Below are 72,089 nucleotides of genomic sequence, written 5' to 3'. Positions count from 1 at the left end.
GACTCCAGGGATCTGAATGTGCCAAAGCAGCTGAAGCAGCTCTTGGAAGTCAGTGGAGGCTAGAAGGGTAACTCAGGGCAGAGAGTGAATTCTGCCTCCTAAACACCTTGGCTATAAAGGAGGTGTTAGGGGGGTGTCCAGCTGCTGTGTTGCTGGCTATATAAGAAGAGTTAGGGCCTTTAAACAGATGATATTTTCTTTCCAAGCAATAATTTTTCAGTTGTTTCACAGGCCCCTCTAGAAATTCTTCCACCGGCCTGTGCTCACTCTCCAGTCCCTGCTGCTGCCCTCTTCCAGATCTCCCACATCTGCCTCATTCTGACAACTTAGCATAGGGCACTCTGTCACTCTCCGCTCCCCAAGAAAACCTCTTCTGGTTAATCCTCGCCCTCAGTGCCAGTCTCCTTCTCCCATGAGGCATCCCAGCCCTGCCTGCTCTGGCACCCTCTGCTGTGCCCTGTGTTTGGCTGATCCATGACACAACTCTACCAGTTCTATGAAATGTGATTAATTAACTTTACTTGAATTTGCCAGTATGTGACAAAATCCCACCTGAAAATGACAACTGTCTGGAAGCACCCTTGGCTTTCGGATGATAAAGCAGCAGCAACTTGAAGTCTGACTGGGTGGTAAAACAATTGATGGCAGCTTTGCTACTCACTCATCCACTCCATGCACCATCTGAAAAACAATACCACAGTTGTTATCAGGCTGCCTGTGGCAGATGAGAATGTGCTTTTAGTGGATGACTGAAGGCAACTTGGATGCTTACATGCCCATAAGGAAAAATGGAATCCCTTACCACTGAAAAATATTTGATCATGTTGTTTGGGCTAAAATGACCACCCAGATATTGCTGCAGACCCACAAAAAGCCAGATTAGACAGATACAGCTAGCATTATGTCGTAAAACTGCCAGATTTGGATTCTGGTGGACCACAAAAGCATTCCACATAAACCAACCAATATTCAGCTTCTTTTAAGTCTGACTGTTTCAAAGCTATTCAGGATATGAAGCCATAAAGGATAACCAGCACTATGTAAATAAAGACGTGTGTGGTCATTGTATTTAGAGGTACTTTCAAACATCAGATAATAGGCCTCAGCACAAGAGCCTGGGTTTATTTGATGTATTTATTTATTTGCATTTCTATCCTGCCCTATTCTGAAGGCTCAGGGTGGGTGCAAGCAACTACAAAAGATTAGGAGGATAAAAATAACATTCTAAATGTATAGTCCATAACATTGCAAAAATGTTAAAATTCTGGCCAGGGCCGTCTTAAGCATATCGGGCGCCCTGGCGCGAAGATCACTCCGGCGCCCCCCTGCCCCGTTTCTCAACATGGCTGTCTGGTGGGTGCAGCGTGCAGCGCCGCTGCAGTGGGCACCGCCACGCGCTGCCCCCCCCCCCGCGCCCTGCACCACCCAGCCTTGCCTTAGAGCCGGCCCTGATTCTGGTAAAATAAATAAATCCCTTAGCAACAGCATAACCCTGGACACAAAACAATTTGCCCTGGCAAAGAGGTCTTGTGATAGATATGGGGAACCTGTGGCCTTCCATATACAGTGGAACCTCGGTTTATGAACACCTCGGTTTATGAATTTTCGGTTTACGAACACCGCGGACCCATCTGGAACGGATTAATCCACTTTCCATTACTTTCAATGGGAAAGTTCGCTTCAGTTTATGAACGCTTCAGTTTATGAACAGACTTCCGGAACCAATTGTGTTCATAAACCGAGGTACCACTGTATTGTTAGACACTCCAGCCACCATGGTCAGAGAAAATGCAAGCTGTAGTCAAACAACATCTGGAAGGCCACAGGTTCCACAACTCTGCCTTACAGCAATGATCAAGTCCCTCAGGCTTGGACTTTAGTAGGTCTCCAAGGGAACCTCTTCTACGGATACCGCTGTCTCAGAGCTTAGAGACAGTTTGTCACTAAGAAGAACGCCATTTCAGTGGTGGCAATCCATCTGTGCAGCCTGTCCCAGGCAGATCCATAAAGCCCCAGCATTGCTATCTTTTAGACTCCAGGCTTAAGAGAGCTCGATATTCTCTAAGGAGGACTGTGATCAACCTGTGGTTCAGCAACTTTTATCTAAATGGATTTTTACAGGACTTTATTCATTTGTTTATTTAAGGAATTTAGACCCTGCTTTTCACTATATTCCTCAGTTCTTAGAATAGTTTAGCACTCAATCCCCTCTTACTCAATACTTCAGCCCAAACAGGCTCCCCGATGAAGACAATTTTCTTCTGGCAGGCTTTTTATTAACACCAGTATTTTAAGCTAAATTTTGATGTTTAAATTATCTGCTATACTGCTCTTTTTAAAATTTAATTGGATATTTATTGAAGGTTGGCAAATTTGTTGTGTCGAGTCCCCCCCCCCCCTATTTTTCCCTTATGGCTGCTAGTTTTAGTATTGGAATGGTATTTCATTATACTGTTTTGTTTCAATGTTTAATACATTTTTTTAAAAAAATGTAAGGGTGCTTTGAAAGGTGGGATAGAAATGCATTAAATAGATAAATAAATTTTGTTAGCTCTGTGAAGTAGATAGATGGGTTACGAATTATACAAATGAACGAATATATTATTTGATTTAGTGTAAGACAGCTTCCCATGTTCCTGTGAATAATATAGCTCTTCTTTCCTCTGCTAGTTAATAAATACTAGTACTTGGCTTACCACAGGAATGTCTGCTATTTTTACAAGACAATAAGATAAACTCACACAATCCTTACCAGTATGCCACAAGCAGGTAACAAAAGGAAAGGAGGCACAGCGCAGTCCTAGCAAGCAGATAGTGCCAGATGTATCACACTGCCAAGCCTCATGCTGTAAGAGAAGAAGAGGAAACCAGAGAAGAACATCAGACAGACTGCGGGTAGAAGTAATTCTACATCTAAGCAAGACCAACAGAGTGAAGGAAAACCAATATAGGGATGCACGTTCATCATATGATAGTGGTTTCCCTTAGCTGATCTGATTTGTTTTCACAAAACTTATGGGGTGTGTGTGTGTTAGTCTATATCCTGTCTTTACTGATCATTCATTCTGATTTGTTTGTGGGGATGTTATGCAACATTGAGCATTCATCCTGATTTTCTTATGTGGTGTTTATAACGGGATAGTTCAGTCGGGAGAACATGAGACTTTTAATCTCACAGTCATGGGTTTGAACCCCCACATTGGGAGCAAGATTCCTGCATTGCAGGGGGTTGGACTAGATGACCCTTGTGGTTCTTTCCAACTCCACAATTCTGATTCTCTGACCTTTCCATTAATCATTCAGTCCATTAATCATTTAGTCACCCCACATTTCCTATGCATTTTCCTGTCACCTTCCTAACAGCAATAAATATTTTTTTAAATAAAAAGTGGATTTGTTGTGGTAGGACAACAACAATCTTTAAACTATTGTGCAAACCTAAATTTCAGGTATATGACTGATTCCCTCCCACAAAATACTGACAAACTGGACATAACCAATATGCAGCTTCATATAAAGGTTTATATGTGCAAATTAGTCATTAGAATCTTCTAGCACCACAGGCACAACTTTCATATCCTCTCATGCTCAATGCTTTACAATGGGGTGGGTGGGGTCAGTGTATACTTTGATCTGCTGTCAATCAAATGCAGAGAAATCATATGAAATAAAACATTCCATCTCTTGCCCTTTAGTACAACAAGGCCATATCAAGATACATCTAGGGGAAAATGTGATCCAAATGTTTTACAGGCTTAATTTCAGAACATGCAAAGAGTCACTTCTTCCTTCATCTTACTCAGACTAAACATTTTAATAACAAGCCACATAAAAATCCAATTACAGATTTTCAGCAAAGGAAGGGCAGTTTACAATGTCATACTTACACCTTATAAAGACACGTATTAGATTTTCTTAGCTTGCTCGCCCTGTGGCTCATATATTTATTCAGCCGCAAACAAGCGAACAAATGTTTGTCATTTTTTTTAAAAAAAGCAGGCAAAAGTGAATGACTTTAAATGTATTTCTCTGTTAGCAGTTTTCGGCATCACTTTATATCTTCTTAATTGGGTGAAGATCATTTGAAAACTTAAGGCAGCTGAGAGAACAGTTTTGCAACGGAAAGAACTGAAGATTAGACTGTAATTCCTGTGGAGCTTGGGGCACAATTTTCTGCAAAAATAATAAAAATTAAAATAATATATCTCTCTCTCACTTTTTACTGTGTAGGTCTTGAACCAAATGAAAACGAACAAAGCCTCCAACATTTCTCTGATGAAAATAGGGACGTCCCATCCCATAGTGATAATTAAACTATTTATACCCCACACATCTTACTGGGTTGCCCCAGCCACTCTGGACAGCTTCCAACATATATAAAAACACAAAAAACATTAAATGTTTTAAAAAAACCTTCCCTATACAGGATCATTTTCAGACAGCTTGGGGGTCTGAGAACTCCATACCCACCAACATTTCTCCAATGAAAATAGGAACATCCTAAGGAAAAGCAATACATTCCAGGATCAAATCAGAAACCGGGGTAGCTTCTGTAAATCAGGGACGTCCCTGGAAAATAGGGAGGGTCTGCAGGAAATGTATTGAGCATGCTGAAGAGTGCCCAAGAAATGGAATGGAGTTATGATGATGAAAGGGTGTGGTGATGCTAGTCAGATTAGGTTCAAATCCCAGTGGCTCCCATTATGTCCAATATAAGACAAAGTAAATGGCCTGTATGCAGCATGACCAGGGGGAGGGAGGAAAGCTGCCCTCTCTCAGAAAAACAGGAGCTAGCAAGTGCAGAGTTTTAACTGTTCCAACCCCCTCAAAGTTATCTCCTTTAAGTACACTTCACTCCTTTGTAAGTAAAGGATATTAATTCCTGTAGGAAGCATTGAAGTGATATGCTTGGCATTGCCAACACACTGAGAGCAAACCCTTAGGATTGATGTGCTCCCATCACCACCGTGAATAACCACATGGTGTGTGGAGCCGGCACACTGCATGTTCTCCCCTTCCGGCGAAAGACTTTCTAATGAAAAAGCCTTATTTCTATTACTACCTGCTGATAATAATTATGAGCATTTCCCTTGCTGCTAGAGCGACTTTGACACATGTATAAGGCACCTTTCCAATCTGACCAAGGGCAGTATTCAAGTAAATAGTTGCATAAGTAGAAAGTATTCTGTTCAGGCCTGTGCCGAGTTTGTCTGACTGAGGCCCAGACCGGGAGTCTTGTTAAAATGAAGTTCTAAACTCAAAAACGTAGCTGGTCCCTAGCCCTAAGCTGGCTTAGCCCTCCAAGGTCCAGGGCAAGTGTACCTGGCTGCCCCCTCCTAACCATGGGCCTGCTTCTGCTTCCACAAGACTTCCACCCCCCTTTCCTCCGCTTGCCTGTCCCCAGATGTGTTTTGGAGGGTTGGGGGGGGGACCCCATAACAGATGTAGTGAGTGTGCAGGGGGGGAGGGGGGAAGTCCCACTGTGCAAGTGGAAATGGTTCTGTTCATGCAACACTGCCCCAAGCAATTGCCGCTTGCTTCCACATATGTGAGATTCCAAACATCTGAAAAAACAGCAGGTCTTTGTGAGTCACCAACTTTTGGTATGCTTTCCCCCAACAATGACTGGCCTTATTGCTTGCCCTCGTACCCTGAACACTCTACTTTTAATTCTGCTGCAGTTATTGTGAATCACTTCATACAGCAAAACAGTGATTCTGTTTCTCTGAAAAAGGTAGTTATTGGGGAAATCATTTGCAAGTCATACTGTAGACTTGGCAACTTGCCAGCAATCCATTATGAAGTGATCACCGTCTGTTTAATGGGAAATCCCAGTTCTTATTCCCTATGGGGTTTTTGGTAGGTCTGAAGTATATCTTTGTGGTTAGGGGGGAAAGACATTTACTAAGGAAGCAATGTGTTATGACCTCAGGCAGTGTGCCAAGTGCAATAAAAACTCACTTTTACATGTCATTTACGCATTCAGAAAGATTTAGAGAGACTCTGCTGCATATCTCTTCATACAGTTGCCAAACTTCTGTAGGCTCTTATCCTCAAATATAATGAGGCAACATTTAACACTTCTCTGTGGACCAAGAGTCAGTTTTTTCCATCTAAATTTTCCATTTTGTATTTTCCCTTAAAACACTGCTGCTCTTTGGTATCTTAAGGTGCAGAGTTAGCAGAAGGAAAACCCCTCTCAAACTGATTATGTATAACTACAATAGTACTGTATATAAGCAGTTTAATCCACCAGCAGTAATATCCACAGATAAGCAGGTACTTTTGTATCTTCCATGCTGCTAACTCAAGTTTACTCAGTCATGGGGACAGTGAATTAATTTACAAACGTGGCAAACTACTGCTGCAGATGCTGTTTCATAAAACCTCTTACATTAACTACACCTGTGTGGAGCCTGAATTGAGTAATACATTTAAAGCACACGACTTCTCCCAAAGAATCTGGGAACTGTTTGTTAAGGGTGTTGGGAATTGTAGTTCTGTGAAGGGTGAACTACTCTTCTATTTTTATTTTTATTTTGGCAGGTGGGTCCTGCTCTTTAAATGCACTTTAAACATATACAGTGGTACCTTGGTTTATGAACACAATTGGTTCCGGAAGTCTGTTCATAAACTGAAGCGAACTTTCCCATTGAAAGTAATGGAAAGTGGATTAATCTGTTCCAGACGGTCCGCGAAGTACTTAAACTGAAGCGTTCATAAACTGAAGCGAACTTTCCCATTGAAAGTAATGGAAAGTGGATTAATCCGTTCCAGACGGGTCCGCGGAGTACTCAACCTGAAGCGTACGTAACCTGAAGCATGGGTGTAATTGGTTCCGGAAGTCTGTTCATAAACTGAAGCGTTCATAAACTGAAGCGAACTTTCCCATTGAAAGTAATGGAAAGTGAATTAATCCGTTCCAGATGGGTCTGCGGTGTTCGTAAACTGAAAATTCGTAAACCGAGGTGTTCGTAAACCGAGGTTCCACTGTACGTAGTTAGAGAGGAGGAAGATGTGTGGAACATTGCTCCCTCAGTGGGAGAGGGGGAACAAGACTCATGTTTGATTCAAGGAGTCCTCAAAGAAGAACCAGCATGGAATAATGTCCTCCCAGTGAGAGAGGGAGAGCAGGATCCATACTGGGGCCAGAGCTTAAGTGGAATAAAAATTGAGATAGGGCTGAAAAGTGGAAACCTAGCTGGATGGTACTGTGCTACAGTTAGAAAATGGGGGGGCAGCAGGGGACAAAGAAGGGAGAGTGGTGGATAGGTGGCGAAAGAGTGGGAGTAGGTTGAGGAGTAACAATGGGTTATTTTCTGATTGATTAAGATGGTCCAAAACTGGAACGATTTATGGAGCTGGTTGATACATCTGGGAGATCCGGAGTCCAGGGGAAGGGGGGTAGAATTAGATATACGTGGTTAAAGGTTATTATGATAGAAGAAATAATATTTGAATGTATGGAAAAATTTTGGGGTATAAATTGTGAGGCTATGGGAAGAAATAGAGATGGGTGGGAAAATAAATTTAGATTTGGATTAATTAATGAATTATAGGTTGAGGGTAGTTGATGGTTTTTTTTTTTTGTAGATTAGAATTGGTTGTGAGATAATGGAAAAATTGTGTTAGAATGATTTAAGATGATAAAGGAAAATGGCTTAATTTAGATTTAAAAATGGACCCAGTTGGGGGGGGGGATCGAGGAAGTCCACAATGTCAAGTTAATGTAAGAATTGATATGTTTTTTCTTTCTTTCTTTTTCTCTTTTGTTTATGTTTTAGTTTTATTTATTTATTTTGCTTTTTTGTTTTTGTGAATTTTTGTATTTTTGAAATGTTTGAAAATCAATCAATATTATTTGAAAAAATAAAAATAAACATATACGTAGTTTGTACTCAGCCAAAGTAGCAAGGAACCCATGTCTCTAAATGAAAAAGACCACAGGAAAAGGAAAAAGGAGTTGCTCAGGATTATAGGGAAGGGTTTGGGTTGCAGAGCAGGAGAACAGAGGAGCAGAAAAAGCAAAGACATGTAGGGGGGAAAGGGATGCCATGAAAAGTGGAAGCAACAGCAGGTATAGCTTCGCTAAACAAAAGGGAATGATATTAAGAAGAGGTACCAAAACATAGTTAGGAAAGAGGGAGGAAGTCTGACTTGGTTGATATCCTGAGGGTAAACCTCTTTGGTCATATAAGTGCATCACTAATTTTTAACTTGGATTTTGTTATTTCTCTTATTATACATACTGTGATGTATGAATTCAGATAAATGTAGGAATGCCTGTTCTGGGTGAGTTGAAGTGAATTGAAGGAACATTCCAGACTCCTGTTTCTGGACTATCAAATTCACATTGGAACAAAAAAAAAATGGATATAAATGCTCTGGGGTTAACAAGGCAGTAGGGTTGCAGCCTTGTTGCTGAGATCAAAATAGGGCATTTAAAAGCACACACTGCAGGAGAGAGAAAGCATGGCTCCCCCTCCCCATTCCTTCCCCAGGGCTCTCATTGCACAACAAATGAGGTATGAACAGGTGACAGCAGCAGGCTGGAAAAGAACAATCCTGACTTTCTGCTCGAATTGGAGATTTAAAAGTTGTTCATATTGGAGCTGTACAGAGGCAACCACTGCAATCCAGGGAGTGGGGTTTTCTGCTAGGCCTCTAATGCAAGCTTTTGATAACCAGGAAGCAGCTTCCCAAGGCCCAGCCACCATTTTCTGAGGAGAAATTAGTAATGAATAAATTAGTAATAGACAAACAAATTCTGAGGAGAAAAATAGAAGTAAATAAATAATAAGTATGAGGGAGGTTTGTCTTGATCTTTAGACAGGAGTCGCTCCAAAGCTTCGTGAACTGGATTGTAAACCTGTGATTTTAAAAAGGGCTGGGTCAGTTATTGGTCCTAGGGCACTTATTAACTGTTCAGTATGTGAAGTAGGATGGATTCTTAGCAGTTCAAGGACGGAGCCAGGATAATTTTGGTCGGAGGATCAAAGTGGGTTATAAGGCTCCGTGCAAAAACAAATTACACCACACCACCCTCCTCAGATCTGAAGGTGTGTAGTACTGTATACTCAGAAAGATACCCGATGCCAAGCTGGAGACAAACTATCAAACTGGAAGCCAACATCTCTGACAGTTGGTAACCCAGTTCCTGACACAGATTCTGAACCAGGGTTTGGGTTTGTTTGGTTTTTTCCTTCCAAGGGAAACCGAGAAACTCATTTGATAGTGAATGATCACAAAAAACAGCACTTCTGAATTCAACTTCCCAGTGTTTCTAAGAGTGAAGAAACACCTCAGTCTCAGACCTGCTGCAGTGGACGTCTTTCTTTCTTTCTTTCCTTCTTTCCTTCTTTCCTTCCTTCCTTCCTTTTGGTATGTCTTAATTCACTTTTGTGACATCTGTCTTTCCTTAGCTTCCTCTTTTCCACCAGACTTCCATAAATTTTCTGAGAAAGTTCTGGGCGTAGGGCGTGTGGGTTTCTAGATTTTTAATGGTTCTCATTTTTATATGTGTTCTGTCAGGGAAAAATGGAGCATAAGTAAATAAAAAATAATGATAATAACATTTTGTTGTGATTATTTGTATGGTTTTAATAGATCATATTTAGATAGATAGTTTTAATTCTATAAATGTTTAATTGCTTTTAATTACTCCATTTTCTATGTTTTTAGCGGTTCTTACTTTTATCTGTAAGTTGCCTTGAATCCTGTCAGGAAAAAAGGCGGGGTATAAATAAATAAGTAATAACAATAACAATAATAATAATAATAATAATAATAATAATAATATAACATTATGGTAATATAGAGACAAAACAAAAGTACAGTGCTATTTAAAAAGGCTGTAGTGTAGCACAATTGCAATGAAAAGCACTTAGTGCAGTAAATTAGCACCCAACTCATAAATATGCTTTTTTTAAATGACAGAGGTTTTCTGTTGATTAAGCAGTACAGTGTGTGAATTCTGTTAAGTAAATAAAAGAAACACCTTTCTTTTAGTGTTCGCAGTCACTGAAATATTGCCTCACAAATTGCTGCCATTGTTTATTTATGAAGGGGAAAATTATGCTAAGCGATATGCAAAGAATGATACAAAATCAAATAGATACAACTTAAATGGAAAAAAAGGATTGGAGAATATCTTCTTCTTTGGCGATCACTCGTAGCCGAGTAAGATTGTCTTCCATAAACACGATTTTAACAATGGGTCCGTAAGTGACTGTGGAGGTCAATTCTGGATCCACACGTCCTTCCACAGTGGGGACATTGGTTCCCAGGCGGGAGTTGACCATGGTGTGGATTTGCCAAGCGTGCCTTCCTCTTAGCACGTTTCTTCCTTGCGTCCTGAGATCGAGTTTCTTCAAAGCCCATGACACCTTTGGTAAAGGCTGTTCTCCAACTGGAGCGCTCGCAGGCCAGTGTTTCCCAGTTGTCAGTGTTTATACTACATTTTTAAAGATTTGCCTTGAGACAGTCTTTAAACCTCTTTTGTTGACCACCAGCATTACGTGGGCCAGGCAGGGGAGAGAACATGCAGAGTTTATGTATATTCACTTGATATAATAACCATGCAGAAAAGCCATGGAGGAGACTCGTGGGGGTGAGGAGCTGAATGAAAGTTGATTCCAGTCACTGCAGCAGAGAGGGGACTTCTCTGCCATTTTGTCACTGATAGCTGCCAGGTGGAACAAGAAAATTTGGGAACTGGTTTTGGAGAAGGAGGAGCACACCAGAGAACTACACATTTTGGCTTGTCCAACTAACCATGCCAACCTGCCAACCTTTATCAATTCCTCTCCAGATGGTGGGTCTCTCTTAGGGTGCATCCAGACGTGTTTATTGTGGGATTGGTGCTCTTCGTACATGGTAAGGTTTTGTTTTTGTTTTTTGCAGTGTTGAAATGGCATCATCATTGAAATGCCAACCATATCCTCCCTCCGCACAATTTAATTAGGATTTACTCTTTCCAGCAAAAATCAATACTTTGGTTGCCCTGGGCTTCAAAGCTGACTGAAAATTATTCTCTGATGGGTGACAGATCATCAACTAGACCATAGTATTTAGAAATACCACCTGTATGATATACCCATACCACATTCCCCATTGTAGCTGCTGGTGGTTGGTTGCAGATTTGCAACATGATGGTGGTGATCAGTTCTAGATCCGCCACAATAGCAAGGCCCCTCTTGACAGCATGTCCATGACAGGGCTATGCAATGCATTGTGGCTCTCGGTCAATGAGAGCTGTTTCAAATAACATTTCATGCTGAATTATACTTTCCCTGATTATCATGACTTTTCTTTGCGTGCATGGAAAATACTCTGCTTAACAGTGTAGGATTTTAATGACCATCTGTTGTTTTTTTAATGTGTGTATTTTAGTGTTACATTTGGCACACGAAGTTCTAAAATGGCTGGGAGGAGGTGTTTGGAAAAGTTCAGTCCATATTTGTACAACTGCCACTGTTTAACGAACATCTCTAGCAACAGGGCAGTTTCAAAGTCTGAGATGGTATCTATTGTAAAAACAGTACAAATCCATTAAAAACTGTCCAGTGGTGAAATTCTAGCAATATACAGTTGTTTGGGTGCTTTTATGGCTAGCTAATTTCATTAATATTGGTAAAATGGCCAATAGTTCTGAAGATTTACCCTTTGTCTTTTTGCAGAACAAACTCACAACACAACAGTTAATGTACAGTACAGTATTCACCTTGATGCTAGTGTAGGTGAGTAACTTTCAGCTTGCCAAGCCTATTTAAATAAATAAACTTATCCACCCCCAGAGCAAATCTGTAAAACAGCCCTCCGCATTTCTCCCTCTCCCTCAGCACTGCCTGAAATGGCTTGAGAAATGGGGGAAATAATTATAGGCAGAAATACTGAGCAGTGACAAGGAATTAAAAAGAGATGTTAGGACAAGGACTTCAGCTGGGATTCCTTAGGCCCAATTTAAACATTTGCATAGTGGCATAGTTGCTGCTGAAAATCATTTCTTTGTGGTCAGAGCTCCATGCAGCTGAAGAATGTTTGAATCCACTTCCTGTGCAGGACGACTGATCACATGGGAGGTAGACCCACAACTATCTGGAGCCCTGAGCATGGGTGAGTGATATTTAGCAGCAACTATGCTGTTGCACAAAAGTTTGAACTGGGTCTGAATTTTCTGCTGCTTCTTCCAACTCAGGGTTGGCTTGGGGTTGGGAATAGATATTTTGATGTTGCCAAGCATGTAGTAGCCACCCTGTAACTTCTTTTTTGAAGGACAGAATATGAATCTTAATTGGTTAATTAATACAGTGCAATACTGAGATTTTAAGATAGCAGTAGCAAGGCTTAGCAGAACTTCACAGATATGTAGGATTGCCAGTTTGCAATCCAGAGATTGAGGAAACACAGAACAATTGTACTAATGAAATGACACAAGTGTCTCCTGGGATTTTTTATTTTTTTTGCTATGGCTACTTGCCTGCCACTTGTCCTTGTGCAGTAGCAAGGACAAAGTATGGCATGCAGCAGACAGAGAAGGAGAGATCCAAGAAATGAGCTTCACCTCTCATTTCACTGGTATAAATGCATTAATCTCTAGGTTGCAAACTATGTATGCGAGAGGCAACTGTGGGTACTTCTAATCATAGGTTGAATAGAGCTTCTCGGAATCTGGCAAATAACACTTTGGACATGATAGTCTATAATATCTGAAACACAACTCAAGCATTTCCCATAACTATATTAGAGGGAGACATGCAAAACTCCCCATGCCAGCACATCTCTTGGAAGGTAGAGATGTGTGTTTTAATAATATGGGGATGTGGGAGAACAGAAACACATGAGCTTTCTGTTCCTTCTTGTAAGAGAATGAAGCTGCATTTGACTCTTCCCCCCAGTAAATCACAGAGGGACTGTCAAGTTAGCCATTGATAAAGAGCCTACTTGGTCCAGCATGGTTCTCCTCCTCAGATTCTGATTGAGTTCTTGCTGAGTATGTAGGAGACTGTACATACTAGGTGAATTCGCAGACATGGACACCTCCTCTTGCTTGTGTTTTCCTCTTTCTATCCGTCCCTTGAGTTTCTTGACATGAAACTGTAAGGGGTGAGGGAATGGTTGGAACATCTGACTGTGAACATAAACCAATAGTCATTTCCTCCTGCTGAAGCCCACCATTGACTCTTTTCTGGAAAACATGGTTGCTATGATCTAGATTGTCATAGAACAGCCAAGGCTTTTGGTTGACTGCTGTTGCCATGATTCATAGTAATAGCCTGAAGGAGAATGACACTGTCCATTACGAAAATCCTGAATGAATTGCCAGCTACCCATAAAGTACTTCAGCCAGGAGTTCATAATTACTTTCATTAGTGAATATATAATTTGTTATAATTTTTGCGTAATCATGTTCCAGAGCCATATTTGCCAAACCTAAATCTTATAAAATGTGTATTGATATAAACATTAATGTAGAGGTTTGTCTCAAACTATCAAATTTTCCCTTTTGTGAAGCACAAACATCTCTCTTTTATTTGAAATGATATATATATATTGACTTTCTTAGTAAAGTAAATAATTGACCAGCACATAAGGTCATAGTCTTCAAACTCAGATGGGTGAATATGCTAATTTTCTTTCTCTTTCTTTCTCATTTCTCCAATCTTCAATTCAAATCTCCACATTTCCACATTAGTTTGCATTTTTTAAAAAAGTCCGCATGAAAATCCAGCAACATTTTAGTGCAAATTCTAATATACACATTTTTGTAAGCAATTTGGTCTAATATACATTTTTTTATTTTGCAGAGCAATTTAAAAACTTTTCGATTATAATGGATTTTTGTATGTTCTTTTTATATGCACTATTTAGTATACAGTATGCACTTTTGAAAATATTACTTGGCTGAAGTAATTGCAACATTGCAACATTTGGGCAAGTGTGAGTTTTGAAGGATGGCAGTGTTTCGGTTTGCATATTGTTTTAGAAAGTGTGAATTAGGTATTTTTGCCTTTAAATACAAACTTAATTGAATCGCTCCTCTTTCCCTACTTATGACTAGTTATTAAAGTACAAATTAACATGGCCACAGATTTTGATTCCTGGTCCTCTGTTTTGTGGGTAGCAGGGCTGTACTAAATACTGCTGATTGTGGGCTGCAGGTCAGTAATGAACAAATAATTATTTGTGCCAGACAGAGGTTCAAGAATGCTGTCAGCACTAACTTGGGACTGATTTACTTTTCTAAGATAGAGGAACAGAAGAAGCTGACTATTTATGATGCTAATCTTAGTGGAGCATGTGGTGAGTGTTTTTCAGTTTCTTTATCACTTTTGTTAACACACTTTATTTTCCTGTTAGAAACATTATTTTTGGAGAGAGAAAACTTTGCTGGCCACTTTTCTATTTGTGTGCTGAGTCACTCAATCATACACACCCTAAGAACACTTATTTGGAAGCAAATTCTGTTGAATTTAATCAACCTTACATCTTCTATGCCAGGCATCCCCAAACTTCGGCCCTCCAGATGTTTTCGACCACAATTCCCATCTTTCCCGACCACTGGCCCTGTTAGCTAGGGATCATGGGAGTTGTAGGCCAAAACATCTGGAGGGCCGCAGTTTGGGGGTGCCTGTTCTATACATCCACAGACTCTGCTATAATTTCCATCTCCTCCTGAACCTACTACAGTGTCTATTGTACCTCCTTTATCTCTCTGTCTTTCTTTCTTTGCTGCAATCACATTGACACATTCCTGAAATCTTGTTGGTGTTTGCATCAGCTTCAGCCAAACTAAGCCTCAATGCATTCCACCCGAATTTCATATAAACCTAAGTACCGGCTATATTGTATAAAGAAGACAGGATGGTATGTATAAGCAATAACACACAGCACAGCAGGATGAAACCTACCCTAGAAGTCTTATATACAAACTGCTCTGGTAACATCAGCATATACCACCCAAGGGGTGCAGCAGGATGCCATTTGCAACCTAAAGTTTGAAGCTGAAGAAGGAAGCAAAGGATTGTCCCTGACTTCCCATGGAGATGCAGTTTGAGGTCAGTGTATATGCTACTCTATGTACACTTAACTGGCAGAAAGCCCCATAGTATTCAAAGAGGCTTCCAAGTAAACATGCACGTAAGGACAAGGGCAGCATTATGCAGGCTACAAGTCTTGACTTGGCTACCAGAGAGAGCCAAAATATGTGGCTCACTGTTTGAAAGAGAAATCTATGGTCTATCAATGGTTATTAACATTAGTAGATAAATGGAGCCTCTACCCTCAGGTGTCCACTGTGAACAATTTGCAGAACACCTTGAAGATAAAATAACTTAAATCCATGCTAACTTGGAACCCATCTATAAAGTTGGAAACAAACTTGGAAATTTACAGCCTCGGAGGGAATTCGGGAAAACTTGATTAAAATGTTTTATAGATGGTACTTAACCCCTGTAAAAATTCACAAAATGTATAAAACCAATGATAATTTATGTTGGAAATGTCGGAAGGAGATGGGGACATTTATGCATGTGTGGTGGCACTGCGGGGAAATAAGGAATTTCTGGAACCAAGTATTCGAGGAAATAAAAAAAATACTCAAATATAACATAAAGAAAAGCCCTGAATCTTTTCAATTGGGGATAATGGATAACACAATAAAAAAACAGGATGCGACATTGTTCTTGTACGCCGTGACGGCTTAAAGAACTTTGATTGCATCCTATTGGAAAAAGCAAGAAACACCCAATATTCTGGAATGGCAGGAGAAGCTATTCAGCTATTTAGATTTGGATAATTTGACCAATTCAATCAGAGGGCATACTAACAAGAAATTTCAACAGAACTGGGGAAAATTTGGAGAGTACATGAAGGGACAGTGCCCCGTGGTGAAGTCTTGGGTCTACTTCTAATGCCTCGTATTGAGTTGATCTGATTTGATTTAAGTTGACAAAGCTGAGTGAAGGTGATTTATCTTGAGTTAAGATACTATATAAGAATTATAGGATATATATATACATAGGATTGAGGGGAAGCAGTACCAGAGTATATTAACTAAAGAACCTGAGATGGAGATAAGTGGAAGTATACCATGGGAGGAAGAGATATAGGGGAAGAAATAAATGTGTATGATTAAAAGGGAAATTAGGAACATAGCTGATAATTATAGGTTCATTTATAGGTTAAATTTATATGTTTAAATGTATTTTGATTATTTTGATTTTGGGTACGAATGTATGTCTGAACGTATGATTTTTGTTTTTTGTTTTTTGTGTTTTCTTTATTATTATTATTATTATTATTATTATTATTATTATTATATGAATTTGTACATCATTATTTTGTATATTATTATTTATATATGATTTTGTATGTTATTATTTTTATATTATTGTCTGTTTGGTGTGCTTGTGAATGTATTTTAATTTGAATTCTAATAAAGTTGATTTATATAAAAAAAGAAAAAAAAGGAACCCATATATGGATGCTCTCATGGTTCCCATGTACCATTGTTGTTGTTTAGTCGTTTAGTCGTGTCCGACTCTTCGTGACCCCATGAACCATAGCACGCCAGGCACTCCTGTCTTGCACTGCCTCCCGCAGTTTGGTCAAACTCATGTTCGTAGCTTCGAGAACACTGTCCAACCATCTTGTCCTCTGTCGTCCCCTTCTCCTAGTGCCCTCAATCTTTCCCAACATCAGGGTCTTTTCCAAGGATTCTTCTCTTCTCATGAGGTGGCCAAAGTATTGGAGCCTCAGCTTCACGATCTGTCCTTCCAGGGAGCACTTAGGGCTGATTTCCTTAAGAATGGATAGGTTTGATCTTCTTGCAGTCCATGAGACTCTCAAGAGTCTCCTCCAGCACCATAATTCAAAAGCATCAATTCTTCGGCGATCAGCCTTCTTGATGGTCCAGCTCTCACTTCCATACATCACTACTGGGAAAACCATAGCTTTAACTATACGGACCTTTGTCGGCAAGGTGATGTCTCTGCTTTTTAAGATGCTGTCTAGGTTTGTCATTGCTTTTCTCCCAAGAAGCAGGCGTCTTTTAATTTCGTGACTGTTGTCACCATCTGCAGTGATCAGATGTACCATAATGCATTTCAATTTATGCAGGCTGAGGAGGTGGTCCCCTCCTTGCCTCATGAAGACCACTGGAAGGGCCTGGCATATTGGGTGGGAGGGATTCTTAACGTCTCACATAGGGAGGGTGTAGTTCCAGTAGTCTTAAAGGATCCTTAATAAATAGCTTATACAGTGGTACCTCTAGTTATGAGCTTAATTCGTTCTGGAGGTCCGTTTTTAACCTGAAACTGTTCTTAACCAGAGGTGTGCTTTCGCTAATGGGGCCTCTTGCTGCCGCTGCACCGCTGGCACACGATTTCTGTTCTCATCCTGAGGCAAAGTTCTCAACTTCAGGTAACTCTTCCAGGTTAGCTGGTTACCTGAAGCATTTGTAACCTGAGGCGTTTGCAACTCGAGGTACCACTGTAGTAAGATCTTTACTAAAGACATATACCCTGTGTCTCATTGATTTGAATAACTATCAGACAGTTATAAAATCTACAGTATGGAAGGAAGGTGTTAGAGCGTGTAGTGGGGATACTGATATAGTGGTCCTATTACTTTTTCAAAAACTGTTTTTGTATTCCTTCCTATGGTTGCTTCCACTATGCTCTTCTCAATTCCTTTGTAATGGCTGACACTCCCTCAACCCTTGGTTTCAGATCACATAACACCAATATTGCAGCAACTTCATTAGTGCTCTCTTTGTTTAATAATTTCAAACTACTTGCATTGACCTTAAAAGCTGTTAAAAGTTGGGGGCTTAGGTTTCTGAACCCCCGCCCCTTTGTTGGAAGAGTATCTGTTCATAGGACAGAACCTTCTGTTTTCCTTACGGTAGGTATGATGTGTGGGAATTTGGGTTGCAGCCTTATTAGTAGTGGCTCTCAGTTGTGAAATTTCTTATTCAGTGAAAAGTGACTGCCCCACTTTGTCTTCAGGTGGCTAGTTAGAGTATTCTTATTTATGTGAAACTTATTATGGTATCTTAGATGTCTGGCTTACTGCTTTTTTTACTTTCTGTTGCCAATACCACTACTGGTTAAAATGTGGCTCTCATATTTTGTTTTGTTCTGTGTTTTAACAATCACTGATTAGAGTAAAAATGTTTTAAATAAGGGAGGACGGATAAAACAATTTTAAATAAATATTCATTGAGCCTTTTATTTATTTATTTATTTATTTTGTGTAATACATTTGTTACCTGCTGTTCAGACTACGTTTTCACAAGATGCCTTACAATATCTGACAAAGCCAGCTAAAAGCACATGCAATATTCCAATAACAGATCATAAAATAATAAGCAGGAAACAATAAAATCACACATCCATTTCAGCAATACATTCAACACAGAAATTAAAATAGGCTGCCAAGAACATGGAAGATGAAATTTCAAGAACAGTAATCCTATCCCAATTCACACAACTTTTTAGCTATTTTGCATTGCTTTGCTTTCTCTTGGTTTCATATGGTTTGTTTGCCATAACATCTTTTCCTTCATTAAGTTTTTTTTTTTGGGGGGGGGGGCAAGAGAAAACAAAGGCAACCTCTATTCTTTCTCAAAAATGTTAGACATTATTTCAATGCAAATGCTGAGTCAAATACTCTTATTTCTCAGGTTAGATTATCTTTGTGTTAAAACAAAAACATACAGTACAATCCTAGGTATGTTTTATCTTTTGTATGTTTTCCTCAAAAACTAGGGAGGTATTATTATTGCAGACGATTTAAAAACATTGCATTTAAAAAGCGGGCTCCAGTTTAATTTGAGAACAGAAAGTGATCGGTATTATAAGCTTAATGTTTATAGGAAAGAATGTTTTTCCTTTTGGGTTCCCCCCTCAATGTTTGAAACGTTAAGTTCAAAGAGAAGTTTTACACTAGCGCCTGCTTGAATTTCTGCATTTTTGGTCAGTAGATTTCAGTAAGTCTGTTGAGGTTCTTGACTAATGTACGGACTCAATCCTGCATTAAGGGAAGGAATTACAAGTTGTAAATAGTTTGATAGTGAAATCTGAGCCAATGTCAGCATTATGTAGGTAATCTGTCCATTAACTTTTAGTACTTCAAGATACAAGGGATAGCAAATACACATGATGGTTTAATTATGTAAGGGAAAGTAAAAAAGTTATGTTATTTCATGTCAGTATGACAGGCACAACAGGGAAACAAAAGATCCATGATTAAACTTATTCCCATTTAAGTGTTAATAAAATAATTACGAGTTCAGAAACTTTGCTAAACCTAAAACTTTGCTATGTCTTGCAGATAAGAAGGGTGGGATACACATGAAACAAATAAATGCAGTGTGCTTTTAACGTTAATTCATGATAGATTTAAACACTTGTTTATAGAATTGTACACAGGGATATATGAAAGGAATAGGTCCAAGACATAAAATGATTTTGAGATAACCAGTCTAACTGCCTCCAGGGTTGTAGCCTGATGACTGTTGATCTTCTGTTTCCCCTCTGGAACATAAATGTTCTGATTTAAGGTTTTCTTTGGTTTTGTTTTGTTTGTTCTCGTGATGAAAGGAAGGTTCAAATGAATACAAGAAAGGTTTTTGCCTTTCTGCTTCACAGCATTATTTGTATAAACGTCACATCCTTGCCAGGAAAACGATCTGGCCACCATAAGTAGAAAACATGGGTGTTTCTTCTTCTTTCTTTTAATGGTACGTTGTGTCCACAAATGCCATTCTTTTGCTAGCTGGAAACAGACTACATATGGCTTTGTCGTCATTGGAGGAAACAGCAGTGTGCTGTGGGACTTTATAAACGGCTTTCATTGATTTAGTTTTGTCCATCTAACAGCTGCCTCCCAGCCCTGTACCCCTTACCCACGTCAGTGCTGCCGTCAGTCCAATTTTAAAAGGAAGATAAAGATATCTTTTTTGAGGGTGAGTGTTCAGTTCCAGGAGATGAGTGTATACATAGGATTTCATCCAGTTAAAATGATGGCTTCACCTTGGCCATGAATGGCCCTTTTACTGAAATGTAGGTGCTGATCACAGAAACTTAACAAAACCTAGCAAAAAGGGCATATTAGAAAAATATATATATTGTGACATATAACTTGCTATAACTTACCAAATTGTGTCTTCTTCAATCGTGATGTCTTTTGGCATTTACATTGTGTTTATTGCACCTTGTATAAATGAATAAACAAGGATTTTTTTACAGTGATTGTTATTGGCATACATTCCAATTCTCAGTACTGTTTTTGGCAAAGACTCCCTGAATGGGACATGGTGGTTTGCACAGTGTGCTGTACAAAGGGCACAAAAGTGTATTTTTACTAAAGCACTCTGTTATAGTTTGAATATACCTAACTTTAGGTAAAAAGAAAATGAAGTGAAGTGTATGACCACCTCAGACCAGGAATGGGCCATTACCAAAATTGTAATTAGGGGAATTTCATTTACATCTACTTTGCTAGCCATAAAATGCTATACAAATGTCTAGAATGAGCACTCACACCTTCCTTTGTGGGCGCCCTTTGTGGGACCACACACAGCACCTCTGGCCATGTTGGACTCACCAGGTGGTTGGGCTGGTCCACCTCCCTGTGCTAGTCATTGGGGGTTCTTGCCAAACCCCAGTTAACCTATCAGCACTGTTGGGAGGCGGGGCCAGTTGTATAAATAGGAGGCGGAGCCAAAAACATTTTTATATAAAAACTTTCAAGCTAACCTGAAGAGAAACTATTTTAGACCTTATAAATGAGAAAAACTGATAATAAACAAGAAGCAGGCCTGGATGAAAACAATGAGAAGTTTTAATTTATTATTTGAATAGCCTAGCTCTCTATCTCCCTAACACAGCTACCACTGAGTCATCAGTGGAAACCATGTTTGTTCCTAATTAAAAAATGGCTAGAAGACCAAGCAAAATGCTAAAGTACATAATTTCTGGATCAAAAAAGAAGGCAACGCATACTAGGGAAATGACAAGGTTAGAGTCCAGATGCTAGGCAATCCAATCAATCATTTAATGGATAAGAGGATCTGTTGCGGGTGCGATCATGAGATTGGAGACCGGTTGCCAAGCCTTTACGTATGTGGCCCTGAAAGCGAAATTATGGCTATGGCTCAAACTATGTTTCAGACCGATGGGTTTGGCCCCCCTGATTCTGAGGGATAATTTTAAATCTCCATGGGAAAGGGAAGTGGTAGAGGAAGTGCAAAAGTGCGGTCTGTCCTCCCTTTATATTGAGTCCATGACGTTCAGTCGCGCTAAAGCGATGATCGTTCAGAGATTGGAGGATATCGCCAGACAGGAGGACATAGCCCGCGTGAAATCTGGGATGTTTTTAGGGGAGCAGGTGTATCGGTCTGCACCAGCCCGTTACCTGGCGGATATCCACTACGTGGAATACCGCAGACTACTTACTGCGGCTAGACTGAATGTCCTTGATTCGGCGGTTTTGAGGGGAAGATTTGGACGAGTCCCATACGGTCAGAGAATGTGCCATTGTGCCTTGAGTGAGGTAGAATCTACAGAACACATTCTACTGAGTTGTCCCTTTTATAATGATCTAAGGCAATGTCTTATAGCCCCGTATTTATCTCAGTTTAGTTCCCAACTAAGAGAACGGCAGGCAGCATATTTGCTAAACAAGCCCACTGGGAAAATAACCTTCTCAGTGGCTAAATTCCTTTTCCTGGCGCTCAAGTGTCGGAAACGTATAATCGAATGTCTTGATGCGGGTTACCTGTAGGAGGTTTAGTAGTGCGGTCATACCCCATTTATGTATCCCGCTGATGCCCTCAGTTTTATATTTTTATATTTTTATGTATCCCGCTGATGTCCTCAGTTTTATATTTTTATATTTTATGTATCCCCCTGATGCCTTCAGTTTTATATGTTTATCTTTGTATTGAGAAATGTTTTTGTTCTGACTATCGGTCGAATAAAGTATATTGAAATTGAGGAAGGACAGCAGTAGCTTGGCTGACCTGGGGGCAGTAGGGGTGACAAAGGAATGGAGCTCTGCTCTTTCCTTCTGATTAATATTCCAGAACTAGGAGTGTAGAGTGTTGGAGCTTTATGGAACCCTATTCCTTGATGGAAATGATAGCGGAACAGTTTTTTAAAAAACTTTTTTTCACAGTTTGACCACATCTGAACCCCAGAGAAGGCTGTATGCAGATTCACCCTAGGGAAATAAAATGATCACTATCAGAATTTGCTTAAAATGATAAGAATAGGGAACAAAGATGTTTGGAAATATTTTCAAGAATAGATTTATATAAAAAAACCTCATCTGGATTTACTATAATAGGGCTGAGACTATCAGTGTGCAAAAATGAAACCATTTGTAGCTGTTTGCCCTTTCTCTTACAATCTCAGCAGGTTCATGCTTTGAGCTGTTTCCTCTTGGAATATAACTTCTTGAGTGTTTCTCACAACTATTGCTAAATTTAGACAGAACTTTGAAATAAAAATAAAACAAAGGAACACCATGTGTTTGCTCTCTCTGGCTATTTTATCATAACTGACCTCTAGAACCATTAACTGGTTTTCTTTTTGGAAAATTATTGGGCACTTATCTGTCTTATGTTACTGACTATATATTGCACAATAGAAGAAATTACAATTGGGTGAATTCTGCCAGGATATAGAGCATAAACGTTATTTAGCATAATTGTACAATTCATATGAAATGAATTCCAGCTGGAGGCTCAATTCCAGTTGAGGCTCAAACCACAGCTGACCTGAAGAAATTCATCAATGTATTAAAAACTTAAGAACAATTCATTTTCTTACTTATTTTGGCCTTACTGGGCTTTTTTTGGGGGGGAGGGGTAACTGCTCACTTTTGGGAAGGGATCAGTGCTATGTTCTTATGTTCTCTTTTAAATAGCTCCTCCTTCCATCAATAGTCATTAGGATGTGCAAAGGGATAAATAGGAAGCAGGGCCCTTCCATCAGCTCTGCTGGCTCCTCCCCTTCTCTGTACTGTTTCCATTTTAACTGGCCATTATAAGACTAACTCCTTATCCACACTTCCTTTTGTCCACTGCTTTTAACCCAGGGAAAACTGCTCTTTAGTGGTACTTCACTATTGAAATACCGTAGTGGTGAGCTTATGAAGCTAAGAGTCAAACTACATGTTACACTATGTATAGTTAGGAAACATGTCAGGGCTTTTTCTTTCTGCAATTGCACCATACCTGCAATGCGCAGGGAGGTACTTCCCAGCTGGGATCCTATGGGCTGTGCATCTAGAAAAACGCTCCTAAAGGTTCTTAGGTAAGTACGGTCAATAGTATCCCACATATACTTTAGTTGCAAGCAGCAGGTACACAAGAGTAAACAGAATCTAAGCCACTGCTTGACCTGTTACAGTATCCTTGCTTCACTGTGAGAGATACCGGGCATGATTGCAGTTCACATGATGTAACTCCATGTATACACAGCTTCCAGGGATTGAAATGGGGTATGTACATGTGGATCTGCCAGACTAATTAATAACCATCAGTTCACATCAAGCTTCCGTGCTAGCCTATGTAAAATATTGCTGGGGCAAGAACATGGTCCTTGTGCAGTAGGTCATTATTAACTTCATTTAATAGATTGGAAGATGGGTGTGAACAGCAGTTATTCAACCAAGTCCATATAACTAGTCTGTGGCAGATTTGAAATGTAAATGCGTGTCTCCTAACTCTAGCCCAATGCTATATCTGTTGGACCACTCTAGCTCATGTCTATGAGAGTCAAAATAATAATAATAATAATAATAATTTTTATTTATACCCCGCCCTTCCCAGTCAAGACCGGGCTCAGGGCGGCTAACAACAAATAATATCAACACAAATATAAAAGAAACAATTCAGTTAAAACAACAGAATAATACAATGTTAAAATTCAATTTTAAAATTAAAAATCTACGAATAAGATAAATGGTGCTAGAGCTAAGAAAGGCCCTTAATTACTGTTAAATAGTAGAGTCTAATGCAAGCTCCTCCATGAGCAATTTTTCAAATAACAAATAGCCACAGGAATTTTTAAGCCAGGCACAGGTTTTCAAAATGTCAAATGTAGTTCATTGAGAGGATCACATATATTCACAACCTCTCTTTCCAACAAACTGTGATTGTCTTGTGGTTATGTGTTAAACGGTCAAACTAATACCAAGATTGCCATGAAACACCCCTTGGAAAATATACATAGTGTATGCTCTGTCACATGATGACTGGCTTAAAAAAATTTATTGCCTCATTTAGTTTACATATTTGAACGGTTTTGAAAATAATCATTATAAATGTAAATTTTATAATCTCACCACACCATGGGGTAAAACCTGCTGTTTTTAATAGATTTGGGGCCTCTACTTGAATGTTTGTGTTGGTAGAAAACCAAGTTGAATGTGAAATACATGTTTTGCTAAAACCCATGTGAAACCACTTTAGCCTTGTTTACATACCACGGTTCAAAGTACTGTACGACCAGATTTCCGTGGAAGTGGGAATATATGGTTCATTATAACTTATCATTGGAAGTACCTAAGGAATTTCAATATGGTGTGGTCTAGGAGGGTGGGAGTTGCTAAAAACTGGGTGAGTATGACATAGATAGATGAGCTCATTCCTGTTATGGAGAAGCGTGGTTCAATTTAAACTCTGCACTTACCGCAAAACTAGGTGCCTGTTTTGGCTTTGTACAATTGTACAAATGTACAATTGGTCTGAGCAATGAGTGTGGCGCTGCTGAAAAAGAATCAGAGCGGTTTAAGCCACACTTCTCCCAGAACAGCAGTCTTTAAGTACCAGGCCAATTATTTTATTTATTTATTTAAATCATTATCAGTAGATCTTGAAGCAGTTACTATATATAAAAAAATCAAGTACATAAATATACAATAAATCTCAACAATTTAAAGGAGGGGTAGAAATCCAAGTACATATACATACAGCACAGTATCTATATTTATAACAATAATCGTATCAATATGAATTTCTACGTGTGTATCACTTGTTAAACATAAATCAAGGTCTCAAGCATTTTATACACACAAATACACCCATAATCTCTTTTTCTCTCACCCACATATATGGCCATTATACCTTTCCCAGGGTTTTCTTTCCCTCCTTTTTCCTTACATATCCTTTCATAATAACATCCAACATACCGATAATAATAGCAGCCAGCAACCAATAAGGGTAAAAGTTTGCACACTTCAGAAACATCAGTAAATCCAACCCACGTCTACCAAATGAATAGGCAGCCATGCCCTGTCCCACTCGCTTTCAGCTACAGGAGGGAGATGTTTTATATTAATGCAGGCTTCCACCCAAATGGTGTGTCTGTGTGTGTACACTTCCAAAAATGTTAAACAACCAAATCATAACATACATGGTACTCCACTAACCTCACCAACTCAAGGCTAGCAACAAACACTAATAGTCCTATTTTTCATGATTAGACAAATCCATGGAGGATAAGGCTATCAAAAGCTACTACTACTACTACTAATAATAATTTATTATTTATACCCCACCCATTTGGCCGGGTTCCCTCAGCCACTCTGGGCGGCTTCCAACAAAATATTAAAATACAGAAATCCATCAAACATTAAAAGCTTCCCTAAACAGGGCTGCCTTGAGATGCCTTCTAAAGGTCTGGTAGTTGTTGTTCTCTTTGACCTCTGGTGGGAGGGCATTCCACAGGGTGGGTGCCACTACCGAGAAGGCCCTCTGCCTGGTTCCCTGTAACTTGGCTTCTCGTAGCGAGGGAACCGCCAGAAGGCCCTCGGCGCTGGACCTCAGTGTCTGGGCAGAACGATGGGGGTGGAGACGCTCCTTCAGGTATACTGGACCGAGGCTGTTTAGGGCTTTAAAGGTCAGCACCAACACTTTGAATTGTGCTCGGAAACGTACTGGGAGCCAATGTAGGTCTTTCAGGACCGGTGTTATGTGGTCTCGGCGGCTGCTCCCAATGATAGCTATCTGGGGCAGTATATTTCTGAATTTTGGTTGTGGGAATCACAAATAGGAAAAGTGTTGTTGTGCCTACCAGTAGATCCCACTTATGAACTTCCCACAGGCATCTACTTGACTATTGTGAGAACAGGATGCTGTAGTAAATGGGCTGATCCAGTGGGGGTTTTTTTCGAGTTTCTTATGTTTGTGGTAAGAATATACTTCTGTACCACCTGTTCATTTCCCAGGTGAGAGAACATCTTTAAATAAAATACAGGAACAAGAGAATAAAATCAAGTCTAGCTCCCAGTTAGGGACCGGGTTTATTAATTACTGTACTATTGCAGTAAGACAGAGCTCAACTTAACGTGGTTGTTCTAGCCATGGTCTGACCAGCAGAGGCTGATCTTCGCTGGCAAGCAGCTGGAAGATGGTTACACCCTGTCACGTCCCCCAAAATTCCCTATGTCATCTTGCTTGTGGCATATCTCTAGTTCTGGTGTAATGTGAATATAGGATTGCTCTATCATTTTTTACTCTTAAAGTGGTTAGTACTAATTCAAAAATATGAATAAAAGACAGAAACATGAATACTGAGTATTTGGAATAGATACATTTCCAGCTGGGGACCCAGGTGGCGCTGTGGGTTAAACCACAGAGGCTAGGATTTGCTGATCAGAAGGTCAGCGGTTCGAATCCCTGCAATGGGGTGAGCTCCTGTTGCTCGGTCCCAGCTCTTGCCCACCTAGCAGTTTGAAAGCACCTCAAAGTGCAAGTAGATAAATAGGGACCGCTCCGGCAGGAAGGTAAACGGTGTTTCCATGTGCTGCTCTGGTTCGCCAGAAGCAGCTTTGTCATGCTGGCCACATGACCTGGAAGCTGTCTGCAGACAAACGCTGGCTCCCTCGGCCTATAGAGCGAGATGAGCGCTGCAACCCCAGAGTCGGACACGACTGGACCTGATGGTCAGGGGCCCCTTTACCTTTACCTTTCCTGCTACTGTTATGTTTTGGACAGAGGCAAAAGCAGGAGGTGACCCTTCACTTAACACTAGCATTAACATCAATCTGATAAAATAAAAATACAACAGTGATGCTTTGGGGGGAAAAAACCCATTTGCTTAACAATCTGATTCCTGCCATGGATCATTTTTTAAGAGAATGGAATGTGGAGGCAATTTTTGCATTTTGAATAACCCTGTTCCAGTAACCTGTTTTCCGCCCTCTAGCATTCCTGTTGGAATGCTTGTTTTTATGTGATTAAGCCTGGAGTTCAACCTGACCCTTTTGTAGTCAAACAAAACATTGACCCCATATATAAACACAACATTCCCCAAGCAGACTGGCTGACCCAACTTATAGCCAACTTAGAGATAATGCAGTTGTTAAAAAAATGCTAACTTTGGCTAACACAGAAATAATGAAGGGTATCTTAAAGACTAGGGACGTGGGTGGCGCTGTGGTCTAAACTAAACTGAGCCTTGGGCTTGCCGATCAGAAGGTCGGCGGTTCGAATCCCCACAACGGAGTGAGCTCCCGTTGCTCGGTCCCTGCTCCTGCCAACTTAGCAGTTTGAAAGCACAAAGTGCAAGTAGATAAATAGGTACCGCTCTAGCGGGAAGGTAAACGGCGTTTCCATGTGCTGCTCTGGTTCACCAGAAGCGACTTAGTCATGCTGTCCACATGACCCAGAAGCTGACTGCAGACAAATGCAGGCTCCCTCGGCCTATAGAGCGAGATGAGCACGCAACCCCAGTCGTACGCGACTGGACCTAATGGTCAGGGGTACCTTTACCTTTACTTTTATCTTAAAGACTAATAAATATATTATTGCATAAGCTAGGGATGACCAACATAGTGTCTTCCATATGTTGTAGAACTCTAACTCCCATCAGCCCCAGCAAGCATAGGGCTGAGAGATGATGGGAGTTATAGTCTAATTACATTTGGAGGACACCACATTGGCTATCTTTGGCAATCAGAGTGACCTCACTGACCTAGTTCAACTGTAGCCCCCTTTCCTCTTTATGAATAATTCTGTTTGTTTTTAACTACTCTTAATACTATATGTATCTTCAGAAGTAAGCCCCTGTGAGGTCAGTGGACCTTACTTTCAGGATTGCAGCCTCACTTTTGCATATTACAGAATGATTTGCTAAAAGTTAAAAACTCAGACTGCATCACTAATCTGTAAAAGTTTACAGCATAACGAATGTGTTAGTCGTTAAGCTCTTCATTGTTTTTGCTTCCACAAACTAACATAGTCACCCCTCCAGAAATAATGGCAGACCCAGCTGAAATGGAAAGTAACATGAATGGGGCTGACCTGCTGTTATAGACAGTAGCACCCTCTCCTGATCAGGGGCCAAGCTATTGTGCTGCAGTAGCTGATCATGCATAAGGGTTTTCAAGGAATACAGAAGGGACCACACCACATGCATATATGCTGGGACAGCTGAGAACTACCTGAGAATTCAGATTTGCTGAGGTAAGAGACCATTGAGTGAAGTCAATTGAATAATGCTGGTCCATTTCAAAATGGTAAAAGGAACTCATTATTTATTTGTTTAGAAATATTTATATACTACTAAGCATTATCAGATATCATAGTGGTGTTCAGCAATAACATACAACAAATGAAAACAGATTAAAACAGCTTTCCAAATAGGAATTTGATATTGCCCATGTTGTCAACTCATCTTTCTTAGAAAACCTGTAGAAATATGAGAGATGTTAAACAAAATATGTACCAAGTTGGATGCTAGCTTCAATAAGCAGTGTGTTCCACAAGGTAGGTGCCACTGTACTGAAGGCACTACTCTGAGTCACCTTGGAGTTCCCTCAGCATTGGTGCTTTGTGTTGATGGGTAACAACCCCTGCCATAAACCATGCTGCTGAATTTTGCGGATACTGAAGCTTCCAGACCAAACATAAGGGCAGCCTCACTGTAGAGTGCACTGCAATAATTCAGGGCACAAGTCACTATAGCCATGCTATCCCTGTCCAGGAATTGCCATTGTTGGCACAATAGGGGAAGCTGGTAAAAAGCACTCCTGGTTACTGTGACCACTTGAGTCTTCAATGACAATGATAGATCGAGGAGCACTCCCAGACTCTTTACCTGTTCCTTCAGAGGTAGTACAACCCCATCCAGAACACGTAGCTGACCTGCACTCTGAACAGTAGTAGAAACTCTCATCCACAGGGCCCCATCTTACCAGGTTTCAGCTTCGCAGCCCACTACTGTTTCTAGGCTTGCAAAGCCACATATGATACAGATGTCACAGAGAAATAGAGTCAGGTGTCATAAATATAGATGATATTTTGCTCGAAATCTCCTAATGGCTACACCCAACAGTGTTATATAGAAGCTAAACAGTATGGGGGACAAGATGGTACCCAGTAGGACCCCATAGCATAGTAGCTGGGGGGCTATTAGGTGGTCCTCTATTACTACTTCCTGAAAACCACACTGGATGGTTGGCATCCATCTTTCTTGGGAGACAATGGAAGAGTGCACCTTCAGGGGTGAAGTCAAAATGTTGGAAGATTACATTGCTTGCTGGAGAAACAAATGAAACTACTGAGGAACAGTGACCCAAGTGCCCATCTTGCAGAAGGTGGTTCAGGAGAATATCATGGCATCAAGAGATGGAGTTGCATACACTCTATGCCTCTTTCAATAAAGGTTATCATCCATCAGGCTAACCAAGGCTGTTTCAGTCCCAAAGTCAGGTCAGAACCCAGACTGGAATGGTTCTAGATCAAGAATGCTTGTGGTTGTTCCATCATGACTCTTAATCACCTTAGCAAAGTAGAATCCTCCAATTCTCACCAGAGGATTACAGAAGTAGCAATAACTGCTCCTGTGTTACCTTTGCAAACTTGAATCCTAGTCAGGTCCATGTGATTAAGGGAAAGAAGAACCCTTTTAATAAAATAACTATTTCATTTGCTGGCATTATTAGTTCTTGCATGCCATTAAAAAAAGCCTAATTTTTGTGCTTTTGGGGGCATCAGCAGATTCCACTAGGTTTATGAGGGAGCTTATTTTTCCCACTTAATACTTTGCATAGTTGGCCGTGCACATTGTAGCGGGTGGGAAGGGGGTTCATTTTCTTTGGAAGCAATAGGAATGGGCACTGCTGGAGGCTGAATACTCTGTGTGATTGCTCAATCTGGTAGGGCAAATCCTATGTTTTTATGATGTAGGTATGCAGCTTTCCCAGTCTTTGTCTTATATAATTTGTATTGGATTTGAAATTGTATTTGTATATGAAATAGTTTTCATATATATTTATTTTTTCAACAACAACAACAAAACCGTTTATTGTGAGGACCATGCCTGTACACAAATATCAACACAACAATAATTAAAAATGTTAAAATTCATTACATACTATCCCAACAAAACCTTCATCCCACAAAACAGAAAGAGAAGGAAAACAAGCAACAAGTTAAACAGACGATGAAGAGGTCTTTACTTTATCATCCATAAATCTTTCCCTGGCTTTCATGGCCTTCATGACAAAGACCGCTACCACATGGGTAATTTGTGGGTTAACATCAACTAAAAAATTTTTTACTCTATCTTCAGGATTGATTATAGAGTTGGGTATAGTTTTCAGCATCGCGTCTCTAAAGCCCGAGTAAATGTGGCAATAGAGAAGGTAATGTATAAGATCTTCTTTAATTTTCATGAAGCAAGGGCATAAACAGTGTTCTGCTGGGATTTTTGTAAATCTGCCAGTCAGGTATGCAGTTGGCAATGTTTGAAACCGGGCCATTGTAAAAGCTCTCCAAAGGGTGGGATCAGTGATATCCACCAGGTAGTTGGCACATATTTTGACTGCCTTTACTCGGGGGAACCAGTAGGAAAACCCAGAATTTTTTATCTTCGTGGTGTCTAAAAAGGTGTCTTTTTCAAAGATCTATTCCCGAACTTTATCAGGGCTCCACAGTTTGAGAGTATTAAACTCGGGTAGATTGTATCTGGATACAATATCTAATAGGTTTTGACGCCAAGTAGTATTATGTTGTAAAGATACAAAGGCTTGTTTAGCCAATAAGGTGTTTGAGGCATCCAATATCCTGTTCTCACAGTAGCCAAACAAACACAGCAATTTTTTTAAAAACCTAAAAAAAACAGTAAGAGCTTTTCAATTTAGTTAGGTATTAAATATTTGTAAAATGTCAAAACCTAAATATCCACAGTATCTTTACAGGGAGGAAAGATGGGGAGAAAACCAGAACTTGGCCACACCCCACTGACCTCTTCATAGCCTCATCAGGTCTAGTGAGCACCAGTTACTGGTGGCTTAATTATTGGGCAGTATGTTTGTATTGTGCAGAACAGGTCCACAGAAATACATTGTGGGAAGCTACGACTGCCCTCCATTGGTTTTTGTGATGTTTACGTGAAGAAGACACAGAGCCGTCTCACACATTACAGGGTAAAAATGGGTGCACACTACTTCAGGGGGTAGCCAACATGGTCTCTGGATATTGTGGACTATAATTATTACCATTGGTCATGCTGGCTGGGACCAGTGTTCGAACTCCCATTGTTCTAGGTACATTTTTCAAGAAGGAATTTAATTAGAGTGAGCAGTTTCTGAGCTTTGGGCGCAGTACTGCGCCTAAGATTTCAGATTAAAACTGCAGAGTGTAAGGAATGGAGGACCTTTTTCTGCCTCCCCGCTTCCAGCTACTACCTGAAGACTGAAGAAGAGAGACTCTTAAGAGTATAAGGGGGGTGGGCAGTGAAAAGACTGGACTATGTGAAAAATGAACATAATATTTTAGCTGCAGTTCATTCATTTTCAGTAGCCTTTACACAACTGTGTTTATATTCTCTTTCATAAGCATTGGTTACTTGGGCTACATGTCTCCAAATTATGTTTCTAGGTCAACTGTGGTCCTTTAATTCTTCATAGGAGATGAATACCAAGTAGCAAAGGAGGGGGAGAGGTAATGATTATGTATAGGACACAATGAGTCAGTGCAAAAACACAGAACTTCTGGGTGGGTGGCCGGCCTTAGACACTCAAGTATCTTTTGGGATCAATTTGGCCTAATATGTGTGTTACACAGATCATTCATTTACTTTTCTAGTGGAATAAATGGAGAAAACAGCAGAGAGAAAAGGGATCCTTATAGGTCTTCTTCTTCATTCTGTTACAACCCAAGTGGTTTTCTGTAACAGGGAACAGGCTTTAATGATACATATACAAATATATGTACATATACAGTACATTGTTTATACAATGTTAAATGAGATTTCCACTTTAATTTTAAAATAATCCTAATGTTTAAGTTACATATACTTTGGATGATCCTGTCACTCATCTTTCCAAATCCATAATGCAGATTGGAAATAGGCTTCAACTGAGTTGACAAAGTCTAAATTCTAAACTCCAAAACTTCTTGGTGCATGCTTGCCATTCTAAAGAAAAGTGGAGGGTTTTCAAAGAGTGATGACCCTCTTGTTTCTGAATATCGAATGATGAACCATTTGGGGAGTGAAAGAGGCTAAATATTATTAGAAACACATTGAATAAGTACTGTACATAAGAATCTGGCTTATGCTCAGACCCATTTGTCTATCTGGTGCAGTAATGTCTACACAAATTAGAAGTGGCTCCCCAGGGTTTCAAAAAGAGCATCATTGCCAGACCTACCTGGAGATCCTGGGAAGTTCTGCATGCAATGTAGTTGCTCTCTTATTTCCATTTCCATTTCCATTCTGCCTGTCTCACATTGACCAAAAGGTGACTGCGGGAGTAGCTGAGTTCTTGGCAGCAGTGTCTCAAGGAGTAGTTTAATAGGAAGAAATCTCAGATTTTACATACAATTAGTGTGTGCAGTTTACTGTTGCTTCTTTGTATGCATTTTAAATACTTTTGTATGTGACTCTTTTTCTCGCGGTTCTATTTGTAAAATGCCTAATAAAGTCATGTTAGTTGCTCTTCAAGTAAGGTTTGGCCATTCCCCAGGTATAAAGGTACCCAAAATGCTTAATGGGCAGTAAGTAGCAAATTATAAGTTATTTACTAGTGATAATGTCCTCTATATGTCATTATTTTCTCATAGAACTTACCTTGGGTCTGCTCCAGGTCTGCTGTTCAAATACTAAGTTTTTGCTCTGAAATACGGTTTTGCCATTGAGGAAATATGTGTTGTGTACATCATAAGTTCCTTCTTTGAATATGTTTGCATAAGTTTGGCTGCTTAGAGCTGCATGAGAGGCAAAACCTCATTGTTATTTTCAATAAATAAAACTTTTGTGCTTGAAGCAATCCTGATAAACTTTCTGAACTTTGTATGCCATGCAACACTTAAAGGCATCAAAAACATGACAGAATAAATGGGAGCCAGAACTCTGCAAGAACTCAACATGCTGTTCTGACCCAACAAGGCATTTTGTTACAGTATTTGTTATACTGCCCCCTAGTCTCTGCATTTAGAACTCCTTTAAATTTCCCTTTGTAATCTTGATATACCGGTATTAGCAACCAATCAAATATTTCTGTCTATTACTGTGTGTTGATTTGTTGTTTTCCTATGTAGTATATCTAATCCTTTTTAGATTAGTTTTACTCAGTGGGAATGCTACCTCTGGGCCTTGTTCTCTAACACTTGGGACTGGGAGTTGCAACCTGGAGAGTCTGGACTTGTATTTTCTTTTCACCTTATCCACACAATCTCTTATCTCAGTCTGAGTCAACCATCCATTCATCCTTCTTGTACAGTGAAGCATTTGTGCATCTGCATTTACAAGTTGTTTACATTTACAAGGTTGAAGATTTAAAAACGGTGGATAATATTCAGAGAAAACTCTGCAAAGTGGTATTTTGAGACATCTCAGTTTTCTCAGGAAATATCACTGAGAGATGTTGGGTTGGCTCTGTACTCCTTGGTTTTGAATGGCAGCACTGAATCTTGTGAGGACCTATTGAAGACAGTTGTGAGCTGGCTAGATAATGTGGATTTAACTCAGAAAATGTATGAGGGTTGCTAACATTTTTTGGGGGGGGGGAGAGTTCCTGAACTTTTAAGAGCTGCCTAACATGAATACATATGTATAGTAAATGAAGCTTTCCCTATAACTTTCATTCCAAGCCAGGAAAAGCTTCACTTGCTTAATGTCTTCTTACAATTAGGTTCACCAGATGCAAAGTGAAGCTTGACAGCTGCAGCTTCTCATGTAGGAGTGAAAGTCTTCACCTGTTGAAAATCCATCTTCTACACAATGATTGTTGATACTCTTTTGTTTCTGGTTGTTCCAGGCATATAGAAAACTTTATCAGATGAACTGTTGACAGCTCTACTTTCTGCTAAAGTGCTTTAATTGTTGTCTATCGGTAAAATCATATCCTTTCTGTTAAGCTGTTTAGTCCTTGGTCTTTCTAAATACCAATTGCAGTGTATTTCAGCTATGTTACTTGGGCAGCTCAAAAAAGAACTTGCTTTTAACTCACCTAGAAGAAGAAGAAGAAGAAGAAGAAGAAGAAGAAGAAGAAGAAGAAGAAGAAGAAGAAGAAGAAGAAGAAGAGTGGAGCTTGTGTGAATACATTATTTTGCATGAAAATGCAGGCACACTTTCTCTGCTTTTGACCGCAATATAAATCAGTGTAGAAAACAATGTAGATCTTGGCATTCAGGTCATGTTGGTTTTGAATTATGAATATATACTGGGGTTGGGAATTACAAAAGCTGCTTGTGTGGTAATTTCCCCCCTCAGTTCATCTCCAATAATACTTGAGCTGCCTCATGTCCTACATTCTGTATCATTCCCCTTGGCATAGATAACTGGGGTTTCCCACCGAGCAGCAAAACCATAATTATTACTAAGATTACTTCAGTAAATGTCATATATAGTATATATATATGGTGGCACTTCTGTTTTATGGTCACGCTGAAGTTCAATGTAGCTTGAAGTAGAGGAGAAACAGAATTTCCTGTAATGGCTCACTATAGAAAGGAAGCAGACTCTGGAGTTGATATCACCTGAGGTAGCTATGTGTGGTAAGGAAGAAAACCCATGGCCGGTCAGGAGCACACAGCCTCCTTTGTAGGCACCCATGAAGCCCAATTGCTGGATCCCTTGCGCCACCTCCTGAGTTTGAAGTTTGAGAGAATAATTGAGGATTATGTTTGTGCCTCAGAAGCATAGCACAATATTCTGTCCCCTCTCCAGCTCCAAGCTCAATAAGAGAGCTGGGGCCAGTCTTTGCCACAGTGAGTGTAGCATTTGCCATGGGAAATGTAGATATTAAAATTGTGGACACCTGATAATGCTTTTTTCAAAGTGCTTTTTTGGGAACTGAGTTAGCAAGTTCTGAGTTAGGAAATCCTTGGTCAAACCTTACCTTAGCTACAATCTATAGATGGCCTTAGCGCTTAGGCAAGCTACCATTATTCCAGCCTTCGCTTCCCACCAGTAATATAGGAACAATAATACCAAGGTACTATTACCTTGCAAAGGTTTTTCTGAATGTGAAACACTTTGAAGTAAAAATGTACCATGATTCTACTTTCTTTGGGCTGTCCCCCCCCCCCCTCAGTAAGCAAAATTAAGTATGCAGCAGTCATATAATCACTATTTGCTTTATAGTTTCGTGCTGGTGGCAAGTATACAGAAATCACAGATTTAAACGGTACATTTCAAGAAATTAATAAGTTTATAAATGTATTCAATACTGGTTTCTTTTTACATTTGTTTGCAAAATACTAAGTTCCACTACGAAAGTGTCCTCATTTTGTCCTTTAGTCCTGCACTTTTGGGTAAGATTTTCTAACAGCAATTTCCCAAACTTTGTCATACTGTACCATTTTGCCACAATGATACCTTTCAAAAGTCTTTCAAAATCTGGCTATAAGCACTCCAGCAGCTACCAACAAATATCCACCTAATGTTTTGTTTGTTACATCTAGATTATTTTATATAAATAAACTTAATAATGCCAATTCCAGTGTTTTCTTAATTTTCTGTCCAACTAATATGGAAATTTTGTGAAATATTTTATCCCAAAATTTGGCTACACCGTAACCATATACACGGCAGAGCTTGATTTGTGTATATGAGACAATTCAATGGAGTGAGAAACTATTTTTGCATAATTTTTATTGCAGTTTCATGAAATTGGGCCATGGTAAATCTGTATTGGACTTTATTCCAATAACAGGTCTGTTATTAATATTACTATTAATATTACTAATATTAATTTATTATTTATACTCCACCCATCTGGCTGGGTTTCCCCAGCCACTCTGGGCAGCTTCCAACAGAATATTAAAATACGATAATCTATTAAACATTAAAAACTTCCCTAAACAGGGCTGCCTTCAGATGTCTTCTAAAAGTCTGGTAGTTGTTTTTCTCTTTGACATCTGGTGGGAGGGCGTTCTACAGGGCGGTTGCCACTACCGAGAAGGCCCTCTGCCTGGTTCCCTGTAACTTGGCTTCTCGCAGCAAGGGAACCGCCAGAAGGCCCTCGGCACTGGACCTCAGTGTCCGGGCAGAACGATGGGGGTGGAGATGTTCCTTCATGTATACTGGGCCTTCAGGTATCCTGTATGTCTAAATGCTCAATCCATTTCCTATAACCTTTTAAGACTGTGCAGTGATTCCATATCTTCCTGGATAAGAAGTTTATAAAGTTCTTTTTTGCTCTAGCAAAGCTTTTTGAAATGCATTCAGGTTTCTATTCTCTTGATATTTTGTATGTTGTTGACTTATAAAGCTTTCTGTTTGGTAGCACATAAGCCATGCAATGCCTGTGTCTCTAAATCGGTTACTCCACATGTGATTCTACTTGTTTTTCAATTCTGGATGTAAGACAGTGTGAGAGCTTCTAAATCATGGACAGGGAACCTGTGGCCCTTCAGATGCTGTTGGACTACAACTTGAATCATTTTTGACTATTGGGGATGATGGCGGAGGCTGATGGAAGTTCAAGTTCAACAACACCTGGAGGGCCGCAGCATCCCTTTTCTAAATGGACAAGTGTGTGTGTGTGTGTGTGTGTGTGTGTGTGTGTGTGTGTGTGTGTGTAAATATACATGCTGGAACAGGCTAGGATATTCACTCCAGCATTTTGTTTCCAACAGCAACCATCATAGGCCTCTGGAAGCTCACCAGCAGGGCATTCAGGTTTTGGCCATTCCCTATGGTCACTAGCATCTGGTATTCAGAGGTATACTGGTTCTGATCATGGAGGCTCCACCTGGCTATCATGAATAAATGAACACATTAAGACAAATTTATGCTATGTGTAGCACAAGTTTGAATTCCTGCTATGCTTCCTGCTATGCAGTTTTTTTGATCTGTAAACAGAAGGGGCGAACAGAAAGAAGCTTAGTAGGTGCATTCAGTTCCAGTGATCACTGCCAGCTTCATAGCTATTATTCCCGGAACTGCTTTCCCCCAACATAATTTCCAGGGATGAAACCACATTATTGGCAAATGGGAGTTTACACTGTCTGCCACGTTACTTCCAGACATAATGCATTCTAAAGTCCAACCCACAGCCTGGTTAAACTTTAAAAAATTGATTTCAGTCTTGTTAAAATCAACCATGTTGGAAATTGCACAGCTAGTTAGGAAGAATCTGAGCAGTGCCAAAAAGGTTTTACACCTGTGCAAGAGGGTGGAAAGAAGTTACCACATTGCAAGCAGTGTTGAATTATAAATGCTCTTCCACAGCGCCTGGCACAGCGGTTTGCCATTTAGAATGAAAGCAGCCAGTTGGTCCCTCGCTAACTTACCTCTGCTTTTCACCCAGTATGTAAACAGAGCCTTTTCACTGTTATTGACAAAGCTTCTATGGGAGAACAGGGGTGTAAATTAGGCATTTGCAAGACAAGGGAGACCCCAAAAGCAAAGCAGTATTATTTCTAGTATTAGCATATTGATCAATTTCTTTAGGAAATGGCACAGTTTGCTGTATTAACATATACTATAATAATTCTGTTATAAGTATTATACTGACAAGGCATTCTTACATCTACTTAGGACACTTGCAGTCTGAGATCAAATGCAGCTTTACTCAGGAGTAAGTGGCAACACACTCCTGTACATTTCTACTCAGAAGTAAGCCCCATTGCATTATAGGATATGTGTATAGCAGGGCTTGGTAACCCATACATTTCTTTGGGGGAAACTGGTTGGGGGCTATATATCAGTGTCGGTGGGCAATCACAAACCAAAAAGTGAACATGTGAATGTTGCTGAAGCAAGATTGAATATACATTTTAGTCTGTAGATTTTTTATTTGCAGGCAAAGAAAAGGGAAATGGATACAAATACTCTGATGCTTAAATTGTGTCAGTTTGTTGTTTTTTTTTATCACTGTGTTGGATTTTCCTCATGCTCAGTGAAGCCTCCTGCAGCATCCTGGGCTTGGGGATGCAATGTGATGCTCTGCGTGACACCGTGTCACTAGATCTGAGGGTCCTGATCATCTGTGGGTGTATGTGCATTCATCTCTGATAAATCATCTGACTGAAGTCACATAAACCCTAAAAATAAACTGATATTCAAAATATCCTGTCAAGCACATGGCAGTGGGGTTTTTTTGTTCGTTTCTTTGTTTTTGCCATGGTGGGTATGCTGTTGTTGGCATATGTCTGTCTTGGGAGACAGTGGAAGAGCATGCAGCCTGCTACAATGTGCAAGGATCTCTTGATTGAACCCATAGTGCAGAAAGTCCATATCGCAATTTTTCAATAATTCCTGTTGAGCCAGGCATGGAGTAGTTGAAAGACATTGCTTCTGCAAACTTTAAATGAGTTGTGAGGATATTTGGTTTGTTTTAAATGTTTTTTACAATTATAATACTGTGTTTTATTGCTCTGTTGTTTGCTGCCCTCAGCTCCTTTGGGAGGAAGGGCAAGATAAAGGTCTTAATATACATAATATGTAGTAGTTTAAATATATTTCCAGGTCTGTCAGCATGCGTCCACACACCAAAGGTTTGATATATAATTATGCAAGTATGTTGCTTCATTTTTGCAACAGGGAAGAATGGAGAATATGCAACTGCGTGTATTTGCATGAGAAAGAACTTTAAACCATAAATGTGTGGGCAGAGAACACCCACCTTGAAATTTTGAGACACAACTTTTCCAAAAACAAATGTTTGAAGCAGTTTAAAAACATTGTATTTTTAAGCGAGCAACACTTGAATATTTTCCAGAGTTCTGAGTCACTTGGCCATCCTATTCACACCTTGTTCACCCTGGACCAGCATAAGTTCAAACAAATATGCAGAGAAATGAACTAACTTTTACCATATCTTTTGACCATATCTAGTTACCTCGTACTGAAACATTTTTGCTGGTCTTTGACCGTATTAAAGTTTACTTACTTACTTACTTACTTACTTACTTACTTACTTACTTACTTACTTACTGAAACATTAGTTCTTCTAATTCAGCTTACTCTGGTCTTTACTAGTCCTTCTTCCGAATATTTTAAATTTTTTACAGGTACTAGAATTGAATTTGGGGCATGCAAAGCATGCAGGAGCATACCTAGCAGTCAGCCAGGTTGCCCCCCCTTCCCCAGGGTGCAGGCCCAGTAGGGCAGATAAATTGTGCCGCTGCTTGGCACACCCTGACAAGAGAGCCAAGGGGGCAGTTGTGTGGCACTTTCCTGCCACAAGAAGCCAGCTCACTACATTCCTGAACACTGGGAATACCAGGACTTGGGAGGGGGAAGGGAGTGGAGCTGGAATCCCAGGACGATGGAGCACGTAGGCAGAGCTGCCTTGCAAAGATGTAGAAAGGGGTGCCATGTGGGAGCATATTTGCACTGAAGCACAGGGATTGGTGGGGGATCCTCTAGAAAAGGATGTGTTAGAAAGGGATTTGCAGTGTCCTAAAAGAGGAGGGACGTGGGTGGTGCTGTGGGTTAAACTACAGAGCCTAGGGCTTGCTGATCAGAAGGTCGGCGGTTCGAATCCCCGTGACGGGGTGAGCTCCTGTTGCTCGGTCCCAGCTCCTGCCAACCTACCGGTAGCAGTTCGAAAGAATGGCAAAGTGCAAGTAGATAAATAGGGACCGCTCCGGCAGGAAGGTAAACAGTGTTTCCGTGCACTGCTCTGGTTTCCCCAGAAGTGGCTTAGTCATGCTGGCCACCTGACCCAGAAGCTGTATGCCGTCTCCTAATGGTCAGGGGTCCCTTTACCTTTAAAAGAGGAGGAGGAGGATATGGGGAAGTGGGGAGATGAGGGAAACTGTTGACTTGGAATGGGATTTCTCCTCACTGTTGAGGTATAGGAAAAACAAGACCTTGCCCACACTTGTCCCCTTAGTGTTTTGTCTCCTCATGACTGGAATGTGTGTGTGTGTGTGTAAGTAAACATCTGCAACAAGTGTGAGAGGCAGCTCCTTGCCATGTGTACAAGTGTGGGGCCACGTGCTGAGACAGCTCCTTGCTAGATATGCCTCTGAAAGCATTTGCTCAGTCATCCACATACAGAGCAATCAAAATATTGTTTACCAATTACTGTTTTTCAGTTAGCATCTAAACACACATAAAGAGGAAGAGAACTGTCCTAAACGCTTCAGACAGGGAGTTTCATATGCAGTGTACAGGGAGGGAAAACCTCTCTCACAGCATGCCTTATTGAATCAGCCCACAACAGCAAATAGGCCTACAAAAATTATTACTAACCTGCTTACAAAAATGGTAAACTGTTTATGCAGAAGTATGTAATATTTTATTCACTGAGACTAATCCCTGAACAGAGCACCAGCCGGCCAGTCACTGCCAACTGCATTGCAGCTGGGCACTAGAAGAGCAAGAATGGGAGGAAGCCAGCCAGCCAGCCAGGTAACCTATATCAAACATTTATCTACACCTGCATAAAGTCACTGTCACTTAATGCTACCAGGTGAAGGCTGATCCTAGTTATAAATGCTGCAGTCTAACCCAATCAGCTTTCTAACTCACAATGTTTGGTGCATTTGAGTTTCTTAGAAAAGCTTTGTCCTTTGCCACCCCATTTCAAATATGGACATACTGCACGTCATTAGAGGAGATCTTCTTCTTCTTCTTTGGCGATCACTCGTAGCCGAGTAAGATTGTCTTCCATAAACACGGTTTTAACAGTGAGTCCGTAGGTGACTGTGCAGGCCAGTTCTGGATCCATATGTCTTTCCACAATGGAGGAGACAGTGGCTAAAGGACATAGCTATGGGAGCACAGTAGGGATTGTAGAGAGATTCACACATTGATGAATTTCCTTTGTGCGATGGTTTATTTCTAAGCTCCACCCTCTAAAGTGACATGGGTACATGCAATACCCCCAATTTCTGTGGTTGTTACTTATTAATTTCATAGAAATTTATACAGAGCTTGATTGTAAAAAACAAACAAACACAACCCCACCTCAAAGCAGTTTACAAAAAAGATAAAACAAGAAAATCAAGGGGGGGAATCACAACTGTACTTTAGAACATACAAAAGTTAAAATACTAAAACAAAATTTTTTTTTTGATGGGAGGACCATGGGAATTTAAGGTATGATTTATACAGAAGTATTTGCATATATTTGTATCACATGATTGTATCAGGTATCTTGTGTATTCATAGTTGCATCTCACCACACATAGGAGAATTATGGATTCACTGGTCTTTGTCTAAAAATTCTGGCTTTGAATCATATTTACATTCTTTGATCCCTTAGGATTGCACAGGCTAGTGATAGATTATATAATTCCAATAAACAAAACTGGCTGATAATTAAGTTGAGGCACAATGTACATGCCTCTCTTTATCTCACCTGGGAAATAGCAGATGGGAAATCACAGCATCTATGAAGAATAGCTCATGAACAGCACAGTGGGACTGTTCTGTCCTCCCCTTGAAGATTATGGGCCTCACATCTGGCCCTAGTATGGAGTGAAGTGTGCTCTCGCCATACTTCTGCTTAAACAAACAGTTGTCTTTGGCAAAAATTATAACTGTTCAGCCTCTTTTATATGTCTGGGGTTCCTATTGTGGTGGATTTCCTATTATCTATACACCAGTCCCAGTCCTAAATGATCTTGCAAGACAGGGATATGCATTTCTCCCCGTACTACCCAGATGGCCTTGGAGTTTATTAGCAGCATTTTACAAGCAGTTTATGTCTCTTAACTAGCGCATGGGAGGAATGTTAAAAGCTATCTGTCCTGCAAGATCAACTCTAGTGGTTTATTTCCTTGGCTTCCTAAAATGGCATGATCATTTAGTTACTTTTTGAAGAAACCTCATTGTAGAATCATAGACTGTAAAGTTGAAAGGGATTCCAAGGGTCATCTAGTCCATGCAATGCAGGAATCTCAGCTAAAGCATTCATGGCAGATGACCACCTAACCTCTGCTTAAAACCCACCAATGAATATACCAATACAACCTCCTGAGGGAGTCCATTCACTGTCAAACAGCTCTTAGCATGGTGTTTAGTTGGGATCTCCTTTCTTGTAACTTGAATCCATTGGTTTGGGTTCTATCCTCTGGAGCAGCAGAAAACTAGTTTGCTCTATCTTCCTTAGGACAGCCATTCAGCTTTTTGGATATGGCTGTTGTATTTCCTCTTGGTCTTCTCTTCTCCAGGCTAAATATACTTAACTCCCTCAACTGCTCCTCATAAGGCTTAGTTTTCAGACCCTTTAACACCTTGATCACCCTTCTCTGCAAATGTTCAAGCTTGTTAATATCCTTGTTAAACTGCTCTGCCCAGAACTGGACACAGTACTCCAGTTCTTGCGATCTGACCAAGGCAGAATAGAGCAGCCCTATGACTTCCCTTGGTCAGGACATTATACTCCTGTTGATACCCATTATAGTTATGACATTGCTTATTAATTTATTGCCTATTCAGGATTTCTGCAACCAAAAATCCTTGTCAATGTAATTAGTTTAGTGGAACACCAGAGAATTATTGTTCTGAAAGCAGAGATAACAAAAACTATAAAAAGCAAGATATTTACACAATACTCTACAAACTTGAATGGTACAAGGTTAGAAGGTTGCTTGTGTCTGCAGTATTGTGGCAGTATTATCTTTTCACTTTTGCCTTCCATTCCCATCTACTTATTAAATATTTGTCCTAGGAAAGGTAGAAAGAGTTTCCTCTTTGTAAGTTTCCCCCACAGTCTTGGAATCCCACAGCTGGAATGAATGGAATTCTACTCAGAAATGTAAAAAGTAAAAATAAAAATCAGACTCTGCTGAGACTGTTTTAGCAGAATGTTGTATGGAGCTTTGTATTACTGGAGAGTGAATGATAAAATAATTAAAAACACTGTCGCCCCAGAAACTCAAATAACTATGAAAATAGCACATTCCTGCTGATCAGAACAGTGGAGAATGCGTTGGTGAAGATCTGCTTGACATGAGCTTGTCTGGCAGGTTTTTTTGGTAATTACATATTTCCAATGCTCTGCTTTTTAGACTTTCATTTATACCACTTTTTTAATGTGAGGAAGGAAAGCTCCCTATGTATGCATGTTAATCACCAAATATCACTGTTGAATACTGTGAGTGTAGAACCATGTATAAAATTATACAGCATTAAGAACTATGCACTACCATGTATTGGGGATGTGGGCTCTCCCACAGAGATGTAATATGTGTATGCTATAGTGCTCCTCAAATGCAGTCAGGTTCACAGCAGACAGGTATTCAGGTTCTCCAGAGCCCATGCTATTCACAAGATGTAATGGATTTCTTCAGCATTCTCAATTAGTGCTTCCTGGAGACTAGGGAATCTAAGTGAAATTCGTCTTCATACTTTGGCTAGATGGCTAATATCAGCACATTGTTTTGTTGTTTTTACTTTGATTATGTACTTTATGGTTTTATATTCTGAGTTTATCCTGTGAATCGCCCTGAGACCTGATTGATTAACTTTATTCTTAAAGTGCATAGCCAGTTGGTCACAGTGGGACTTGAAAACTCCAGAGGCGCCTTCCCCACAATGGGAGTATCCTCCAGACCATTCAAAAGAACTGCTGGTAGACTACTAGATGGTGCATTACAAACTGTGAAATGAGCCTTCTTTTCAGCCCAAATTGCCATATGGGAGCCAAAGTTATGTGCACTTGCCAGTGTTCAGTTCAGAGCAAGACTTGCACTTTACCTTTCATCCAACTTGTTTCATAGTTTAAAGCTCCCCAGAATACCAAGGAGCCACTCATGCTACACAATACTGAAGAGAACGTCAGGAATTTTATATGTAGATAGAAATTGCTCCCTTTAAGTCAACACATCATAGTGCATAGTGGTTGATTGAGGCTGAACATTCCGTTTGTGGGTGTGCTATGCTTAAGACTTTTAATATGTTTTAGATAGATTGCGATTCCATTTTAGAAATGAATTCAACTATGGGTGGTAAATGGTAGATGGTAGATGTAATTTCTGCTTATTTGAAATAGTTGACACTTACTTACTTTGTGCCCTAATCCCCCACATAAATGAGTGAAATGGATGATCTGAGGGTCACTGGCTCATATTTCCTGTCCTAATGATAGTAAAACATGCTGACAGAATGGTTCAGGAGAGTGTGCTTAATATCCCTGCTGTAACCTAACAAGCTCCTAATTAAGGTCCATGTCTGCACATAGAAATTACAATTTCTGCACATATAAATGAAAATTAAAACCATTGGTCTAAACAAAACCATGGGTTAGTGCAAATGTACAGGCACCTCGGAAGGAAATAGCAGCCACTTCTTTACTTCCTTGCCATTTTGCTGCCTTACTATGCTGAGCTAAGCAGTAGTTTGGGTTCATGTGTTGTTTGAACCTGGGCTCATGGTTTAGCTCTCCTGGACAAGCCACAAATCGTAAACCTTCATTACAGCTTGTGGTTTGCCTGGTGAGACTTTCCTCTTCCAGACGTATTTGTGAGAGAGGGTAAATGTGCATTTGGAGTCCTGCAGGGGAAACGAATTTTGATCAGAAAACGAACTTCTAATTCAGTTTTAATGAGAGAAATTTTAATGAGAGAAATTTTAATGAGAGAAATTTTTTAATGAGAGAAATTTCACAAGCAATGAGAGAAGAAACTGAAACTTTCTGATGCAAGAGTGACATTGCTCATGTCCTCAAGATCTTAAATTTCAGAATGGGGAATGCATCTTATGGAGATCATGTTGGTAAACCACAAATATCTTGAGTGTCTTAACATTTTTTTTAAAAAAATAATGGTCTGTAGGCAGACTGTGGGAAGAGCCCCAGTACAGAAAGGAAATGTATCTGGTTCATCACAAGGACTGGTAGCTGCATTTTGCAAATAACACAGAATGTGGAATGTGATTATAGTACCTGAATTAATAAGTGTTCCAAGGCATTTATTTATTTATTTTCTTACATTTATACCCCATCTTATTTCCACCAAGGAATCTAAAACTAGATCTGATTAGTTTAGCAAGGTTGTGACCTCATGTGTTATTTTTTTCCTGGCAGATGCATCTTATGTACATTTCCCTTTACATGTGCATTTTTATAAACATTATTTGTTTGGGAAACTGCATCATAAAATTTGGAGAAATGTGAATTTTAAAGGATAGCTGTGTTTTGGTTAGTATATTGTTTTGGAAAGTACATTCACATTCAAAACTTATTTTATCATCCCATTATACTTTTAAGTGTATTTTGTAAAAACACCACCAGATTTTTGCATTGAAGAAGGGGCAAGTTTTGTTTAATTTACCAAAACTAACTCCACTGCAGCATTTGTGGTCTTTCTTATCTTCTTTCTACAATGCTGCCCTAGTTCCATCCATATATATGGCATCCTTATACAAGTCCTTCCCCCACCCTTGGCCTATAACACACAAAGCACAAAAATGTAAAACCTGCAGTTCTGGGTATGTTACCAAAGGAAACAGTTTTACTTAAAATCATGTTTTTGCCAGCATATTTTCAAAGTATCTGGAGTGAAGTCAAACCACAGTGGCTCCCAGCTGTGTTTCCTTTTACTATTTCCCCAGGTACTCCCAGCACAGCACTCTGTAACTAGAAATTCTTTGAGGGAGTTAAAAAAGAAAGAAAGCTGCACAAGACAGTTTGTAGCTCTAAGAATAACCCTCAGGGGCATTAAGCCATGAATACAAGAATACTTACCTGTCATTTTTAAAGTCCTGGTGACTGCAAGTTGTTCCCAGAAGCAAGAAATTTAATATGAGTAGATGCATTAAGTACATACCATAACCTAAGATTAAATGCTGTATTAAAATGTACTTAATATCACTTACTATATTATCAAAGATAAATATCAAATATCAATTTTTTTAAAATTAAGGATGACATTAAGCTATAGTTTGGTTTTCTCTGGCTTATTATCCACTTGGGTACAATGCAATGAACCTCCAACATCTAAATGTGATGATCAGAAGTAGGTGACTCAACAAAGCAGGGATGAAATTAACTAAAAAGAATGTGATTAGAGAGCATCTTTCGTGTACAGTGGAACCTTGGTTTACGAACACCTCGGTTTATGAATTTTCAGTTTATGAACGCTGCGGACCCACCTGGAACGGATTAATCCACTTTCCATTACTTTCAATGGGAAAGTTTGCTTCAGTTTATGAATGCTTCAGTTTATGAACAGACTTCCGGAACCAATTACACCCATGCTTTGGGTTAAGTACGCTTCAGGTTGAGTACTCTGCGGACCCATCTGGAACGGATTAATCCACCGTCCATTACTTTCAATAGGAAAGTTCGCTTCAGTTTATGAATGCTTCAGTTTAAGTACTCCGTGGACCGTCTGGAACAGATTAATCCACTTTCCATTACTTTCAATGGGAAAGTTCGCTTCAGTTTATGAACGCTTCAGTTTATGAACAGACTTCCAGAACCAATTGTGTTCATAAACCGAGGTACCACTGTATTAAGCTTAATGGAATTGATCATATTATGAAACATCACCAGCATTAAATTTTACAAGAAATTAAGACATATCACAGGCAGGTAGGGTCTCAGCCTGCATACCAGATGGAGCTAGTAGACAGCCATCCTGGATGCACATCTTGTATATGTTATCCTTCAAGGTTTTATTTTGATTTTCAAAAAAGGCCTGCACAAGACTGTATTCATTAACTCATCTCCATGAAAAGTAATAAACGTTTCAACAAGGCATCATTTTGCTTTGCGCGCGAACAAGTAGAAGTTTGGAAGATTGGAATTTGCACACTAACACCATTTTTGCCTCAATCTGATTTAAAGTGCACTGAGTTAATAGTGAAATATCATCCCTTTTTATTGTCTGCTTTTCCAAACAGCATTCCAGCATTTTTTTTCAAAACTCCACCTCCTGTGTTAGTCTCACTGCAAGCTAATTTGGCTGATACATTCTGCTAAATTAGCATAGTACCAGTACCTGCAGCAGCAGTTTATGAACACCACATAGAATGAGAACCTACTGAATACCTCTTGCTAAAATTGGTGTGTCTTTTTTCTCCTTAACTAGAATCTCTTCCATCAAACATTCTTAAATTTTCATAAACTTGAATTGAGATCATGGTTTCCTTCAAAAGGCTTTTAGTTGGGTGAAATTACAGCAGGTGCTGGGCTCTTTCAAACTCCCTTTTCCAACTACAAAGCAAACTGGCCAGGATTGGTAGAATGAAGCTGGTACAGAGACCTCTACTGGTCGCACTGCATAGAAATAGTTGTAGAGATGTTCTGGGACTTTTTTGGCGTTCACTTGTCAGCTTTGCTATTTTAACTTATAGATTCAGGGTCAAAGGTATTGTTATGTTATGGCACATCTTCATAACATTTGGCATCATACTCTGTACAGGAATAAACAGTGCACACAATCATGTAACAAAACCCCAACAGCTTTTTTTAAAAAAAGAAAAGGCACAAAAAGAGGGGACAGTTTAGAGCAGAGAAGTGGGTGGTGCTTAACCCTTTCTTGTCTGTTGTTTCTGTGCTCCAAATTGTCTCCACCCGTCACCTTTCCCCTGCTACAACCCTAAGAAGAATTCCTTTGAAGTAAGTCTCATTGAAATAAATAGTTGTTTCCCCAAACAAACATGCTTAGAAAAAGCCAGAGCTGATGCAAAACAGAAAATAGATATATATTATTTGTTTTTGAAGATTTGCAATATGCTAGAGGCTTTCCATTTTTACGTGTTTTAATATTTGCAGGTATTGGAACAGGAAGACATGGGAGTTAAGGTTATTTCTGGACTGTAAATATGTATTTAAGTTATGAATTGTTATAAAGGGCAAATTTTCAAACGGATGTGTGGGGATTTGCTTGCATAATTCCTATTATTGTCAACCAAAATCAAGCTGGCTCACATGTCTAGCTCCCCAAATAATTTGTTTTTCTACAATACCTTCTGAGAATGAATGTCTAATAATACTGTACTGATTAAATTTTAATAATAAAAATATTTGACATTAAACATCAATTTTCTAAACTCATATTACTCCACACTGATGCAGTTATGAATATAATTTTTTCTTTCTCCAAATTCCCAAACAGTATAAACTTACTTTGTTTCCTTGTTGCATATTTGATACTATCTTTCTTGTCTAACAGAGTTATACAAACTCTCTCCACTTATGTCTGGCTGGGGGGGGGGGTCGGGTTGGAGGGGAAGAACCCCTTCGCTCAGCTCTGGCAGCTGAGCTAGCCTCTCACCAGCAACTACTAACTTTGCTCTTCTGCTTACAAAATGAGCAGATAGGTATGATTCTATGAAATTGCTGGCAAACTGTTATGAAAACTGTGCCAGTTTAAAACAAACAAAACAAAAACAAACAAACAGCAACAACACTGTTAAAGGAGAACAACTTTAGAATGTAGAGATGAGAAACCAACACTGAAAGTTTTATCCATTCCTTGACTCAGTGCATTTTCTTCTTTGGTGCTGTACTGACTCCTAACCCCAAACACAAGAGCAGAATAAGGATTGAAAATAAGGAAAGGATCTTTATAATGGTACAGACTCAGGAGCGATAAAAGAGCTATTCTAGTCCCAGAGCTTTCACAAAGCAAAGGGTGGGCTGGGTCAGTGGCCAAAGTGCATAAGTTCAGGGTAAGTTAGAAGAAGTTCAAGACTGCACAAGAGCTAAGTACAGTGGTACCTCGGGTTAAGAACTTAATTTGTTCTGGAGGTCTGTTCTTAACCTGAAACTGTTCTTAACCTAAGGTACCAGTTTAGCTAATGGGGACTCCTGCTGCTGCCGCCGCGCGATTTCTGTTCTCATCCTGAAGCAAAGTTCTTAACCCGAGGTACTATTTCTGGGTTAGTGAAGTCTGTAACCTGAAGCGTCTGTAACCTGAATCATCTGTAACCCGAATAGAAAATATTTTCTATAGAATAGAAAAGTTTTCAGCAGGTGTTTAAATGTTGAACAGAAGGCACCTGCTGAATCTCTATTGGCAAAGTATTCCACAGGACTGGGCCAACTACACTGAAGGCTTGTTTTCTTCTTGTTGTTAAGAAGAAGGGGATGTGAGTGACGCTGCGGTCTAAATCACAGAGCCTTTTTGGCTTGCTGATCAGAAGGTCGGTGCTACGAATCCCTGTGACAGAGTGAGCTCCCGTTGCTCTGTCCCAGCTCCTGCCAACCTAGCAGTTCAAAAGCACGCCAGTGCAAGTAGATAAATAGGTACTGCTGTGGCGGGAAGGTAAGCGGCATTTCCATGTGCTCTGGCTTCAGTCACAGTGCTCCATTGCGCCAGAAGTGGTTTAGTCATGCTGGCCACATGACCCGGAAAGCTGTCTGTGGACAAATGCCAGCTCCCTCGGCCTGAATGCGAGATGAGTGCTGCAACCCCATAGTTGCATTTGACTGGACTTAACCGTCCAGGGGTCCTGTACTGTACCTTTACCTTTTATCTTGTTAAATGAGCCTCGCCATCTCTGGGAATGACCAACAACACTCCCATAAGTGACCTCAGTGACTGAGCTAGGATATAAGGCAGGCATCCCCAAACCTCGGCCCTCCAGATGTTTTGGACTACAATTCCCATCTTCCCTGACCACTGGTCCTGTTAGCTAGGAATCATGGGAGTTGTAGGCCAAAACATCTGGAGGGCCGCAGTTTGGGGATGCCTGATATAAGGGTTCAGGCAGACCATGAGGTGTTCTTGTCCAAGAAACATAGCTAGGAAGAGTGCAAAGTGCCCTATGGCCTACAATTGGCTGCATTGCCTAATATTTTTAAAGTACAAAAAAGAAAAACCCCTTAGCCATCTTGTTGTTTAAAACTAAGGTAAGCCAACCGACTTCTCCAAAAACTTTGCGGAACTTTCCTTACCTCCAGTCTTTGGGAACACTTTTCTTTTCACCCCTCACACTGCAAATGGCTGAATAAAGCTGGGTCAAAAGTTTTTCCCCTACTCTAGAAAATCGGGGGGGGGGGGCAGGAATCCTTGCCCACTATTGCCTGGTAAGTTTACTGCAGGGACACTAGGGTGATAAAGGGGTTTCCCGGATGGCCCTTTGCCCAGGACCCTCTCAAACTGGTGCTGGCCTTGTCGAGAAAACACATTATCGTTTAGCTGAGACTTGAAGCCCAACCTGGCAAATAATCCCTTAAAAAGTCATAAACATTAAGCGTATTTATGTCATAGCATTAAGCTTGGTCAGGTTTGAACCGTCTTGTATTGTAGTATAAGAGACATCTTGTTTGCTTTTATTTACTTTCTTAGTAGTAAATGCATTTTGGTTAACCACAATGGCAAACTTAGTCAAGGCATTTATGTCAACAAATCCTTCTTCTCAACAAAGTAACATTCTTAGTTTCTAGGGCAGCAGACTGGATTCTAAGTAATAAGGTGTTTATAAGTCATGCTGTAAATCTGGGGTTATAAACATGTCTACTTTTCTATTAAACCTGCTGCTGTGTTTGAGGCACAATATGCTCTCTTTTAAATTTTATGGTGGCAAGCATGTTGGTTTTCCAGTTCTGATTGCTGTTGATTTAGCAGTTGCCAAACTCTCCTGCCAAGCTCTTGACCTAAGTCATGCTCCCTGGTGATGTCATATTGCATCTTAGAATGTAATAATTGATGGTACCTGCTGGGAGCCAGTAAGAGGTTTCTCACATTCTCCCCCTTCACCACCCTTCTTCCCCGTAGTCCTTTTTGTTGTAGGCAGTTTTCGGAATAACATTAAGAAATGGGTACATTTTTCACTGCTGACTTCTAATTAGTCATTTTCCAAAGTAAATACACACTGTGCAACAAAAGTTCAAATCTGGAAAGGTTTTATAGCCACATTCCTTTGAATTCTCTATTTTCACACATCCCAAAACTCTGGTAACAGTGGAACAGTTCCTGGAATCTTACTCACCCACTAATTCTTAATCTGTTTATTACTACTGAGCAATCTGCTATTGCAAACTTCATCCTTTCACAGATTATGGTGAAATTCCTTGTCACATCAGGAAAGCCAACTCATTTGCATAAGAACAGCAGGATGGGTCAGGTAAATTATTTTCTCTGCACTTGTGAAATCAGCAAAAAAATTAAAAACATCTCCCTAAAAAGACTGCTATAATATGGTTGTAACCTTAAATGCAGTTTTTAAAGGTGATGGAAGGATAATCACGCATTCTTTTTTGTTGTTGTTGAGTAATTTTTATTGGTTTTAAAGTTACAAGATAGAGAAAAGTAACCACAACCCGGTTCCTCTCAGTCTAGAACATTTACAGAAGCAAATGCCATAGCCTGTCAAAATGTTAGCAAAACGCAAAAACATATAGTTTTGACCTGATTACCTTCTTTGACATGTTGCCCCAACCCTTTAACTAAGCACTTATTGTCCTCTGCCCTGGCTTACCCAGCCCTTAATTTCCACTGTTCCCAACCAGAATGTTTTTTGGGGGTGGGGGTTGCTTTTGCTTTTGCCAGGCTCTGGACCGCTTTCATAGCTTGCCATGGATGCTACTAATATATGTCAGTCTGAACTGAAATTGCTAGATGTAAAAGAATATGTTTGCTCTGAGCTGAAACTGAGCTAAGATTTTGCTCCATTCAGAAACAGCTAGGAGGAAGAATTTACTTTTCCTCACTTTTCCACCTCTTGTATCTTGCTGTAGGCATTTTGGAGTCATCACGGAGTGACATGATAAATAAAATGTTTTGTTTCATTCAAAGATGGCCATGTGGCACCAGTCCAGGTTACATAACCTGAGAGGACAGCTGCAGTTGCAAAATTGACAGGGGAATGTGTCATAGGGAGGTTCTGAATATTTAATATTTTCCCCCTAAAAGTAAATAATGGAACAGTTTATTTCGGTCAAATGTTCCTTTTAAAACAACTTGATTATGTACATGTGTTGCATTAGGAAAAAAATAGTACCTGCCCAACCCATTGAATGGTGAGAACAGAACAGGGACCAAGGCATTCCTGAACAGGCCCACAAAGTATGGAAGGGAAATGCCATGCCACCCCCAACAGGGTTGGGTGCCCAAATTATTTTGAATGCTAATACCTATACTGTTACCAGCTTTTTCTTTTTTCAAATACTCTTACTGTTAGTGTTAGTCATTTGAATACGGCAACACTGTTAGTCAGATTAAATGCTGTCAGTTATCAGTTCGTGCATTGCAAACAGACCTTTCCTCCTCTTATCACCCTTGGTCACACCAGTGCTTAGAGCAGGGGTTCCCAACAAAATTTTCTCGAGGACCCCTCATCGAGCCGCTATTGTGACAAGGACCCCCATTAATTCCTAATCCTAAAATTAAAAAGTGAGAGCCAAATTAAGAGTCTTTTTATATTTTATATTTATACGTTTTTTACAGTTCTTCCTCTTCATCTGTAGGCCTTTGTCGTTTTAACAAACCACTTTTTAACCAATGGTCCATTTTTAACTACGCGAACTGTAGCTTCCGCGAAAAACAACGCTTTGTTTACAAACACTACTGTTTTGCAAAGAGGCAGCGCGCGCCAGGGAGGAGGGAGGGGAATGGAGAAGACAGGGTACCTGCGCAGTAGCGCACAAATGAAGCCGATGCGCGCAAAGCATCTTGGGGAGGTGAGCGTTAGTAGAATGCGCGCGCTGCCTCTTTGCAAAACAGTAGTGTTTGTATAGTGCCACCTAACGGCATACAGCAGAACTACTGCCTCTATCTAATTCTAGTTTTGCGCTAAACTCTGCTCATGCAGGAAGCGGCCAAAACAAAAAATCTGTTATCATACGAAATATATTTAATATATTTTTTATTCTAATAGCGTCCTGCGGACCCCTCTGGCATAGCTCGCGGACCCCTGGGGGTCCCCGGACCACCTGTTGGGAACCACTGGCTTAGAGTGAGGACTTTACTTTAATTTTCTTTTTCTTCCAGTGGAAAGCTGGTCTGGCATGTGCATTTCTCAGCATTGCATTTCATTCCCTGCACCCTGAGATTAGCACAGATATATCAGAAAGTTAGGACTGCAGCATCTCTGAGGAGAGGGAGAGAATTGTCAGAAGGTGGGCAATTGGGCATGCAGCCTTTTACAGGGGAGATTTTTGAATGGTCCTGATTGACAGGCATGGTGTTGCTGCAGTATGTAAGGCTAGATGACACCGACAACAGGGGAAGGAGAGTGGAATACAATATAAAAAGCCAGGACCAATCAAACTTTTATGCTTTTATAACTTTGTAAAACACCCGGAGGAGTCTTTGATGGGCAGTGTAGAAATGTTGTAAATAAATCAGCATTGCCAATCAAAAGAATACAAAAAATACCCAGAGAATCCTACATTGCAAACATAATCATTGCCTTTTGGTACTGTGTTGACTTTGATTACAGTACTTGCTAACAGGCTACCATGGCTCCATTTACCTGTATTTCATCCAAAGCGACTGTTTCATTCTGTTCACCGTCAGTCACATTATTTTCAATACCCCTCTCCTAGCTTCCTCCAACTTTGTGCCAAAACTCGTCATAAGTATTTCTCCTAACTAAAGAGCCAAGATGAGTGTAATATTCCAGGTGTGGTCTGAACAAAACTTTGTAGTGAGGGATTATCACCTCTTTGCTCCATTACTTGATGTCTCCAGGACCAATAACCTTTCTGACTGCTGCTGCATCAGTACAAAGTCATGTCAGATTTGCAATCCTATGTCACCTCATAAGTTCTTTAAATTTATTTTAATCATCAGTATTCTTTCTATTCGCAGCCAAGTAAATACAAGACTGGAGTGTATTTTTTGCATTGCCTACTTTGTGTTTTTTATATCTGAATCTTAATATATAATGCTAGCAAGTCTTCTAGCATGGCCTTGAGCTTATGATTTTTTTTCAGTGGTCCTTCTCCAAGTTTCCCCTCTTAATAAAGTGAGATGGGTGTTTACTAGAGAGAGGGCCTTGTTGGTAGTGATGCCCTGTTGTGGAAAGCTCTCCTAGGGAAGCTTGTCTCACACCTACATTAGGATCTTTTATTTCCTCACACTCATATTAATTGAGCTTTAGTGCATTTTAGTTCTTTGAACTATTATTGGGTTTTCATGCTGTTTTTATTGATCTTGTGCTGCTTTGATACTGTTGATCAGCTTTTTGTATTGCTTGCTTTTGCTTGCTTGTATTTAAATCTTACTGGGCTAAGGTGCAAAAAGGGCTTGGGCTGGATATCAAAAGCAAACATCAGAAAAATAGTGTGGATAAATATCAGCAAAATAGCAAAGCAATGAATTGTGTCATGTAGATGTTATGCAAATAGCAGGCAAAGGAAAGCCTGAGCAGCCTGGGGAAAATGGCAAGGGCAGGTTTGGGAATCGACCCTCCCTCTCAAGGGTGCAAGTCTTTCCCTTAGCTGATATTTACACAGCAAGAAAGTGTATATTAATTGCATTCACACAATTAAGTAAATAAGCATTAACAACATGTCCAATTTAGTTCTAAGATTTTACTCCATTCCATGAAGTTATCCCAAATTTTCCTTAATATTCTGAGCCAGGTCGTTCAGAATAGTAATGTGGTACTGTGGTTCAAAATAGTAATGTGGTACTAAGGGGAAGAAATGAAGACAGTGAGAGATTTTACTTTCTTGGGTTCCATGATCACTGCAGATGGTGACAGCAGTCACAAAATTAAAATACGCCTGCTTCTTGGGAGAAAAGCAATGACAAACCTAGATAGGATCTTAAAAAGCAGAGACATTACCTTGCTGACAAAGGTCCGTATAGTTAAAGCTATGGTTTTCCCAGTAGTGATGTATGGAAGTGGGAGCTGGACCATAAAGAAGGCTGATCGCCGAAGAATCGAAGCTTTTGAATTATGGTGCTGGAGAAGACTCTTGAGAGTCCCATGGACTGCAAGAAGATCAAACCTATCCATTCTGAAGGAAATCAGCCCTGAGTGCTCACTGGAAGGACAGATCGTGAAGCTGAGGCTCCAATACTTTGGCCACCTCATGAGAAGAGAAGACTCCCTGGAAAAGACCCTGATGTTGGGAAAGATTGAGGGCACTAGGAGAAGGGGACGACAGAGGACAAGATGGTTGGACAATGTTCTCGAATCTACCAACATGTGTCTGACCAAACTGCGGGAGGCAGTGGAAGACAGGAGTGCCTGGTGTGCTCTGGTCCATGGGGTCACGAAGAGTCGGACACGACTAAACAAAAACAACAACAACAAAAAACTGGATTCAATCTTATGCGTATGAGAAAGCCTGAACAAAAAGATATATTTTTGTTCAACATCTGAAACAGCTGATGAATGACGCTTCACATACCGGTATGGAAGAGGGAAAGGCATTCCAGAACCCAAGAGCGATAGCAGAAAAATGCCTGTTTTGGCGTCACTCCCCAGTGATAAGCTGTAGGTGTACTACTTAGCTTCAGGAAAGTGCTCAGCCTTGGAATTCCAGTGAGATCCTGTTCCACAATTAGAAAATCACGTATCTATGAGAATATCCTCTTGTTTATATCTAACTAGCTAATCCTAGTGTACATGAAGCCTGTTTATACTAAATTCACATTTTAACTCTGACTAGATTGGCAGAATTTTATCCTGCTAACTCATAGCTGTCAAGTTCTCCCTTTTTTTGAAGGGAAATTCCCTTATGCTGAATAGGCTTCCTTGAGAGAAAAGGGAAAACTTGACAGCTATGTGCTAACTGTGTGTAATGGTAACACTCCCTCACTTGCCCCAGAACACCCCACTATAGACACTTTTCACTTACAACTCCAGTTGACTATTCATGAACTTCCCCAATCCAGTATATTTGGGTTTCACTCTGAAGTTGGTAGAAAGCTAGAATGCTGCAATTATCAAGTACCAGGGTAGTGTTAAGTGCTGCATTCCAAGAGGATTATCACCTCTCTGACCTCGTTTGCTCTGGCAGACTTATGGAGAAGTTGCTGCTAACCTCTGGGGGAAAGGAGTATGGCGTATCTGGCTCTTATGCTTCAGTCATTTGGCCTGTGTGTTTTTTCAGATCAGAAAAGTCAAGCTTGTTCTGTCAGTGCTATAGCTGTCCTCTCTGTGCACAACCAATTGTTCACAACACAGATTTCCTGTAAAATTAGAGGATTCCATCTTATATATTTATCATTTATTTATTTTAGCTACTTATACTCTGCACTTTCATAAAAAGTATATCAGGGCAGCATATAACAGACAAGATTATAATAAAATCAATAAAAAATACCATCAAGCACATCAATAAAAGATCAGTAAATACTAGCTGGCTACACTAGTACCCCCCCAATACAGTATGTACTTAGCAAAGGCCTGTCCAAACAAAACAGCTTCAGAAGACATCTAAAAGATGGCACGGATTATGTCCCATCAGAGGATCAAGCCACCACAATCTCTGAGCGGTGTGAGATTCCAGGGATACCAGATGTGCTAGCCAGGCTCTGAGTTTCCTTTTGGACAGTGAGGCACAGCAGAAACTGGTGTCTTTATTATATATAGTTTATTTATACATATATACAACCTGAGCCTAGGGACCCAGGTGGCGCTGTGGGCTAAACCACTGAGCCTAGGGCTTGCTGATCAGAAGGTCGGCGGTTCGAATCCCTGTGACGGGGTGAGCTCCCGTTGCTTGGTCCCAGCTCCTGCCAACCTAGCAGTTCGAAAGCACATCAAAATGCAAGTAGATAAATAGGAACCGCTATAGCGGGAAGGTAAACGACGTTTCCATGTGCTGCTCTAGTTTGCCAGAAGCGGCTTTGTCATGCTGGACACATGACCTGGAAGCTATACGCCGGCTCCCTCGGCCAATAATGCGAGATGAGCACGCAACCCCAGAGTCGGTCATGACTGGACCTAATGGTCAGGGGTCCCTTTACCTTTACCTTACAACCTGAGCCTACTGTGGGAAGGTTCCCAGCATTACACTCCGAGAAGGTCTATTGCTTCTCTCATAGGTGCAGCAGCAGCTTTTATGTTGCTCTCATGGCTGTAACACTGGATCCAAAAACTGCCTTGGCATCTATCCTGCTTGACAACCTTTTGCGAAACGCAACTATTTCCCCTTCCACCTACCACATTGCCCGCTGTTATTCTGGCCCTCTCTCCTGAAACTCTGGCCTTTTCTCTGCTAACTACTGTATCTCTCACCTCAGGGAGCAGTTTTCCCAGGTTGGTGTGTGACCCAGAGAGTGTCAGTTAATGACATTCTTAATGGGTCATCACCCATTTCTTTGTGCTCTTTTAATGGTCCATCTCTCCAGGCAATGGCTTCATCAAGAACATGCTAAATTTTATGTCTGGTATGCCAAAATTAGAAGGGGATCCAGAATTAGAAGGGGAGTCCAGGCACTCCACAAACTTACAACAGCACTTTGGCCCCAAGTTCTTTAGGTCTTTGTGAGTTAACACATATACCTTGAACCTGGCCTGGAAGCAAATTGTTCTTTCTCAGCAGCAGCAGAGTAACATGTTGCCAGTAGCCTGTTACTGTGTAAGCAGTCTGGCTGCTGCATTCTGGACTAGCTATAGCTTCTGGACCAGCTACAAGGGCATTCCTACATAAAGTGTGTTATAGCAATCATATCTTGAGGTTACAAATGCAAGGACCACTGTGGTACAGGAATGGTCCCAGCTGGTATACCAGCTGTAGTTGGTAGAAAGCATTCCTGGCCGCAGAGTTCACTTGGGCCTCTAGTGACAAAAATGGATCAAGGAGTACCTCTAGATCCTATACCTTATCCTTCAGAGGGAATGAAACCTCATACAGAGCAGACAATTGGCCTATTTTCTGGACATGTCAACTACCCACCCACAAGGCCTGCTTCTGCCAGGATTCAACTTCAGCTTATTTTCCTCATCTATCCCACGACTGTATCCAGGTAGCAGTCCAGGGCTTGTGTACCCTCAGCTGACTCAGATGTAATGGAGGAATAGAGTTGTGTATCATCAGCATACTGATGACATTTTGCTCCAAAACTAACTAATGACTCTCCCAACAGCTTCATACAGTCAGTGAATAGCATTGACCTGTGGCATCCCATAGTACAGTGATGGGCAACCTTTTGAGCTTGGTGTGTCAAAATTCGCCAAAAAACCGAGCATAAATCGGGTGTTGTGTCACTTTGAGAAAAACACCATAATTTTGCGATATTTATAGTTTAAATAACAAAAATGTATAGTTGTAATATATAACTGTATTTAATAAACCAAAAACTAATTATTTAACCAAACCAAACGAAAAAACCCTTATTTATCACAAAGTACCCAGAGTTGTTGAGCTTTTTGGGGGGAGCTGCTGACCAAAGTTTAGGAGGTTTTTTTTGGGGGGGGGTGCAAAAGTTGCTTTGCTTCTGGGGGGGGTGCCCCAAAGCTGCTGCGGTTTTTTTGGGGGGAAGAGAACAGAAATAAATGACGAATAATACCTTCGCTGGAACTAACACGCAGCACTGACATAGTCTGCCAAAGCACCAAAAAACCCAGCACAGAACGGGTTAAAAACGAATGCTGTTACATCCAATCATAGTCTGCCAAAGCACCAGAAAAAACAGCACAGAAAGGGTTAAAAAACCAATCTCTGGCTACCAACAGCAGCAACAACAACAAAGGATCTGGGTTTTAACAGCGGAGACAAGCTCTAGCGTACAAGCTGTAGGAGGAGCGGGAGAACAAATGGGGGGGGGGGGGACAACAGTGCGAATGGGCCGATGGGGCGCGTGCCAGCAGTGAGGGCTCTGCGTGTCACATCTGACACGCGTGTCATAGGTTCACCATCACTGCCATAGTATAAACTCCAAGGTGCCGAATAACACTCTCCCAATGCTAATTTCTGGACATGACCCTGCAGGTAGGAATGGAGCCACTACAGCACAGTGCCACTGAGACACATTCTGAAGAACTGGTGCAGAAGGATACCATGGTTAAGGGTATTGAAAGCTGCTGAGAGACTGAGAAGAAGGAACAAGGTCGCACCCCCCTCTGCCCCTTTTCCTATCCTTCTAGACAACCAAGGCTGATTTGATCCCCAGCCAATGCCTGAACCCAGACTGGAATGGATCCAAATGATCAGTTTCAACCAGGAATTCCTCCCCAGCCCTTTCAATCACATCCCCCCAGAAAAGATTTGTGACCATGCAATAGTTGTTTGAATCCACTGGGTCCAGGACTGGCTGTACTACTGCCTCCTTTAAGGTGGCAGGAACCACCCACTCATGCAATAAAGCACCCACTCAACCAGTCTCCACCAGCCCAATTTCACCAGCCACAATAAACTGGGATCGAGAAGGCACACAGAGATTAAGTGCTAGAGAGCCTCAAGTGTTGGCAAAAGAGGGCATAGCTCTGTGGTATAGCACAGACTTTGCATGTAGAAACTTCCATGTCCAATTCCTGACTGTAATTGTTATGGTTATTATTTTTAGAGCTATTTCAGCCCTTCAGCAATACACATGTCTGCAATAACTTCAGCATGTTCCAACAATGGTATTGCTAGGAATGAAACTATTTGCATTAGTAGAAATTCAGCTGAATGAATGAATGAATGAATCAATCAATCAATCAATCATGTAATCAAACAATTTCCCTCAGTCAAGATTATGGGGCTGGGTTGTCATCAACCTGCAGGTGTTGATGCGAATGCTCAAAAGTTCCTGCAGCTCCCTTGTTCCTGCTGTTGCCGCATCACAGACAAGACAAGCCAGAGTCATGTTACCCAAACCTGGATTTGTGGTTCATTTCCCGCAAACAAACCACAGTGGTAACCAAGGCTTATTCTTGAGTTATTGAGGTAACCAACGTTTATTCTTCGGGAAAGCAAACCATGAGCCTGCATTTGGACAAAGACTGGCTAGTTTCATCTGTGCTGCAACAGGAGTAGGGAGGCATGCCCTGGGAACTTTTGAGCTGTGTGCACTGGTAGACTGCTTGTTCATATTGAACAGTAGTTTATTTTGAACTATGGTTTAATGTTACATGCAAACTAGGCCACTGATTCAGAACCTGTACTGCCTCCCTGGCCATAGCTATATTATACCTGAAGGAGCGTCTCCACCTCCATTATCCAGCCTGGACACTGAGGTCCAGCTCACTGCGAGACATAAAGCTACAGGGAACCAGACAGAGGGCCTTCTCAGTAGTAGAATGCCCTCCCATCAGATGTCAAACAGATAAACATGAATTTGACTTTTAGAAGACACCTGAAGGCGTATAGGGAAGTTTTTCATGGTTAATGTTTTATTGTGTTTATAATATTTTGTTGGGAGCCACCCAGAGAGGCTGGGGCAACCCAGTCAGATAGGTGGATAATAATAATAATAATAATAATAATAATAATAATAATAAACTAAAACAACAACACTGGGTATCACCTGCAAGTTGATGACAACCCAGCCCCATACTCCAGATGACATATCCCAGTGGTGTCATATAGATGGTAAACAACATGTGGGATAAGTGTGTTCCACTTTACACCCCACATTTACTCTTAGAGGTTGTGCTGCTGCTTCACCCTTCCCCTCTCCTGTTAATTTACTGAAGTGAGAGCAGAGAGGTGAGGTACTGTTTTTTGGAGTCAAAGGAGGGAGAATGAGAATTTAACTCTAAGCCGTACTTGGTTGCTTGCCTATGGGTCAAAACAGTGGCAGTGTGGTTGCTCGCTGCCTCTTTCCAATCTTTTGTTTGGTCACCTGCTGCTCAGCCAGACAAGACAGAGCTCTGAGCCAGCAGCAGGTGAAGGGGAGAAGGGCAAGAGGTGCATGTGGCTTTACTAGTTTTCATCCGCCTGAGTTTCTAACCACCACCTTATCCTTGAGAAATGGGAGGCATTTCCCCAACAGATTGTGAGATCTATTGTTTGGGTTTTGTTTTTGTTTGTTTGTTTTTTGGAAAAATGATGCTTTTCTGTTGCTGGTTGGATTTTTTTTTATCAAGCCTGAAATGAGAATGTGGGCAGGGAGTTTCTAAGTTAATTGTGGACTTTTCCATATTTTTTTTACATTGGGAACAAGCTTCCATTTTTGTTCTGCTGTGCCCCATTTTTGGATGTTTGCATTCTTTTCCATGGGCAGAGGGATATGTGGTAAAGAATTAAGTACAATGAAAACTCTTGATGAAATTTATTTACAAATGGGTGCCTATTGGATTTGCATGAGTAATATAGTGTGTGTGTGTGCGCACACCCACACACATGTACAAGCACACCTGGAGCTGTTTGGTAGCTTTTTAAAATGCTGTATTTAAGTTATTCTGATTTTTAGTGCTGCGAATTGGCACCAAATTGATGGACATCAAATTTATTATTGCAGTTACTGTCAGGGAGGGGGATAAGCATAGACTTAAGAGAAGAATATTTTTCTTTGACTAGAAATGGGTTAGCAAAACAGAAACAAATAGTCTTACCTGTTTGACCCACTTTTGATCTCTGTCTCTGCAAACTGGGTGCAGTAGCATTTGGAAAGATAATCTGTGTTTGTTTTTGATGTGGCAAGAAACATTCCCCTTCCACACCTACAGTGTTTGTTCTTGCTGCTGTTTTGCATTATTCTTTCTTGAATTATGAGCATATAAAACTAAAAGCAAGGGTAATGAAAATATCTATAGGCAAGAATGGATTAGAGGAGTCTGAACTTGTTCACATATTTGTAGACTTGCAGTACATTACCACTTTGTACAAATATCTACTTATAAAAGGACATATTTAAATCAAATTACAGAACCAATCCAACAATATTTTTTAATATGCTTTGTGCTTGAATGATCCATGCAATCAATAGTCTATTTAGACCTGGTTTGTTCTTTGCTGTTTTTCTTTAAATTTATTTGCAGAAGTCTTCCAAGAGGCTTGTGGCACCTTTGTTCTCTCAACCACCCAGTGTGTGTACCCATTAGCAGGAAACTAAGGAGGACACAGCAAAACTGTTCAAGGATATTCCGTGTTCCATTTCCTTTTCTGTTTTTCTGCACTGCTTTCAGCTCCATCCCAGGCAGAGGACTCTATAAATAACTGGTTCTATGAACAAGAAGTCAGCCACCTTGCAATAGAGAGAAGGAACCAGCAGAGGGAGGAACATTGGGGACTTCTTCCTATCAATTGTTGAACACACCCGCTCTTTAGAGTAGCACATTTAAGCTGTGAATGGAATGAAGTGGAATTAATTGTGTGAAGCTTGTGATCTGCCACACATTGCTTAAGAAGCAAAGTTATTTTCCACATTTCAGTTCAAACTCAAGTAACTGAATGTGGTTTTGCAGTACAGTGGTACCTCTGGTTAAGAACTTAATTCGTTCCGGAGGTCCGTTCTTAACCTGAAATTGTTCTTAACCTGAAGCACCACTTTAACTAATGGGGCTTACCACCGCTGCACAATTTCTGTTCTCATCCTGAAGTTCTTAACCTGAGGTACTATTTTTGGGTTAGTGGAGCGTTTGTAACCTGAGGTACCACTGTACATATGCCAAGAAGTGTTACAATTGATCTACAACAGGCATCCCCAAACTTCGGCCCTCCAGATGTTTTGGACTACAATTCCCATCATCCCTGACCACTGGTCCTCTTAGCTAGGGATCATGGGAGTAGTAGGTCAAAACATCTGGAGGGCCGCAGTTTGGGGATGCCTGATCTACAAGGTTGTTTACAGAATTAAACAACTTTATAGATAAATTGCAACACCTATTTTGGATGATCTGCACTGGCGGCCTGCATGTTGCAAGGCCTAATTCAAGGTACTGATACAAATAGAAGCCCCGAAAGTGTTGATTTGATGGGATTCTCCTCCCAATACAACCCCTGGGGTCATTAGGAGCCCCTGCTTGTGGTCCCACCAATGGGTGTAGCTTGTTGTGTAGTGACCTGAGCAGGGCCTTCTACAAACATAAGATAAGCATGCTGAATGATGCCAATGGCCCATCTGATCCAAGTGTACAGTGGTGCCTCGCTAGACGAATTTAATTCTTCCACGGGTCTTTTCTTATAACGAAAAATTCGTCTAGTGAATCCCATAGGAATGCATTGAATTTTTTTTTGCCCATAGGAACGCATTAATTGAATTTCAATGCATTCCTATGGGAAACCGCAATTCGCTAGACGAATTTTTCATAAAATGCATTCGTCTAGCGAGGCAACCTCCGCTCGAAAAATCATTTCGTTAAGCGGAAATTTCGTTAAGCAGGGCATTCGTTAAGCGAGGCACCACTGTACTCCCAATTGTGGAATGGCAAGGGAGGCTCACTGCTATTACTAATCTGCTGACTGGTGATGAAAGCAAGCCAGCTTGGATCATTTATGCTACTTGTTGGTCCTGCTAGCTAAGGATGATGGGAATTGTAGTCTAAAAACAACTGGAGACCCAAGTCTGGGAAACCCTGCACTAGAGTATTAACCTCTTCATGCATTAATTAGACTTGAGCATGTTGGTTATATGAGGCTGGTTATCCCACACTACTGAGACATATGTATCAGTTTAAACATAAATATGCTAAGAAAATGTTTATATAGTTCATTTAAACAGACATACTGTATAATGAGTGTCACCATAGTGGGTGGGAGGAGACTATGACCAGGTGACCTGCTCAGTTTGTTGCTCTGTCTTTTTTTCTAGCTGGACTGGAACTAGAGTTGATGGGGTTGTTTTACTGGCCTGTGGATTACTAATGAATGGGATGGGTTTTACATTTATTTTTTGCAACAATGTTCATTTTATGATGTTATTTTTCATTGCTGTTTGTTGCTTTGTTGTAGAACTGTTTTAAAATGAGAACAAACAAATTCCCTCATGCTTAATTAATCCCCACAGGGAATATAATACAAGGTGTTGTATGTTTTCTTTTCCTCCATGGGAAGGAGCAATCTAGATTTTAAGTGGAGAAATGGCTGGCAGGAAGAAAGTTGACCCCCCATTCTTTACCTGTCATAGTTCCACTCCCAATTTCAGTGCCTAGTTCTTTGCTAATAACTCCCCCCCCCCAAACACCAAGGGAAAGTTACACAAAATTCCAGGTAAAGTATAGTTTGGCCCTAAATAGAGTGCTTTAACTCAGGCTAACTCTAGAAAATCCTGAGCCCAACCCTGTGGGAAAAGATGAGTTGGATGTTTTATTCCATTGATCTGATGAGTTATTTTCCAGAAAGAGCTCTGAGCTCTTAAACATATGGACTTCTTGTTAGGATCACTTGACACCTCCTGGTCTTTCCTCCTTGGGGCGTAAACAGTTCTAAATGACCTGTCATTTTGCAAAATCTCATGTACCACAGCAAATGCAAACACTTTACATTTATGGAAGGTTTCAGCTACAATAATATTTACCTTTTACATTTTGTTCTATCTATAAATCCTTTTTACGGCAGGTTTTAAAAAATAAGTAAATGTTATATGACATTTTTATTACCTATTTATTTAATATCTCAAATTAAATGTCCTACTGCTGCAATTTGGAGGTTATGAAAATGTTGAGAGAATGACACCCTGCTAGTTCTGCAGATCTCAGTCCACCCACTTGGAAAAAGTCACTTTTGAAAAATGCAATTTTATGTCACTCAGGAGCAAATGGTTTGGGGTTTGTAGCCTAAAACACCACGTAAAGTAATACATTACCATAACAGTGTACCAAACTGCTTTACTCTGACATTGTGCTAGTGAGGATTGCACATTCTGCTCCATGCTAATCTTATCAGGAAGCAATGTAAAGCAGTTCTTTCTAGAGACAGATTCCACCAGAGTGCCATTTTCTTGACCACATACTTAATCTTTTTGTGTCATTAAAAATGAATATGCTGCGTGTGTGTTTTTGACCTTTTCCTTCAGTTTCAAAGATGTCTCAATGCAAGCACAGATTCTGCTGTCCTATGTTGCAAATGCATTATAAGAGCTTATATCTGCAATCTAAACATGCAGGCTTGTGATAACAGCTATTTTACAAATAAGTTCCAAAAACTTACTGGCCTACATGATTTTTTGTTAGCATGCCTGCCTATCTCCATATCTAAAATGTAAGTCATATTAGTTATCGCAGCAGCCCCAAAGTGTGAAGTACCAACCCTCTACCAATTTCCCAAAAAATCCTTGCCTGGTTAACTAGAAGACATTCTTAGAACAGAAAAGTAAACAAGTGTCTATCTACAAGTCTGGCCAAGAGAAATGACCCCAGAGCGCAAAAATACATTTATTATGATATGTAGCAAAGTATTATTTAGTCCCTCCCCATGCTACACTTTTATGATAGCACAACAATCTAACTGGCAGTATGTCAGCTTGTCTTATCTTGTCTTTATTCTCATTATGCCTGAAGTAGAGGAGCCTTGGGTAGGGTTGAAAATTTCAAGGATTTTCAAATCTACTGAAGCAGCACAAATCAAAAGACATGCTTTTATAGATGACATACATTGTTCCATGAACATGCATGGGGTGGGATGAGCATTTGGGCATCAGGTCTTTGACCTACATGCATATATGTGACAGTCAAAGTAGAACATGCAGATGTATAATATGCACAAAGGGAATGATCAGGAAGCCTATTTTTTTAATCCAGTTTCTGTCTAAAGAAGTTACAGGTAGGTAGCCGTGTTGGTCTGAGTCGAAGCAAAATTAAAAAATTCCTTCGGTAGCACCTTAAAGACCAACTAAGTTTTTATTTGGGTATGAGCTTTCGTGTGCATGCACAAGAAGTGTGCTTGCACACGAAAGCTCATACCAAAATAAAAACTTAGTTGGTCTTTAAGGTGCTACTGAAGGAATTTTTTTATTTTGTCTAAAGAAGGTTCACCATATCTTTATGCAAAAATGGATACTGTGAGCTGATACAGAAATGTTTTTCAATATCAAATCATGTTTTATAATTCAGTCAACTGGAAGTTCTCCATATGCCATGCTGACAATCACTTTTTACTAAATGCAGGATTGATGTAAGAAAAAAAGTTGGCTTAAAAATAGTGCATGCAGCAGCTAGCACCGTTACCGGTACTTTGTTTTTGCTTTTGGTTTGATGAGACATTTTACTTGAAGGCGAGGCAACACCTTCACTTTGAAGCAAGACACTGGCCTGGTTTGCACAACACTTTAAACCACAGTTAAATTTAACTCAGAAAGTCCCATCCACTTTGGTGCCTGGTCTTAAAAAGCAAGCCTAGAGTACAAGGTGTTGTGTATTAAAGTAATAGCACAGCCAAGTATGTATTGTAATATAGAGTTTATTGTATTGTATTACAGAGTTTATTTGAATGTATAAGTTCCAGCGGGAACGGCTATCATTTGTTGGTTCAGAATGGGGGATTTGGATCCGCTGCTGGATTGGTTTACGCTGGAGGGAATCCTTGCCATTGGTTCCCGCCAAAATGTATCTTTCCCCTGCTAGTTCTCTGTTACTATATAAGCCCCAGTTTTCCCCATTCCCTGGTTCTGGCTCTTCCTTGTTCTTTGAAGTAAAGAGATGTTGTACCAGATCCTCGCCTCCTGTTTCTTATTTGCACTGAGCTGAAATCACTGAAGACCCACTACACAACACAAGGCTAGGGTGATGTCAGCAGTTTCCAGGAGCCATTTTCTTTGTGAGATTTTGTGGGTGATCTATGAGTTTGTTTGAGCCTTGGCTGAGAGCCAGAGTGGAATCCTGGATAAGAGCCAGGAGGCTGAGAGGGGAAGTGTGTCAGAATGTGAAGGAACTGATACTGCTCTATATTCGTTAGTGATTTTGTATTCATGAAGCATTTGCATATGTTACTATATATTTATATAACTTTTGTTGTCTAAGTTGTCTCTTGTTATTGCTTTAGTTTTCTGTACACAGCTAAGAGAGATTTTATTATATATTAAGCAGTATAGAAATTGTCTAAATAAATATAAAATAGGGGCTATTTTGCTTCTTCCCAATTTTTGCTGCACTGTTGCGAGCTAAGGCATTGTGTTATGTCAGAACCCAGTCTTGTGGTTTGTCTCTCCCCAAACAAACCTTGAGCTATACCAAGATATGCTATTAGCTTACTTCTCACCATTTGTTTGAAAGAGAGAAATCAAGAACCTGGATTTGAATGTAGCACTTAACCAAACAATGACTTTGCTCCTTGTAATATGGCAACAGGAGCAGGGCAAAAGTGACCACACCAGCATGCTGTGTGTTCATCTTTAAACTATAGTTAGCCTTAACAATGGTTTAAAGTGTCCAGCAAAGAAGATCACTGTTTCTATACATCATATTTTCCCCAATGACCCCCATTTTTTATTGTTCAGATTAAGTCGGGGGGATCAAATGTCAGAAACTATGAATTCCAACCACTCTAATGAGTGACCAGTTTTTGTGAAAGTATTTCGTGCGGGCAAATAATATTAAGAAGGCTCTCTGAGACTTCTGCATGCATTTTGAAATTTCTGAGTGTCAATTTTATATTATTTATGCCGCTTTGAGTTTTTAAAAGTTGTTGAATAAATTAATCCGCTTCATTAAGCCCCCACATCACCCCCACTGCTCTGCTCTAACTTGTTAACTGCATTTTTTTTCTGCAGTGACTCCTAATTATATATGGCAGAACCATATATAATTTCTAAATACTTAAAGAGCAACAAAATCCTCATTATGAATGGTTTCAGGGCTGCAGAAGGTGATAAGATAATAATGAGAGACTAATAGCTGGGACCACGTTCTGCCCTCAGTAACTCCAAATAACTGCATTGACGTCATTAGTAAGTAATTGAGGTTGGAATTTAGCCTACAGAGCTTAAGGTCATTAATCCTGGTGATTTTAAGTAAATTGCTGTGAGAAGGACGTTGTTTATAGCTATGTAACTGTGAAGTGTGAGGCCTGCTTTTGCATATGCAATATAAAACAAATTTGGAGCCAACTTCACATATTTGAAGGAAAATAAGCTTACTTTCCGCAGAATGGACAAGCATAGGATGGAAGGCACACAAGGGAGTATACTTTTCATAAAAATATTTAGCCTTAATTGAGAAAATAATTGAAAACACTGACATATATTAATCTTTTGGTGTATAAATTTTAGTTTATGTACAGATGATGAATACAGTTTTATTCTGTCTAGGTGCCCAGAAAAAAGGAGATTCTGTCCATTACGAACTCTTGTTTCTCACAAAGTAGTACAAATATTTATTAAATGTTCTGTCAGCCTGCTGTGTTTTCCTCTGAAACAAACACCCTAATAACATGTCAGAGAAGGTTTGATAACTTTGGTCCCACCAGCTTTTCCTTCAAACCTTGTCCTGTTTATTTGCTAACTCATGACTTGGGACTCCTCCCAATAAAATCATTGTCTGAGCTGGCAGCGACAGGCCAGAACAGAAATCGTGGGGTTTTGGTGCACAGCTCATTGAAAGCATTTATCCAGTGTGTGGTAGCTGTGAAAAAACATATTCCATGTTAGGGATTATTAGGGAAGGATTCAATAAATAAAAATGCTAATTAGAGATGAAAGGAACTGTCAATTTCAGTTCTCTCTGGTTCTCATTCATGCAGTCTTAATTTCAGTTCACATTTAAAAAAATCCTCATTAAAATTATTCAGCATTTTAGTGTGAATAGATACTGTATGCAGTTTTGACTAATGTGCTAATTTTTGCAAGTCATTTTGACTGATATAATGCATTTTTGTATAGTATTTTCACAAATGCATTCATTCTTATGAACACTTACTCCTGATATATGCATTTTAAAAAACACTGTTTCATGGGAGAACTGCAATGCAAAATTCAGATAACTGCAAATTCCAACTAGAGGCAAGGAGATGCTGATGGGGGAGTGGTGTTGAGAGAACAGAGACACATGGTCTGCACTCTGCCTGCTAAAACAGCTCGATGCCCTTAGGTGCAGAAGGAGGACTATGTCTTGTAGCAAGTGTTGACATAAGATTCAGCTATGTGTCCCGTCAACTTCTACATGTGGAATGAGAGGCATGTCATCTTTGCCTTAGGTAGGGAAAATATATTGGGCTAGCCCTACACAAAGTAAACTAAGGAATTCACAACCACAAGATGTGGTGGTCACCAACTCTGATGGTTTTAAAACAGGATTAGACCAGTTCAAGGAGGAGAAAGATGATACTAGCTACTAATTTGCTATATGTAGGACCATAAATAGCATGCCTCTGAATATCAGTTGCTGATGGAGAACAGTGGGAAAGCGTATTGCTATCATGTCCTCATTCTGTGCTTCTTGGAGGCCTCTGGGAAACAGGATGCTGGACTTGAAAGGTCCATGGCTGTTCTTAGTACTACAACCCAACCTAACCTTGCCTATAGTGTGATGAGATTTGAGTGTATCTTAGGTGAGGATAAGCAGTCTTTTATCCATTTGACGGTGTGATTGATAGTGTGGTCCTACTATCCCCATTTATTTGCCATTTGAAGGAATACAGTGCAGAAGTACTTTGAAGTAATTTCCACACCACCTGTGTACTTCTGAAACCAGTAGAACCAGCACGGTCAAGCTCACATACAGTGTTGGAATCCATGGAGCTGCTCAGATTAGAACTTCATTAAGAGTTAATTTGACAGACCTCCTATGCATCTAGCTAGGATTGTTTCTGGCTGGGGTGGAGGTGGATGGGATTTGAAGTTCAATATCTGGAGGGTCACAGGTCCTCCAGTCCTGAGGCAGAAATCAGCCTCTCTCTAGTTTAGTATTATCTTTGTCGCATACTCCCTAGAATTACGGTAATCTCTACACAACACCGTCACACAGCACAGCTGCTCCCCCCCTTTTTCTTTTAAAAAGTTGTCATGATTAGATCTTGCTGTTCTGCTTTCACTTGAAGGAAACAGTCTGTTAATTCATAGGTTGGTTTGTTGTACTTCTTTCAGTTTCCTCACATACATAATACAGGAAAGGCATGATCTGGGTCTATGTAAGAGAGAATTGTAGCTCACACAGTTTTGACATATCACAAGTCAATCCAAGTCCATGTGAACCAGAACCATACTCTTCAAATATACTTGATTACATATTCATTGTCTCACAAAATTAATACCCAATAGTGGACCTTACAAAAGCTAAAACTAATTTACTTCCCAAAATTCTTGTCAGAATTATCTACTGCCAGATTAGATGGCAGAACCTTTAAACCAAAAAAAGTATTTGCTGGTGAATGTAAATGTGCCATTGAATCTAATGCACACCTTAATTTTCACAATGTAATTAGGCTAAAAAAGGTGATCATATCAAACATTATTTTGTAGGGCATGTCAACAGAACCATCTAGAAGTACTGTATGATGAACTCTTCATTTATTTAATGTGAAAAGAGGTGCATCTGTTTTCCTTAACCAGATGATGAATGCTATGATTACAGCATAATGGTTTGTGAACATCTCCATACATGGCCCTAGTTTCAAATGTGTAATAACATTTAAATGAAGGCTTATTTGCTTTGTAATAGCTTTATAACAGCTTAATGCTTCTAGCAAAACTTTACTTAATGCATATGCAAGGATTACACTAAGGATTACACACAGTACACTATCTAAATGAATCCCAAGCATGTAGACATTAGAAAATATAAACAGCAGTTTTCTAGGTTTCTCAGTTTACCTAGAAAAGGGATGCAGAACCTGTGGCCCTCCAGATGTTGGATTACAGCTCCCATCATCCCTGGACATTGCCCATCCTGGCTGTGGCTGATGCATAGCTGCCAAGTTCCGGCCTGAGAAATAAGGGACTGGACCGGAAGTAGCAGACCGGAAGTAGCGCTGCCGCCATTTTGGAACTGGGCGGAGCGTGCTCAGAAGCTACTTTTGATGTTGCTCTGCCCTCTTCCAAAATGGCCACCGCACCAGATGTCGCGCTGCAGCCATTTTGGAACTGGGCAAAGCAGCATCAAAAGTCGCTTCTGAGCATGCTCCGCCCAGTTCCAAAATGGCTGCTGCGCCAGAATAAACCGGGGGGAAACAAAAAATCTGTTTTTTCGGCTAGGAACAGCTGGAAAAATGGGGGTTTCCCGGGGAATACGGGAGACTTGGCAGCTATGGGCTGATGGGAGTTGGAGTCAAAAGACATCTAGAGAGCCACAGGTTCTCAATTCCTGACATTCTAGACTATGGGCATTAGTAAGATTTCCTTTGATAAATTCATCTTCCACACCATCCAGGGCGTCTTCTTTTTTAGAAAAAGAGGTGCGGGAACTTGTTGACCTTTTTAAGGGGGGGACACCCACCCAATGGTGGAGGTTGAGGGGGAAGACTTCTTCACTTGCTCACCCCACCGCTGCAGGGAAGAAATAAAAACTTATGCCTCAGACCACTGTCGCAGTCGCGCCACCATAATCACCCTGCTGCCCACCACTTCCACAGTGCAGCCCCGAGTGCCCTCTGTCGAGCAGCCCCGAGCGTTGTGCAGGGGGATGGCACCACAAGACAACAGAGCTGCTGGGACGAACCAAAGAGGTGCCAGAACTCAGTTCCGGTGAGTTCCAGATGAAAAAAAGCCCTACCGCCAACCCTTTTATAACATAAGAGACAAGACAAGACGGTAATCAGTCTGAGCCTTAGCAGCTGACAATTGCAAGAACCAGATGCTGAGCTGTAGAATTTATTTTTCCAGGAGGGTCATGTAGGTCTTTGATTTCTTTCATAGCTAGCCTGTCAGAAATTGTTTTATCTGGCCCCTAGGTTGATTCCCACCAGAACAATAAAGCATTTGTACGCCATAGACTGACGTCGTAATCATAGTTACTTGGAAGTAACTCCACTAGAGTCAGTGGGAAATTATATTGAAGTAAATACATTTG

Source organism: Zootoca vivipara, chromosome 11 (genome assembly GCF_963506605.1).
Source record: "Zootoca vivipara chromosome 11, rZooViv1.1, whole genome shotgun sequence".
NCBI classification, from domain to species: domain Eukaryota; kingdom Metazoa; phylum Chordata; class Lepidosauria; order Squamata; family Lacertidae; genus Zootoca; species Zootoca vivipara.
This window is presented reverse-complemented; position numbering follows the sequence as displayed.